The sequence below is a fragment of the Juglans microcarpa x Juglans regia genome, chromosome 7D (genome assembly GCF_004785595.1).
Source record: "Juglans microcarpa x Juglans regia isolate MS1-56 chromosome 7D, Jm3101_v1.0, whole genome shotgun sequence".
Taxonomy (NCBI): Eukaryota; Viridiplantae; Streptophyta; class Magnoliopsida; order Fagales; family Juglandaceae; genus Juglans; species Juglans microcarpa x Juglans regia.
The window spans coordinates 8,394,719-8,466,807 of NC_054606.1; the positions used below are offsets into that span (position 1 = coordinate 8,394,719).

At 35.8% G+C, this 72,089-nt stretch overlaps 4 protein-coding genes, 1 non-coding gene and 2 pseudogenes across 6 annotated transcripts; 2 read left to right on the forward strand and 5 right to left on the reverse strand.

The window, feature by feature from the left end:
* Nucleotides 1-6,683: 6,683 nt before the first annotated feature.
* LOC121240061 (scarecrow-like protein 14) lies at nucleotides 6,684-9,085 on the reverse strand. The gene has a single exon (XM_041137512.1). It carries the CDS (start codon nucleotides 9,050-9,052, stop codon nucleotides 6,842-6,844), a length of 2,211 nt encoding a protein of 736 aa, XP_040993446.1. The 5' UTR covers nucleotides 9,053-9,085; the 3' UTR covers nucleotides 6,684-6,841.
* A 7,489-nt stretch (nucleotides 9,086-16,574) lies between these two features.
* LOC121239495 (telomere repeat-binding protein 5-like) lies at nucleotides 16,575-22,867 on the reverse strand. 2 transcript variants are annotated; one of them, XM_041136750.1, is made up of 10 exons: nucleotides 22,596-22,867; nucleotides 20,942-21,141; nucleotides 19,999-20,827; nucleotides 19,670-19,879; nucleotides 19,500-19,562; nucleotides 19,319-19,398; nucleotides 18,818-19,059; nucleotides 17,970-18,287; nucleotides 17,683-17,746; nucleotides 16,575-16,996 (listed from the first exon to the last, which is right to left on the reverse strand). In XM_041136750.1, the coding sequence occupies exons 2-10, from the start codon at nucleotides 21,020-21,022 to the stop codon at nucleotides 16,826-16,828; spliced, it is 2,058 nt and encodes a 685-aa protein (XP_040992684.1). In that variant the 5' UTR covers nucleotides 21,023-21,141; nucleotides 22,596-22,867; the 3' UTR covers nucleotides 16,575-16,825. The 2 variants fall into 2 exon arrangements, with proteins under 2 accessions (XP_040992684.1, XP_040992685.1); XM_041136751.1 differs by lacking the exon at nucleotides 20,942-21,141.
* Nucleotides 22,868-33,461: 10,594 nt separating this feature from the next.
* Nucleotides 33,462-44,694, reverse strand: LOC121239893 (annotated as a pseudogene).
* A 1,523-nt stretch (nucleotides 44,695-46,217) lies between these two features.
* On the forward strand, nucleotides 46,218-46,841 carry LOC121240067 (annotated as a pseudogene).
* A 1,200-nt stretch (nucleotides 46,842-48,041) lies between these two features.
* LOC121239357 (respirasome Complex Assembly Factor 1-like) lies at nucleotides 48,042-52,650 on the forward strand. Its single transcript, XM_041136601.1, has 4 exons — nucleotides 48,042-48,540; nucleotides 48,981-49,084; nucleotides 52,216-52,345; nucleotides 52,452-52,650. Exons 1-4 carry the CDS (start codon nucleotides 48,430-48,432, stop codon nucleotides 52,488-52,490), a joined length of 384 nt encoding a protein of 127 aa, XP_040992535.1. The 5' UTR covers nucleotides 48,042-48,429; the 3' UTR covers nucleotides 52,491-52,650.
* An 856-nt stretch (nucleotides 52,651-53,506) lies between these two features.
* LOC121239356 (PGR5-like protein 1B, chloroplastic) lies at nucleotides 53,507-56,201 on the reverse strand. The gene is made up of 7 exons (XM_041136600.1): nucleotides 55,824-56,201; nucleotides 55,503-55,565; nucleotides 55,329-55,415; nucleotides 54,722-54,959; nucleotides 54,439-54,512; nucleotides 54,191-54,289; nucleotides 53,507-53,764 (listed from the first exon to the last, which is right to left on the reverse strand). Exons 1-7 carry the CDS (start codon nucleotides 56,046-56,048, stop codon nucleotides 53,678-53,680), a joined length of 873 nt encoding a protein of 290 aa, XP_040992534.1. The 5' UTR covers nucleotides 56,049-56,201; the 3' UTR covers nucleotides 53,507-53,677.
* Nucleotides 56,202-56,314: 113 nt separating this feature from the next.
* Nucleotides 56,315-56,386, reverse strand: TRNAG-UCC. The gene has a single exon. It is a non-coding gene; the product is annotated as a tRNA-Gly (tRNA).
* Between the last annotated feature and the right edge of the window lie 15,703 nt (nucleotides 56,387-72,089).

Consider the following 72,089-nt stretch of genomic DNA (forward strand, 5'->3'; position numbering starts at 1 on the left):
ACGGCCGAAACGAAAAATTTCAGCCGTACCAACCGGTACGGTACGAAATTTAAATCTTTACTAAAATCATTACTTACTATAATGTCATTCCAGTCGTCGTCGTCATCATATAAAGGGTGCATGACTTTTGAACCAAAACATGTGCTTCTCTTTTTATAAATTTTCTTGTTGCCTGCTCATAGAAAAAAAAAATGAAAAATTATATAAAAAATTATACTCATCATTTTTACATCACATATTATACGTAATTTTTTTATTTTTTTCTTATCAAATATGTAGTATATAGATGATAAGTTTAAGAACTCAATTAGTTTAAGAAGAATAAAAATAAAGAAAATACAAATAAATATAAATTAGTGTAGTGAGTGGTATGTGATCGATGATGAATAGCAAAGTTAAAGAAAAAAAAGATGAACATGCCAAAACTGGATATTTTATTTTACTATTTTCCTTTTCGTAGTTTATGGATATCAAGGCATCTTTGTTGTTATTATTTCTCTTGTAAAAAATATAAAATAAATTCATAAATTAATATGAATTGATATGATATGTTATATTATAAAATTATTTTTATTATAAATTAGATATTTTGTATCATTCTTTTTTACCATCAATTTATTTAGTATTTTCTTAATATTTCACACTCATGGCATACCATCTGATCCCCAAATCTTCTTGAGGATAGAGAAATCTCATCGTCGCCATAGTCTAGCGAGTGGCTGCTCACCACCGGCACAAACTTCTTCGTCGGGCTCAGGCGACTTCACCAAGGGTCTTCCGGCACTGTTGTGACCTATTTTGCCTAACATCTTTTGGGATCTAATTGCTTCAAAGATCTTCACCCAACAGCTCTGCTTCGACTTTGGGCGGCTACCATCTCGTCGGCGAAAACAGAGTTGTCGCAGTCTCGGGAGAGTAGATACTCGTCGGAAAGCTAGTGATTGTTCTCGGCTGGCTAAGGATTTGAGTGTGATTTTTTGTTCTTCTGATTAGTTAATCGAATCATATGGGTTGTTCTCATTTTGCCATATAACAAAATAGTTATAGAGTAGTAAAGTCTTGTGCTAGGGCCCCGATGGTGGCTGCCAAGGCCTCCCTAGTAGGGGGGATCCTTCCTGCAGGCCATCGATCCTTTGTTGACCTGCTCCAAACAATTCCTTAGCCTCTCCCAGAGGTTGAGATAGTGATGAGACCTCTAAGAACCATTGATGGAGAGCTTTATTTTCTCTTTTATCGGGAAGAGATCGACAAAGTTGTTTCATCCTTTTGGTTCTCCATGGTCATCAAGTTCCTCCATAAGGGGCCTTTTTTAGACACGATAAGAGCTTTTATCCCAGAAAGATGGGGTCTTTCTAGTACGTGCTTGATTTCTTCTATGAGGAGATTTCGAAATGTCTTCGTGAGGATGACAAATGAAGAAGACTTTAACAAAGACTTCTTGAGAGAGTCCTGTAAGATGGAAGGGATTCCTTACCTTGCTTTCCAATGGATTCCAGATTTCAATGAGGACTCTAAACCCCATTTGGTCCCTGTTTGGGTCTTTTTAACAAGGCTGCCGCCACATTTATATCACAACTCGATGCTCAAGATCCTCACGGTAGGTATTGGAACATTTATTAGACGGGATAATGCTACAAAATATGTCACACGCACCGATGGGGCAAGAGTCTGTGTGGAAATGGATGCTTCCAAGTCACATCTTCAATAATTTTGGATTGGTCACCCAGGAAGGCCATCGAGCCGTTTGCAAGAAGTGGGTCTACGAGACCTTGCCAACCTATTGCACAAAATGCAACCAACAAGGTCACAATCATTCCACTTGCAGGAAAAACGAAAAGAACCTGAACAAGACAGAGGATAGGGAAGTTCAGAAACGTATCTGGCAAGAATACCGCATCAAACACAATGACAACGTTTTGCTAAAGGAGAAATGAGGGGAAAGGAAAAATCTCTCACTCCGAAGCAGAAGGGGCCTTGGTTATTTTCTTGGAGTATGTAGGAAAGCTCTTAACCCAGACTGATGAACAAGCGCAGTTGGGCATGATTGATAACCAGAGCCTAATGGGACAGAGAGGCCCCCTGAAGCTCTAGGTCAAGGACAAGACAATTCTAATATTGAGGCTCAGCTGAACGACAATCAACTAGAGAAACCTCTTTTCCCCTCTACACTAGCACTTGAAGATTTGGTTGTTGAGGACACAAGAAAAGTTTTATATGAGCAAGAGAGCCTGCAAATCATAAAATCAACTTATCCTATGCCAGATTCATAAAAGGTAAGCACAGAAGTTTTTAATTTAGTTGCAAACAAAGTAACAGAGTTGGATGAAGAATGAGAGAATCCTCTGAGAAGCCTAAAGAGGAAGCCTAAATAGGAAATCAAAGAAGAATAAATCAAGGTCCCCGGCAGCCAGTGTAAATGAGAAGAAAGTTGAATATGAAGCAAGAGGATTGTCGGCTTTCCATGTTTCTGATAAAGAATAAGAAGACATGTCGCATGGTAATGATGTTTCTACAAACGGGTCAAAACTGGATGGGATATACTTTTCCCGCTCTGATCACGAAAGTGAGAGACAAATTAAAGGACGATATGCGCAAGGAATACTGCACAGACTCTTAGTGTCCCAGCAATCTGCACGCCAAAACCTGGTAAGAAACATTAGAGAAAGAATTAAGAAAATTAGTATCAATAAAACATCTATCTAACCTGGCCCAACTGCGAGCTAATCCACCTTGGCCATTGCACCAGGTCATTTTCAGGCCTTTGGAACACATGTCTATCAGAGCACAGGTTTGAATACACTGGTTGAAATCTTCCATGGCTACAAAAGGACGAGGATGACCACCTCTTCTTTCTGAGTCATCCTTAATGATGTTGAAATCTCCACAGAGAACCCATGGAATATTGGCAGTCTTCGTTGTCTCCAATTCCACCCAAAGCTCTTTTCTTTCAAATCGGCTGCACTTCGCATATACAATAGATGGAAGAAACACATGACCACTCTCCTCTACTTTCATTGTAATAAACTGATTAGATCCTACCACCCATTGTATCGAAACCGTCGAGTTCCATAGCAACCAAATTTTACCTCCATGCACCTCATTTGTAACAAAAAAACTGCAACTAAATTTGCCTAAAAAGTACGGGATTCTATCCTCCAACAAAAAAGACTCAGCCAAGGCTATGATATTAGGACTAAATTCTTTAATAATCTTCCTCAACCTCATATAAGAAGTGTCAACTCCCATAATATTCCAAAAAATAATAAGATTGATCATAAATTAAATTTTTAAGGGCGAATTACCACCCTAGTATAGCTCCTTATATGAATTTCTTATTACATGTTTTGTTCGACTTTGGGTTCTCCTCTAATGTTCGTGACCTGCTTAATTCTTGTATATCATCGTCGTGGTATTCAGTCATGATGAATGAGACTCCAATGGGTTTCTTTAAAGGAGAGCGGGGCCTAAGGCAAGGTGACCCCTTGTCACCTTACCTATTCATTATAATGTAAGAGGTGCTCTCTCGTCTCAGTAAGAAATCCTTTGAGGAAGGTAAAATTGGACAATTTGCTCAAGTTAGAGGGACTCCCCTTATCTCTCATCTTATGTATGCCGATGATATAGTTATCTTTGCTAATGGTGAGAAGACAACTATGAAAGGTTTGATTGAGGTTTTGAATAAATATGAGGCTTGGACTGGTCAAGTGCTTAATAAAGAGAAGAGTGCCATCTTCTTCTCTAAGAGATTTCTGGTTTCCAGGAAACATTCTCTCATCTGCTTTACTGGGCTACTGAGGGTTCGTTTCCTTTTAAGTACCTGGGGGTGCCAATAGTGGACGACAGGCTGAAGGCTTGTGATTTTGGTTAATTGCTGAGCAAAGTGAATACGAAAATTGTGAGTTGGAAGATGAAAATACTCTCTGCTGGTGGTAGAACTATTCTTTTGCATCACGTTTTATCTAGTATGGCCACTCATCTTCTTGTTGTTTTAGATGTCCCTAAAATGGTGATTCTAAGCTTGAATAAGCTTTTGAGCACCTTTTTTTGGGGTGAATCTGGAGGCAAGAGTCGTAGAAAATAGATATCCTGGAAGCATATCTGTACTCCCACGGATGAAGGTAGATTGGGTATTAGGGACTTTGTGGATGTTCAGAGAACTTTACACATGAAACTTGCCTAGAATCTTATTAAGGGCAACTTTCTTTGGGCAGATTACTTTAGAAGTAAATATGGTAAAGAAAATTATTTATCCCTCATGGAGACTACAAAAGGAACCCACTTTTAAAAATCGATTGTCCAGAGTATCCCAGAGATGATAAATAGTTTCAAATGGGTTGTGAAATAGGGTAATATCTCTTTCTGGTATGACAATTGGGATGAGGGAGGTCCTTTCAATGGTCAATTTCCTATGTCTGCTCATCGTTTGATTAAGATAAATGAGTATCGCCTTGAGAATGTGTGGGATATCTCTCTTCTGAACAGCTTAGTGGGCCATCAGAAGCCAAGGCTCTGTATGACTTTTTGGCTTGATGGAAGGAGGGTCAAGATGTGCTTGTTTGGTTGAAAGACAATGAGGGTAATTTTACTACTAGAGCGCCTGAGATTGTATTAGGGTTTAGGCGCCTCATTTACCTTGGGCTCAGTGGATATGGCATACTACTCTTCCTAAGAAGATTACCATCATGATATGGAAGGCTGCTAATAATTACCTTAGTGTTGATAAGAATATTAAGATGGTGGGTGTTCCAATGGCTTCCAAATGTAATTATTGTCAAAAATGTCATATTGAGAACTTGAATCATGTGCTCTGCACGACGAATTTTTCTAGACACCTTTGGCGCCTAGCAGCCACACAATTAGGGGTTCATATGGCCTCTTTCCACACTTGGAAGGAAAAAACAAATTTTTGGTTTCGCCATGCAAGTAAGTCTTCACAGGTTAGAATTATTTTTTGTCTTCTCCCTTCTATTATAACCTGGAAACTTTGGAAGAGGCGCTGTAAAGCCTGGCATGAGGATAAGGTTCATACAGCAGAGTCAGTCTGGCACACTATTAAATTATGGTTCTGTCGCATCATGGACCAGATTATGAAAGTGCTTTCAATTTCTACCCATGATATTGATATTATGAATAGACTGGAGATCCTGGTTTTGTTTCCTAAGCCTAAGAGGGTTCGGGTGGTTAGATGGCATCGGCCTCAACCGGGCTGGGTTAAACTCAATACTGATGGTAGTAGTTTCGGGAGCCCAGGCGCTTCTGGTGCTGGGGGTGTTATTCGGGTTGATAATGGTAGGTTATTTCTAGTTTACTATGTTCCCCTGGGTCTGGGTACTAATAATTTTGCCGAAATCAATAGCTTATTGGAAGGTGTTCAAAGGTGTCACGCTCTCGGATTTTATCGTGTTCAAATAGAGACTGATTCTCAACTGGTAGTTAATTGGATTACTAAGGACAATTATCCTATATGGTATTTGGAAGATTTCTAGGATGATTTATATGAATATCTTAATAACCTGGAATATACTTTGAATCATATTTTTTGTGAAGGAAATGTTGTGGTTGATTTTCTAGCTAAGTGTGGGGCTGAAGGTTTGAACTCCAAGTGGTCTGAAAATCATACTTTGCCTTACCCGTTGAGGTGTCTTCCCCGCATGGATAAATTGGGTAAGGGTCTCGTAAGGTTTTGTGCCTAGTAAGTCTCGCTTGATTTTTTTTTTCCCCTTGTGTGCTTGTTTTTCTCGCAGGTTATCATGGTTTGTTCTGATTTAGGTTAAGTGTCTTTCTTTTGGCTGTGCATTTGGACTATATGAATATAATGGTTTTGATGCCTGGGTTCTGAATTTCATAGATTATATGTACCTTCTAGGTATTGTGTTTGTAACCACGGTTTTTTTCCGCCACAAGTGAGGGCAATCAATAAAATTGAGGTACCTTCCTCTTCTCTAAAAAAAAAACAAAAAGTCCCCAAATCCTTTTTTTTCTCTAATGTCTAATAACTTCTTTTCATTTATTTGAGGCGGTTACAAAAAAAAAAAAAAAAAAACATTTCATCTCATCTCATCATTACAGTTTTTATAAATTTTCATACAAAATATAATAAACAATTCAACTTTTTCAAATATTAAAATAATAATAATATTAAAAAATAATAATGTAACAATATTTTATTTAATTTTTAACTTTTATCTAAAATCATCTCATCTCATCTCACTATCCAAACCCCACCAACTGACTGACGATCATTTGTACTCATTCAAGGAGCATTGCATAGCATAATTGATGTTGATTTTTCTTTCTTTCCTTCCCTTTTGTAGATCAAAACTTATAATTAGCAAGACATCTTTATATATATATATATGGCTGTCCTAAAATAAACATTCTTCTACTAGTGTACGACCTTTTGTTTGAATAGAAGATTTTGTCCCGATTTTGATTGAAAATTCATCTCATCTCATCATTATAATTTTTTTAAATTTTTATATAAAATATAATAAACATTTCAATTTTTTCAAATCTCAAAATAATAATAATAATATTATAAAATAATATTTTAACAATATTTTGATTCAACTCATCTAAAACTATCTCAACTCATTTTGATAACTAGTAATTTCGTGCCATATTTACAATGATGAATGATCACAAGATTTCCGAATTACTAAAGCTATTCTACTTAGATTATCGATTATAATTTTAATGGTTATTACTCTTAGAAATTACTGTTTTCATTACCGAAGCATATAGTTCTGATATTTCAAATAAAATATATGAAGCAAACTAATTCATATAACAGATGGATCTAATTCCCTACAGTTTTCACAAACATCCCGGTGCAAGATTTCTAAGCCGGCACCCAACAAGAACAGGCAAAGACAATCCGGCCCTTCCATCCCTGAAGTATCCAGTGGTTGTCTTCATCAAGTACAAAATCCTTGTGGTACCATTCCTTCATCCTCGATCTGAATCCATTCAGGAGCTCTTGATTCAACGGAAGTAGCCTGAAACCGGCCCTCATGGTACGGACTTGCCACTGCTTGTACGTCTCCGGCCTCTCAACCCTCTGTAGCTCCTCACATGCTATGACGTTCATGGCCTCCCTCCCATAGAACTCTCTCTCGAACATCAACCTCTCCAATTGGTTTCCAGGGGGCAGTGTAACATCAAATATGTCGTACAATGCAGAGAAGTGGAAGAGTGCCTCTCGAAACCGTGTGACAAAGAAGGGAGCATTGTAGGCTCCATTGACAATAGAATGGACAAAAATGCCGGGATTTGCCCTTCTGATTAAGTTCAATACTGCATTCCTTGGACTGGTCTCTACTTCCTCTGTCTCGTCAAGAAGATTCTTAAACCGGTACAGACAGTTCACAGCAACCATCTCATTCCTGTCAATCTTGAGGTCCTCGATTCGGATAGTTTCCCATTTTTGTGATGCTATGCCATGGTACTCGAAAGGAACATTGTACTGCTCGCAGTACTTTGCCAACCGACGACCGGTCTCCTCGACTCTCTCTGCTGGGCGCAATCCGGGCTGGGGAAGCTCTATCCCTGTAATTCGTAGCTTGGGAGGCCCACCGGGTCTTTGTGAGAGCTTCTGGATCAGAAGTGCAATTTGCAAACCATACCCAATACCGAAGTCTATCACATGAAGAGTTGTTGCTTTCTCTGCCACTTTGAAAATCATCATGTTAGTAAAGATCAGCGACATCCTCTTGAAAGGACAGACTGAAAGATGAAGTTTGTAAGCGCTCAATATTTCAGGAGCTGAGATCTTCCTGGAAACTAAGGAAGTATAGAAGAGTTGAATGCCAGAACCAGTGCCAGCCAAGCGTGCCTCAAGGCCATTAGCAAAGAAATGGGCCAATCTCTGAGACCCATCACCAAAAGGGGAAGAGTTCTTCCTAACCTGTTTGAGTAACTGATTTGCTGTTTCATTGTCACCCGCTGAGACAGCTTGTGCGCATAAAATCAAAAGAGTGTTCAGATCAACCGTCTCCGTCTTCTTGCTCTGTTTCTTAGCGCGACTACTCTTCCCACCATTGGCTGCTCCTTGTGTTGGCTGCAAGGCCTTCCTTGCTATATTCTCCTGGGGTTCATTTGTATTGCATACAGCAGAAAGTGTTTGCTCGAACATCTCTAATAATTCACTCTCCTGAGTCTCCTCCACATAAATCGCAGACTGCTTATTACTCCTCCCTTCTTCTTCTTCTAATTCCATATCTACCCTCCCACGATTCTTCTTTCCTCTTGACACATCCGGTGAACTCTGCCCCTCACCTTTCTCCACCTTGTGGTTCTGTCCATTCCACACTGGTGACACCATGCTGCTTTTGAAATCAAGAACCAATGGATTACCCCCAGGAAGGAACTTACTACCTTCCTCTAAACCTCTCCGAAATTGCAACAGATATTCAACATCAGTTAAAAGGTTTGAACCCAAAAGCTTCGTCCCATCACCACTCTTATTAGTCACACCATTCGATGGATTTTCCAAACATATTGATCCACTATTAATGGATTGCAAATTCGGCTGTGAAATAGAGGAATTGTACTCCTCAATATAGTCACCGAGCCATTGAGGATCGGCGCTAGTGCTAGTAGAACCATTGGTATCACCACTACTGCCTCTATAAAAAGCATCATGATCAGGACTCTCGACGTTGCCTTTGATACAAGGTAGCGGAAGGTATTTACTAGGAGACGGAGGGTATTTCTTACCGAGAGCATCATAGAACGATTTCTCGGTAACTTGGAGACCCAAAGGGTCGAAAAACATGCAGGGCTTGTCCTCTATGTTCTCTTCCATAAGTATGTGGCTCATGAACTTGAGAACCGTTTCCGAGTACTCGCTTTCGTCCGAGGACGAGCCTCCCCCAAGACTCGTACCCATAGACGGCGGGCTCAAGCTACTAGCAGCAGCAGCAGCAGCTGACGGAACATCAGGCTCTCCCCCGGGTCCCATGTGAATCGGCCGAAAGAAAGCAGTGGTGCTCAGATCAGGTTGAGGATATGGACTTTCGAGGAAGTTAAGGTCCGGGGAGGGTGCAGTCATGTGTACTCGTTAAGAAGATCTGGGTATTGGTAGGAGTTCAAGCTTAAATTATTTTTTAATTAATTATATTGAATAGATATGCATATTAATATACAATTAGATATTTACAAATTAGAAGAACGATAGAATGAATATAGGATGCATATTAGTCAAACTCCTAAGAGGCATTTGTGGTTTACGCGTATCCAGATTTCACCGGCGAAAATTGATTGATTGGCCTGTCAGCAAAAATGTTAATAATAATTAATAAATTATTAATTATTAATAATTATTAAGAAAATGATTATTAATAAATTTATACTTTTTTAATAACTAAAAATGTTAAAAATATTCTTAAAAGAAAAAGAAAAAATTTATTTACATTTGAGTACATATTTGGAGTACACTTTTGGTGTGCACCCTAATATTGTTCTTTTATAAAAGTTAATGTAATTAAGTAGTGATAAAGAGATTTCATAAAAAAAAAATTAAAAAAAAATAAAAATTTTATAAAGAAGCTTTATACCACATACATCTATCTAATTAATATGTGATTTGTCATTTTATTCTCTTATTTAAACATACATATATTTAATCATTAAAATAAAATGAAAAAAAATAACAAATTACATGTTTATTAGGTAAAGGTGTGTGATGTAAGGTTTCTATGTATAATTTTTTTAAAAATAAACCAACAAAGTACATGATTTTATATGATACGTTAAATCTCATTCACAACAAAAATAATTTTACAATATAACATATCATATCACACAATGTAAATTCGTGAATTTATTTTTATAAAATTTCTTTACGACTAAAATATTTCTCTTTATAAGATACTCTATTTAAAGTAGACTTATTAAAGAGATTGTGTATCTCTTATTACTCTTAACTAATTGCTCAAAAAAGGTCGAATGATCCAATTATCCACCTTAGAGCAAAAAGTACTCTTATGATTCTCACCTTGTTCAACAAGAAATTCTGTTTTATTCAATTTATTTTTTATGGATTCGACTTCGACCCATTCAAAAATTATAATTGTATCACGTCTCTCGTGTCTTCATTTCTTAATTTTATTCAATGTGATTGGCATGGACCGTGGGATTATTAAATCATTTTAAACCCCATTAGACTTTTTGCATTATTTTTCTCATTAATTACTTATTACTCACTTGCATGTCAAGTTTATAAGTTAACTGTTTTCAATTTAATGGTAAGAGTCAAGGCTGCCACATTGACCACATGATTCCTTTTGCTTGATTTTTGACTTTTATCGACAAGTCGGTTTTACCAGACGATTTGGTCAAATGTTGTCATACTACTAAATTCGGTAGCAGTTGGATTGGATTAGATTTGAAAGTGAAAATGTTTCTCTAATTTTTTTAAGGAGTATTGTCAGTATCCTCTAATTAATAAAGTTGAATAGACGATGTTGCAACCATGAAAAACATATTCCTTAATTCATTATTTTGTTTTATTTTTTTAAATGTTCACACCTGTTTGCTTAAAGTAGGTGAGGAGAGAATTCGTTTGTTTTTTTAAATTTTTTAATTTATCTCATCTTATCTGATTATTATAATTTTTTTAAATTTTTATATAAAATAAAATAAATAATTTAATTTTTTAAATTTAAAAATAAAAATAATATTAAAAAAATATATTTTAATAATATTTTATTTAATTTTTAATTTTTATGTTATCTCATTTTATTTCGTCTGCGAAAACAAATGAGGATGGTGCAGCCATCCCTTTTAATTGAACATTGAGATTTGAAACTAAATACCTAATCCATTATTATTAAATAATAAAAATAATAATACCTAATCCATTTCCCCGTAATGGGAATCGCTATCAGTTGTTTTATTTGTCGACTTCCCTCTCTTTCTTCAAACCCAATTATTTATTTTTTCAATTATTTATTGTTTATTAAGGATTTTGTCATCTTTAAATTTTTAACGTGATAAAAAAATGACGGGAGAAGGAGGTTTGGAAAGATGAAGTAAAGATGCCTTGGTTGGTGAAGGCCCTTTTTCTATTTTGTTACCTCTACTTGTCCAGCTGTCTTGCCATGCTTTAAGTGACATTTCCCTTCTCCGTTGCTTTTCTACTCTTCATCCGTCTTGTTTGGATAGCCAACTGAAATGAGATAATCTATTAATAATAGTAAAATAGTTTAAATTTATATATTTTATAAGATTTTAAAAAATGAGAGAGAATAATTAAATTAAAATATTATTATAATATAATTTTTTTTATTCAAAAAATTTGACTTATATTTTATGTTTAAAAAAATTATAATGATTAAATTAAAAATTATTTTTTATATTTAAATATTAAGACGAGATGCCGAATAAAATGAGATGAGACTGAGAGATATTCCAATACAAAATGGGACTTACACATGATCACAAAGTACAGAAAGTATCCCCACTTCGTCCCTAGTGTAAAAGTTTTCTTTTTTTATTTAAGAAAATGCTAGTTTGGGCTCAAAGTGTCCCATTTTAAAAGTGTTTTTTTCTTTTAATAATTTAAAAAACTGCACTAGCCACTAGGGGCAAGGTAGGGGCCGGGGAGGAGACTAAAGAAGGATAAATAAAAAAAAAAACTAAAGAATGATAAAATAGATAGGAAATAACAATGTTATTCCTTAAATGTATGTTTATTTATTGGCCTTTCGGTTGGGGTTCACACCATTATCAAAGACTGGTATATAGTTAGATGCAAATTTATTTCCTGTGGGACAAAATCATGGGGCTTTAAATTTAAGTTAAAAAGCTTTGACGGCAATGCATGCACCTGATCAAACCTAACAACATACCCCATTGGTGCTTTTTTTTACGATTTTTCTTCTTCTCTGACTCTCTCTCTCTCTCTCCAAATTAGCACGAGGCGGCCTCCAACATGAAAACTTTCTCAGATGTACTTTTTTTTTTTATTATTTGTCAAAGAATTGGGCCCATTGTAACGATCTGCGCGCAGACGCTTGAAATCAGTCAAAGGATCATTCTACAGCCACTGCTCCGCTGGAACTGCCTATGGCATTTTTTTTTTTTACTTTTTTTTTTTTTACATATATTTTTTTAATATTTTAAAAAAATAAAATAAAATTTTATTAAAAAGCATTTCTTTAATCATTAAATAAAAAAAATAAAATCTTCCAACAATAGTAGCCCCAGTGAGAAGAGGGGTTTTTTCCATCAGTCAAAATGTGTCATTTCAATTTGTAGGCGGGCTTTGTCTGGTTTCATGAAGAAGTAAGTAGAAGAAATGGATGTGTTCAAAGGGTACTGTTTCAGGCAAAAACAGAAAAAAACCTGTAGGCTTTCTTGATATTTTTTGCAACTCATAAATCATGAATGAGTACTGTTTAGTCTTTAATCATGAATGGGTCGTAAAAGTGAGGATTTCATCCTGGGAATGCGAGAAAATTCTACTGCTCTATCGTCCAAAATTTGGTTATTTAACTCCACCCAATCCATTTTAACTTATCGTTATAATTTTTTTAAATTTTAATATAAAATATAATAAATAATTTAATTTTTTTAAATTTTAAAATAAAAATAATATTAAAAAATAATATTTTAACAATATTTTATCATTTCAATTCAATTCAACTCAACTCACTTCAACATCCAAACACAATTAGAAACAAAAGAGATAAGTGACCCCACTCCACTAATCACGAAAAATAGTATAAAAACAATACCAAAGAAATTAATAAAGTATTATACATTATCAAATTTTCTTCCAAAATTAATGTAAGTACGATATAAATATCTATTAAGCATATGATAAGTATCTACTTTTTTAAAATTTAATTGAAAAAAGTTAGCGCACATCTAATATTTATTAAAAGAAAATATGCGCTTATTATATATTCAAGGAACACGTCATAATTATTTAAAAGAAGTTCCGTCCAATCATTTTCGACAAAAATTCTGTTTCCATGGAGTGTTTCTGGTTTTTTTTTTCCTGAATGATAGAGTGTTTCCGATCACACGAGTCAAAGACCACGGTAGATGCCTTGTTAGTTTATCCGTAGTCCAGATTTTGGGATAGATTTTCACGATATATCGCAAAAAAAAAAAAAAAAAAATGTTAAGGTATTATAATTATAATTCAAGCACAGACAAAGTTCCATTTTGGACGTGCTAAAATGAAAAATGTGAACCTAGGAGTACACTTTTTTCTATGAAATTTTGTAAAGTTGTATTCTACTTGATTTAGACGAATGCAGAATGTTAAGTGAATGGGTAAGAATGTTAAGTGAATGGGTAAGGACATAGGAAAATGTCAAGTGAATCAATGGTGTGCACTGATTGTGCTTTTTTTTTTTTTTTTTTTTTTAAGAATGGGAATCAGATTTTTTATTTGAAGAATCGGATATGTCATCAGTCTATTAGACTTTTGACACCGATTATGCATTTTGTGAGTGAGAGTAATCAATAATGGGGAGAGAAAAGAATGAGATAAATCATAAGAGAAAGCCTTCTGATCAGTTGGGCTTATAACCCACTAAAAACAGCCCGCCAATAACATTTTGCCACGTACGCTTCTCAAGTTAGTGATGGTATTACCGCACTTCACCCGATTATTTGAACATCAGTGTCTAGCATTTGAATTTCTAGATTCCCTTTCGCGATGGTGTGATTCCCAACTTATCGCCAAGGACTCCTCTCGCGACCATGGCAAGGAGATGGATAGCTTCACCAAATGGTTGCATTTTTCTTAAACCCTAGCGACGGACTCACCAAAGGGTTCCACTAAATGGTTCCATTTTTCTTAGTTCTGAGAATCTTTCTTCTTCTACTACTTCAGGCTAGAACATTTTCCAGTTTCTTCGATTAAGTAATTGCTTTTCTCTTCAAAATACTCTCCCTACCTCTTAGAGTGGAATAATCAAAATAAAATCAATTGCAAATATGTCAGCAATTTTGAAAAATTATATAAACGGAGAAATTTTCAATGCAGAGTAGAGAACGACCTCTTCAAAGTTCGAAGCATATAGGAAGTTTAGGAACGTATGGATCCATCGGAAATGGAGAGATCTATTTCCCAAGATTTCTGTTCAAAAGCCTCGGATCTTTACAGCACTTTCTTTCATTTCGAGTCCATGATAAAGAGATGGATCAAGAAGGAGATTGAAAGCCATCCTATCAATTTCTTTAAGTTGCAAAATTTTATTAAGCCAAATTGGCTATACGGGCAAGGGAAAGTTAGATCTTTTGATTGAAGAAAGATCTTGTTATGCTCTTTACATGCAGTGATTTTTCGACGGGAATGGGTTGAAATCTGTTGGATTGAGATGGTGGCGATTGAACTTCCAAAGCTCTTGGGTGGCGGTGCAGATGGACGGAAGAGATGACCAACCCCTTGCAATGAGCAGTGATTTTCGATTCTGACGAAAGAGATGTTAGGGTCTTGATGAGATGAGTTTCGAAAGGCAAGGCTGTGTGATTCGAAAGGCAGGGGTTGTGTGACCTAGCTTTCTAATCGTGTGTGGCTGCACTTGTACCTTTTTTGTGTAATTTTTGACGTAGTTGATGATGATAGGAGGGCTGATTATCCTGGTAAATGGCCAGACCGCTTAGAAGCGGCTTTGAAATCATAAATATGGGGTTGAATTACTTCGGCCTTCCCCCACGTGTTTGGAGGAGTGTCTCGGTGAGAACTAGGCCTATAAAGTCTCAATCGGGCTGGTTACATAGCTGGGCTACCTTTAGCAAATCTTAATATGGGCTACCTTGAAAGGGCCCATTTTAACATAAAGACAAACATGACAACACCTTAGGTTCTAATTAAGGCTCAAAGCCCAAACCAATAATCCCATCGACAAGCAGGAGATACCAAAGTGCACACACTACATCCCTTAAAAGATTCACCGAATTCAATATCAAACTTTATTTCTCTCTTTTTGTTGATTTTATCTAAATAATTATTGGTCCATAAAAAACCCTTTTTTAATCTTCAACACCCCCATAATTATAATTTTCTCAAATTTTCATACAAAATATAAAAAATAATTAAATTTTTTTAAATTTCAAAATAATAATAATATTAAAAAATAATATTCTAATAATATTTTATTCAATTTATTTAAAATAATCTCACTATCTAAACGAGCCCGTGTCAGTACCGACGAAAACAGATTTAAGATTTGAATTCATGTACCAATGTTTCTAAGAAAAATAAATAATATGGGGCGATTAGGATAAATAGTATTGGGAGATTAGGAAAAAAAAAATATGGATAGAATCGGAGCTTGTTCAGAAAATAATACTCTTTTTATTTATTTAACCGCATCTTTCCTTCCCACCACATCCCCCAAAAGGTCTACAAGACTACAGTATATAAAATGAGATTTCAACCACAAATAAAAAGTAATTCTATGAAATCTCAACCACATATAAACACACCTTTTTTTTTTTTAATTTATGTTTAAAAGGTTATGGATCAAAACATTTGAGCCCCCATTTTAATTCCAAGGAAAAAAAAAAAATAGTCCTCAAAATCTCATAGCCATTTATTTATACTATTTATTCCTCAAAATTAGGTATTAAAACGTGGAAAGAGACATCACATGTATTTATAGCCACATAGGCATTACTCCACATTTATTTTTCAATAATATATGTAAGCATGAATACAAAATACTTTTTTCAATGATAAAGACGTAACAATAGCAGAGCATTTGATCCCCCATTTGAAAAATGACACGTGGACAGTGTGAGCTTTTGGCTCAATTATTCAAATGCCAACAAAAAGCATATTCTTCCCTTTCCAATATATACCGAAGAATCTGTAAGTGATAAACTTGTTATCTGAAGTTAAATTTAAGATCCAGTTTATATAAGATATTTTCATGTGAAATGAGTTTTGGAAGAAGAGAACATCTTCCTGTCGGTCATGCTGCTCAAAGGCTGTAAAATTAAATACGCCAATACAAACATGACACCTCAGCCATACACAAATTAAAATCATGAGGATCACCCGACTTCGTTTAAACAGCATGACCGGTAGGAAGATATTCTCTTATTTTTATTCTTATGAAACTCTCAAACCATTTCTGTCACTCTACGTCGAAATATCTGATAAAGAATTCAAAGAGAGCTTGAAACTTACAAAAACTTTATCTTTTTATTTAGATGTATGACATTTTTAGTTGCCATGAAGAAGGCTCTTTTTTTTGTTTAAGAAGTTAGGAGATTAGTTTGAAAACTTAAATAGGAAGTTCTTTGATGTTGAAACTGTTCTGTTTATCCTAAAACTTATATTTTGATCCACAATGATGTTGTTTATATTACCATGTTTAGCATGACGAATAATTCTTCATATAACTGTGAAATGCGTAAATATCGCATAATCGCTTTGAAAAAAAATAAGATCAAATATTAAAAAATTAATTTTTTTCATGTAAATTTCATGTTTTATTCACTTTTTTTAAAATGATTACACGACGACTACACAATTCACGGTTATAAATATCTTTTCTCAAAATGAAAAGATCAGAAAATACCAACATATTGGCGTGGAAAGAGACGGGTTAGCAAGCTCTTATTCTTTCAACCATTTACAAAGTGCCAAGACTCCTCTCCAAGCAGGAAAAGAAGCGTGGCCGGACAAATATCATCACATACATTTCTTAAAGACTTCTATTTTTTATGATTTTTACATAATCATAAAAAAAATAAAAAAAAGAACAATTAGAGACACCTAGACATATCCTTCTAAACCCATCATTTCTATGTTTCTTCTAAATGTGCTTCCCAACTCTTCTGTTTCTAAGACTTTTCAGATGAGAAGGCAAGTCTCTGCATGTTGTTTGAGCTGTTGTCTGGCTTGCTGTTTGGACCAGAAGGCATGAGCAGTTAGGACCCTGTCCAAGAGATCCTGGGGAACGGGCTCTCCTCTCCTTTGTTGAGGGGATATTCTTGCCGTGTGCACCAGTGTTTTCCACTTATCCTGTGCAAACCCCCAAAACAATATCACAACCAAACCCACATGGACCCCATTCCAACACGTAAAGCAATCTACTACCCGAAAGGCAAAATGACACAAAAGAAAACAATTACGGCTCTTTTTCTTCCAATATAACATGACAAAAGAAAAGAACAAAGTAGGAATTATGTCATCTGATAAAGGGCGTTTTAGGATTTGAAAAAAAAAAAAGAGAAGGAATGCATGTATGTTAGAAAAGTACACAAGAGGGAGGAGTCGTGTAATAATAGAATTAAAGAGATTCCTTAAGAGAGTAGTTTCTTAATACGAAAAGCTACAGAAACCAATAAAGCTTTAGTCCATCTCATCATTAGCCTGTTATACAAGCAACCATTTGCCTGAAATGATTAAACTATGTGCTCTGTAAGGGCCCAGGTCATAAAGTGAACTTTTTTTAATTTAAAAAAAAAAAAAAAAAAAAAAAAAAAAAAAAAAAAAAAAAAAAAAAAGAAAGAGCTACGGCCATGGAGCAAGCATACATCCTCATCAAAATGAGTCATAAATTCAACAAAAATGCATTTAGAAAAACTTGCATAAATTTGAGCCAGCAGGATGAGTAAAACTACCGGTGAGGTAAAACATTGAAAGAAATATCTGTGCCAAGTATTCCCCCCGGCCCCCCAAAAAATGTAACAAAACAGATTCGTTACCTTCAAATCCACATAAGTTCGATGTTTTGCATTATCAAAAGCTAGCAGCTTAACATCACGCCACCTGCAAATTAAGAGGACCATTTTTAAAACTTCATAAGCACAGAATCAAACCAGCTGCTAAAAGAAAAATATCCAAGTTCCATGCATCCAAAAGCAAGGCGGGGAAAATAAAATTCTATTCAGCATCATGCACAAGCCAATTTAAGTTAACAAAAAACAAATCCAGGCTGACTGAAGCTCCAACATCGGCTTATAGCTTTTTGGTTGTGTTATCCTCAACATACCTTCCTGTTCCAAGTTTCTCAACTGCTTGAACCAGTGCTTCCACTTCAGCAACAGAAAAGGGTCGACGGATTCGGCGCTGTGCAATCTCAGATCGCTTTGATTTCCTGTGAATTGGAACCACAGCTAATGCCTCAACATTCATTTCTGGTACAGCAACCAGAGCTTTAGAATCTGTTGTACTTTTGTCAACTGATGTGTCAGTGGGAGAAGGTGCTGAATCATGATCACTTTCGACGAAGTTGCCAAGATTGGCCAAGTGAGGCTCAGGAGAGGTATGGCAAGTGCCCTGATGAGCAACAGTTGAATCTGGTGGATAGCTGCAAATAGGAAATTGCAACATAAGCTGAGTGCAACCAATTATCTATGTTGGCTCCGGAAGAAACCCTAAGATTAATCTAACCACCATATTATCCAATATGTAGAACTTAATTCTCACCAACAAAATATGTTGGATAAAAAAACAAGCTTTGGAGTAATTTTCAAAAGAAATAATAACAGCACGATCACATCCAATTTGCTGCAAACCACAAAACTAATACAAATCTCAAAGCATTGTACTAATTAATTGGACTCAGTTGCAGCACATACACATTCTAAATGAAAGTTAATTAACAAAATAAAATTTCCCATTCAATTTGATCTCTCACTTTCTGGAAAAGAACTCCGGTAAGGCAGATATTATTTCATCTAACAATTAAGAATTAATAACTTTAAAAATCAGCAAGCGACTCAAGATTCTGTTGAACAAAACAAATTAAATGAACAACTAGCAAGCTAGAAGATTGAGTGGAAGAAGATTGACTATACAAGGACTAGCTCTAAACAGGCTAGAGTGGATTCAAATTACCTTGTTAGAGGCTGAGGAGTGTCACAAGGAAGCATAGAGGAAGAATCTCTGGGGCATATAGATGGGGGATTTTGTGAAGGGTTAGGCTCCAGGGCAAAACCCAAAGCATCTAGAGGGTAATCATGAGAAATTCCCGTCTGCAGTAGAGTTTTATTGTCATCTCTAACCTTCTTTCCGCGAAGAAGTACGCCAACATGTAATCCACCTCCAAGTATGGCAGTCACTGCCTCCATAACAGTCCTCTAAAGAACATTTACACCACATCAGAATACACACTAAAAACCAACTGCTTGATGCCTGAGACCTATTACTCATGATAATTAATGCAAACATATATATATATATATATATATTTGCGATTCTTCAGTTGCACCATATCATAAATTGCAATGAAGATGCAGAACATGTGTTTCTGCATGTGATATTGGCCTCAATAAAGTCCAAACTTTACAGTAGCTACACAGTATTCTTAACAACATTATCAGAATAAAAGTCATGTACCTTCAAAGAACCGACGGAGGCAGTTTCAGGCATTTCAATAAAAAGCTCTGGCACCCTGAAAGACTTGATCCTAAGCTTCACTGAGTAAAAGAAAACACATAATAGCATAAGTAATTCTTCAATCTCAGAAATCAATAAGCCCAAGAGAAGATATTCAAGTTACTTTGTCAAATTCTCATACCGTAAGAATCCCTAGATTGAATTGAAGTGTGTTGACAAACTACAGAGGATGATGTTCCTGTGGCTGCATAATGATTTCAATATTAGGGAAAGAAATAAAGAGAGCAACAAAATCCGACATACTAATAAGAAGTTTAATTCAAAAAGAAAAGCAAGAGGTTCAGAAAGGACCTCCATGCATCTTTACACATGAACCAGAAGCATCTCCATTGATGCCCTTCTCGGGTGAATCCAATTTTCCCTCACAAGTGAACAATCGGTTAGGATTTGACACTGAGCTACGCTCAAAAATCTTCCTCTTCTTAAAAGGAATATTCATTTGAGATCTTTGGCGTTTGTAATAGCCCTTCCTATTACGGAAAATGGGCTTCAAATCCCCATCTAGAAACATTAAAAACAATTTCAAACTTAAAACAATGGATCACGCAACCTCATAAATCACACTAGACAAGGAATCAAAATACTGAAAAATCCACCTACGGAATAAAGTACCAACTTACCAGTGTTCAACAGTGTATCGTCCTTCAATTTTGGAGATACCTTCCAATGCTTTGAAGCTAAAATCTTCCTTATTCTTCGATCTCCAATGCGTGATACCGGTCTTATGGACTTTGTTATTGTGCTAGGGTGAGTGCACCCAGAGGATTTTTCGTCATCATCTCTACTAACTATTTTTACATCATCCCGACTAGCGGGAAAAGAGCTACGGGGAATATGGTCACCACACAAAGGCACCTTGACACTCCTATCTGAACTGACTAGTGCAGGAGGTTTCCCATCCCAAACCTCTGGATCCTCCAACCCAGTGACAATAGGCACCTTCCCATTATTGTGCAGCTCATCTTTTATCATTATTTTAGTTTCACAATCTAATTTACAAACACCAGACTCCCTGTAACCAGAGACACCCAGATCTAATTTGCTAGCAAAACTTCCCGTGTCATTCTTGTTTTTTCCATTAATCAAACTCTGATCAACAAAGCTCTCTGAGCAATCGATGGTTACTATAGAAGCAAATCCTGAATGGCCATCATTCTGAGGAAATAGGGATTCCACAGAGTCGTACTTTTGATCATCAGCTTGTTGGACAAGCTCAGAGGCTAAGACTCTCCTATCACTAATTCCTTGATCACTAGGTTCAATTTTAACTAGTTTATCTTCATTCTCCCACACGTTTTGAACACATGCACAGGGATCATTTCCCTTTGATGCATTACTAGATGCGGGTGAACTCTCTCTCTCAAGCAACATCTCACCAGCTACGGTGGCCAATAAGTCAAAAGCACGCATATGATTGTCTTCCGCTCTCTTTTTAAATGTAACCCTCCTCTGAAATAAAAAAAAGCAAAAAAACAATATCAATCATATGGGTCAGTGTTGCAGACAAAAAGAATAGATAAACCGCATCAATTGGCAACAACTATTATATCGGAATATATTTACCCTAGCTGATCTGGTAGCTCGAGGCGTAGGAGGCACCTGATAACCATTGAACCCATAGTCTAACCTCTTGTGCAACACCATATCTCAGAAATCATAACATAGAAGAATGCATCAGACACAGCGAAGCAGCAATCTTGGATCCATTTTAGACAATTGTGCACTTCACCAGTAGTTCAGGCTCAAAGAATTAAAGATAAAGCCTGATGATGGACGATAGTAAGAGATCAGTTTATTGATTTGTTGTCTAGATTGAATGTAAAACCAATAACATAAGAATGATCAATACAACTTCACAGAGAGGGCAAAGATGCAGGATGGGGCAAGGAGTCATATACTGATCTAAGACATCAATCCTTCAATATGTAAATAACCTAAACTTTCTCAATCCAATAAAAACCAGGAAAATATCGAAAGACCATTCCCTATAAAACGCCAATGCATGCATTTGGTTGGGGAAAATTGTATAAAAAACCCAGTTCCATAACAACTACTAAGGTTCCTTGCTTTCAATGTGTAAATGATTCTGCTATTTGCAATCTAATGATTTTCCATTCCATTGTGGGCTCCAATTCATTTTCGAGGCCTTGATTCCAGGCAACGAAAACCAATAAAATTCCCAGAATTGGACCAGGGAAAATTACTTTACAATTGCCATGAAAAGAAGCAAAAAAAGAAGAACTAGGTGCAAAGATGCAATTCTATAACCTCCAACAGATCCACACGATCTTGCAAAAAAACAACATGCACATAAAAATCCAAGTCCACAATTCGTCTAGTAAACCAACACGACAAATATTCGGCAAAAAATAAAAATAAAAATAAATCAAGTATTAAAAAAAGATAATGGTAACTTTTAAGACGTCAATAGCATATAAGAGGCATTAGTTTAAAATAAGAAAATAAGAATTATGCCCCCACAAATCCCTTCTCAGTTTCTGTAAATTCCACAGAAACGTTTCGAGGATTTTACCTTTCATTTCAAGACCAAGGAAAAAAATTTCATAAACCACAACAAAACCCTGATGTAGAGGGCCTAAGCAGAATCATCCAAACAAGTAATTTGAGAGATACAAGGACCCAGAAAATAAAAAATAAAAAAGACGTAAGGAATAGAATGGATACAATTCAAACCAATAAAATTCAAATAGATCTAAACCCCTCGTAAAGTTCGATCTTGTAGAAACAATAAAAATAAAAAATAAAAACTTACCCAAAAACAATGAAAAAGAAAAACTAGATGATTTAAGATAAAATTCTTAAATTTTCAAAAAAATAAATCCGAGATGATAAAAGAAATCAAAATCAGATCGAAACCATCAAAGTCTGAACTGGGGACAAAAATGACTTAAGACATAAAATAGCAAAGTTTAAGGAGATTTAGGACAAAAGTCATATAAATTTCAAAACGAGGAATCCATTTGACTGATAAAATATTGTTATAGAAAAAAAATGACATTTTGGAGTATCAAAGTTCTGAGGTAGAAGTGCGCTTAAAATTAGAAGTTTCTTGTTCATTTCGCATGATTTCTTAGATTCCAAACACACTGTTCAAGAAAAAAGACTCGTCTTTACGATAAAACCCACAAGGAAAAAGAAAAATCCGAACTTTCAAGAAATCCGTAAGGCAAAATCCACGAGAATTGGACATCCTCACCTCTAGACCAAAATTCTCCTTTGAAGTTGGAAACTTTTTTCAGCAAAAACCGAAATTCCGGCGAAACGCAAGAATTTTCAGGCGAATGTAAGATCGGCGAATTATCGGCAAAATGAACGAATGAATCAGAATTTTCTTTCCATCACACTATAGCATTCCCTCAATTCCTACCCCATATTTTCACGGAACAGAGTTTTTAAACGATACCCATTCTCTCTCTCTCTCTCTCTCTCTCTCTCTGATCGCCAAAACCCTCTGAAAACCACCCAACCTTTTGCTTAAACCCCAGTTCTTATACCATTGACCCCCCATGACCGGACCTATCGGTGATGGCCAGTGAAGTTACCGGCTATAGCAGGTGATGGAAACCACCTAAAGACCGGTTCTCCGCGATAGTGTTTTTAAGTGCGTCAAGATCTTCGCACGTGGGGACTCTTTTAATCCTATGGACGCGTGTGCTCCACACGATCGAGAAAAACGTTGGGTCACATAGATAATTAATTTCTAAATCATTATTATTTAAAAAAAAAAAAACGAAAATGCATTGCCTGCCTCCTTGAATCAGAATAATTATCGAGCTCGTTCAAATCAAACTTGAGTATCAAATTATTAAATAAAAATAAATAAATGTGGCATTTTTATTAATCCAAATCAATTAAAAGAAATATAAGATTATTGTCGTCATCAATATTTGTGTTAATTTAGGAACGGCTGAGGAAGTTACCCGGACACAACTGACAGAGTAAGAAGCAGTTACCATCACGTGGCAAACAGATCTAGGACCCTTAAAAGATATATACTACTCTTAAATCTGTATCAAAATTTCCAGAATGTCCCTCGTCATTCTATCAGTTTTTCACGCTAATATGCTCAAATTGGGATTAACTTTGTAAATTTTAAACAATTATTATTATTATTATTATTTTTGAGTTGGAGTTGAGAATTATGTTCATAAGTCTTTGTAACAATTATTTATTTGAATATATATAAATTTACTTTTTCAAATAAGAATATGTAAAAACAAAAAATATATATGTAAAAAAATATTAATTAAAAAGACGTGATCCAGACGGAGAGGGACATATTCGTCATTTAGCCGAATGTAGAATTGTATTGAACCAGTTATCCCGATAAGCATGTTGAGGAGGACCTTTTATTTTTCAGAGGTTGGTACGAAGTATAATATTTCTTATATAATATTATATGGCGCTCTGTTTCTAGCGAACTTCGGCCACGTAGGATCGAGTTCAATCAAAGTCCAACGTGGAAAAAGGAAAGGTAACTATTGGTCGCTTTTCCTCGGTATTATCTCGGGAAGTTTTGAGGTCTTTTTGAACCGAGAGCGAGGGAATCTCCGTTAGAGATAACGTTGACGGCAATGAGAAACGTGGCTGGTGGACCGTGGAGTCTGACTCTGGAGAGCCAAGATAGTAAACGACGTTGGGATCTTGGTGAGGCTGGGGGAGATAAGGGGCGGGGGGGAGATAAGGGACGTGGGTTGTGGTGGGACCGCGACGAGTGGTGGGCCGCATGGTGGCATAGTTTATATCTGTGAAAAATAAATGAAAATTAATTAGCGAGAGGAACAAGGTGAGTTTGACACGTGTCGGACTAGAAGAGCGGGTGAGAGGAACACGGTGAGTCTGTGTAATGTGTCTGTGTTCAAGGTTGTTTGGTTTTTTTTCCTTGCACTTCAAGATGTCAGTAACCGAACTAGAGACGTGGTTGGTGGGGAGCTGTTACATTAACACGTGGCGGATCCGGAATGGGTCTGTACTCTTCATAACGCAAGGTTCTATTTATCTCGCCGTTTGTTTAGCAAGTGGTAGTTACGTACACTAGGTGTAGAGAATAGGTTGGAGTTGGACTATGTTGTGGTTGAAAGGGAAATGTAATTAACACAATTATTTCAAGATTTTAATACAAATTTATATAAAAAATTATTATTATTTTTAAATTAAAATCTCAAATATCGATAATATCCTCCACATATTATAATATGATAAAGAGACATCATTAGTTATCATGATTCTTAAATACCATATTAGTAAAAAATTAAGACTTCCAAATCTGATTTTTGCCAGAAGGTCCTCCCCATGCCTCTTCCCCCTCCCTCTCCTTCCATCATTTCTTCATTTACCCAACTTCCCTATCAACGTTTCTTTTACTTAATTTTATTTTGATTTCTTCAAGATCAAAAAAGATAATTTATAACTTTTCAGCAACTTTCAAGAGACACGCGATGCAAACAGATTCACAAGTCGAAAATCGTTCGAAGGAAAGTGGTGATTTTGTAAAAATCATTGTATGTAGTCTTCATGTGCCACCTATTCCGACAACTCTTCTTGACACACGCACCAGATCACTGGACTCGCTACCACCAGATCTTTTAGATATGACATTTGTGACTGAAAAGAGACAAATGTATTGCCTTCTCGGGTCATCACAGATTCTGAAGTATACTAGAATTGATCCAAACTGTAATCCGTTCTTTCTCACATCTATCTTATTGTTAATTAATTAAATAATAATAATAATAATAATAATAATAATAATAATAATAAAAGAATTCGTCTCTCGGACGTTTGTATGTAGAGATTGAGTCATCTATTTCTATGAAGGGTGAGGTTGAGTCTCTATTTAAACAGAAAATGTTGTCTCCTAAACGTTTGTATGTAGAGAGTATCAAAAATAGTGGAGACCAAACCAGTCACAAAATAAAATAGTGTACTAGTGGAGTTCCAAATGCATTATTTTGATTTCTGATATTATGTTTGATATAGAGACATTCCATAATATATCCGGTCATGGATGTAAGTTTCTCTAATAAATGAATTATGTCAGTTTTCCCTAATTTAAAAAAAAAACCATTCTATTTAATTTTAGAATAATAATAAATAAATAAATAACTTGTAATACACATCGAATATGTTAAGTTGTAAAGAGTAAAAAAAATTCTATTCTTAAATCGGTGTGTGGAGCACACCTAGTTTAATACTTACATAATATAATTTGATTTAAAAGATAAATTTTAAAATTGAAATATTACAAATCAAATATTACAATTTCAGTAATCTGAAAAGTACACTTTATACACCGGCTTAAGAATAAAATAACTCGTAAAAGAATATTTATATTTGGTTCTTTAGTAAATTTAGCGAGTTTTATAATAAATGATTTGTTTAGACAGTACTAATTAACTTAAAAATAACATAATTTATTTTTCTAAACTTCAATTAACTTGGTTATGAATAAGTTGGATATAGAAATAAGAATAGATGAATAAGTATAATAATAAAATAGAAATAAGATGTTGTAATTATTTTAATAATGAATTAATGTAACAGATTTTCAAAATTCGTCTTGCAAAATAAGATTTTTGAAAGGATAAGTGAGAGGGGGCGCAACAAACGGGAAAGATGCAAATCCACCACGATGAAAAGAAAGTCGGTCGCCAATTGGGAATCCACAGAGGTGCAAATGGTATGTCTCATTGGTTTGCCACTTTGATTATAATATTCATAATTCACCAAACCGCCCGATGACCAAATACGTCGAATGGTTGGATGCATCAACGGCCAATGAGCTAACCTTAGCGACTCTATGTTTCGTTAGTTCAACTAATTAAATGCAGTAGGTACGTACACATGCATGAAATTTCCCAGAAAGATAAAACAAAGTCGCACATGAATTACTTAACCTCAACCCAAATGCAGATCGATTCTTATACCCATTTTTACTATTTTTAGAATGGTTTCCTTATGTGTGGATAATTAGGATACGAGTAATGTTAGATACAGTCTTAAAATATGTAAATCTTGTACACTTATTTTTAAAAAAAGTAGAGTTCATAATTAAAAAATATTTTTTTTATATAACTCTCATATTTACTCACTTTTTTAAAGAAAATACGTGATTAATTTGCACATCTTAAAAAATATCATTTTTTTAGGGCTTACGAGGAAAATAAAATTAAAGTATTTGTTAGTAATGAAGAACATTTTTTTATGGTTTTTTTTACTAATGCATGGTCGGGGTATATATTAATTCAAACCCCTTTAAACAACTAATACTAGTTTAAGGATACGTATCAAAACGTAGGAATTATAAATGAAACCAATTAATTAATGATCGATCATAGCTGGTAATTAGTATATAGGTTTAATAGAAAAGAACAAGAAAATAGAAAAAAGAGGTAGCGTAGCTAAAATCATGTGTGGGATTGAGTGAAGAGTGATCACGTTGTTAACAACGTGAATATTGCCTGAAAAACCTGTTAGGACACTATGGCACATGACTAGCTTTAGCTGGAATCTATGGTTTGCCTTTGAAAGCTAGCTGGGCCATGAGAGAGAGAGAGAGAGAGAGAGAGAGGATGCAACCCCAAGAAGGCTGGAAAAAGGTAGTGGATTTTGTAGGTTATGGACAAAAGTCATGGCCGCAGCCAAACAAAAATGTGTGATCCGATTAGATTACAAGAACATGCATATGGAATACGAGAGTAGTGCAGACTGCAGATAGCCCCAGCTCATAGATGGCCAAGGGATGCCCCCTGCCCCACCACCTTGTTCTCAACATTCTTGTATACCGAGGTCCAGCTTAAGCTGGCTGGAAAGGGGTCATCTTTCTCTCTCTCTCTCCAATTGAATAAGATTGTATAGAAATCTGTAAAGCAATCAATATTATTTGCATATACAAATTTACATAATAAGGTCAATCAATCTAAGTTTTTAAGTTTTAGATTCTTAGATTTCTCATTCAATAACCGCTGAATACGCATGGATTATACGTCAATATTTTCTGTGTGTGATCTTATATATATATATTGTCACAAACATTAATCTAGATTATTTGATCTTATTATCTGATAATTTTTTTTTCTTAATTAAGGATCTATAAGAAAGGAAAGTAAAAATCTCCATCAACTTCTTTAAAATAGGGGACTATATTGCCCCTTTTAAGATTGCAACCTCAAACCACATATCCAATATATATGGCCACTTGTTGGATTACATGGTCGAATGATTTTTTCGTTTGCTCAACCATAAACATGAGTCTGAACCAATTAGTTTGTCCATTAAAAGTATTTTTGGGACCCTCTATCCTAATTTAGATTAATGCATTGATGATTGAAAAGTTTGTATTTGTTTCATGATAAATAATATTTGCAATCTTATAGTATTCAAGTTTCGCGTATTTTTTTTTGAAAAAATTGGATAAATATCGGATATATATATAAAAACAAATTTATTGGTGGACCTCCGTCTTTTTCAAAAGGAGTGCATGAAATTTATTCATTTTAAGATTGTATCTAACATTACTCATTATATTATTAAAAAAACATCATGCCTATTTCCCTCCGTATAGTACTAATTTCTTGGGAAACTACTTTTTTATTTTAAGAAAACTATCGAATATTAATGGTTCCCTCACCCCCAATCAATTAGACACCCACACAAGCTGAAATCAAGCTGATGTTATATTCTTAGCTAGGCAGAGCATTTTATTATCTCTTTGTTATTGATCTAAAGCCCAAACCTTTTGGAACCCTAAAGTCCTCGATCCAATACTTGGGGTAGGAGTGGGCAGCGGGGTCCGCCTCCTGCTACCCCTCCCCCGTTCCCACATTGCTTAAGTATTATTATTGTATTACTTTGGTCTCTTATATAAAGGCTGGTCTAGTAAGATAAGGCAATCTTAAATACAAATCTAATGAGTTTATATTCTTTTTGAATGTATAAATTTTAATTATATTATAATTTGATTTTAAACTTAGAAATAATTTATAGACCTAATAGGTTATTGGGTTGAGGGAGGCGGGGTGCGGTTTCAACCCCACCCCTGGTATCCTGCCTTCGCCTCCCGAGGGCGGGGGGCGAGTGGGGTTGAAACCCTCCCCAGCATGGTGTGGGGCAAGGTGTGGAAGTGGGTCCATCCCGCCCCGCACTATGCGGATAGCACCCGTAACTTGGGGTTGTAATCCTAATTATATATGGTTTGTCAAATGATAAGCTCCGAGAGAAGTTTGGAAGCATTTGAAATTCAAAGAAAAACAAATAAAAATAAAAAGTTAGGAGAGAGTTTGAAGTTCACGTAACCGGTAACTTGTACAAGGAGATTTCTTGACGTAATAGTGACAATATTCATGAGATCCCAGTCTTCAATGCTAAGTGAGATCGATATATTGCTATGAAAATGGATGAGTTGGTTGAGAGTTAACTCTTTTAACACAGACGTACTAGCAGCATGAAGAACTTTAAATAAATATATAAAAGAAAAAAAAAAACTCTAAAACAATCATTATCGATGTAGATTTAATTTCTCATCCTAGCTAATGCAATGATTAGAAAAGGTAAAAGGTGGCGGCAGATTCTTCATCCTACCTGTAAATTAGGTGCCTGCGTAAAGCGCAGTTATGCCCTGCATGCTTGTAATCTTATGCATGCATGCCTATTAATCTGACTGAAATGATTTGTACATGGACCGTCGACGAACTATTTGATTTCCAGATTTGAATCAATTCCATGATCAATATGTGGTTGATATTCCTTTGGCAAATTAGAGATCATCATGAGTCATGGCGAGTTGATCTAAAATGGGTATTGATCATGATGAGCTGCATGAACTGGACATTGGGGCATTTTACCTTTAAGGATACAAAGCTGATCAATCCATTAACAATAGCTGTTCAGTTTTCATGATCATTCGGAAATGGAAAACTTATTATTTATAGATAATCGATGTTGAGCGTATTAAATCATCATTTGTTTTAAAAGGTCTAAATAAATGAAAAGAGATTAATTTAATTATTTGTCTTATATTCTAAGATACCATGTCGACGATTCGAGATATGAAGTTAGTTGAGGGAAGTAAAATTAATCTAAGGCCTCGTCTAGTGAATGAAAAGAGATGAGAAGTATGTGGATAGTGTTAAAATATAAAATAAATAATAAAATTTATTTTTTTCTATCATTTTAAATTTTAGGGACAAGTAGTGATTTCACATGATATCAGAGCAGTGGACCTGAGTTCAAATCTCGACTCTACACTCTACCCTATTTAATTAAATATTCCACATGTTGGATCACTCATTAAGGAAGAGTCTGACTCGCAAGTGAGGAAGAGCGTTAAAATATAAAATAAATAATAAAATCTATATCTTTTCATCAGCTTAAGTTTTTGGGACAAGTAGTAATTTTACAAATAGTAGTGAAACGATTTGAGCTAAGATATTTTATTGGGTTTAGGGAAGAAGAGAAAAAATTTAAATAAAATATTATGAAATTAAAATATTGTTAGAATATAATTTTTTATTTTTTTTTAGAATTTGAAAAAGTTGATTTTTTTTTTTTTATGTTTTGTTGATAAGAAAGTTGTAATATTTAAATAACCATTTGATAAAAAAGTTGAAGATTTGAAACAAAAAGATTTTACTTGAATGATGATTTAGAATGAAATTATAAAATATTTTAAGATAAAATAAGACGATATGAGATGATTTGTGTTTCCAAACAAGACCTAAGGCCTCATTTAAATGTTGAGATTCTATAAGATGAAAAATTTGTGAATAGTAGTGAAATAGTTTGTGAATAGTAGTGAAATAATTTGAGTTAAGATGTTTTATAGAATTTTAGGAAAGAAGAGAAAAAAATTAAATAAAAATATTATAAACTTAAAATATTGTTAGAATATAATTTTTTTAATATAATTTTTGTTTTGAGATTTGAAAAAATTGTTTTTCTTTTTAAGTTTTGGAAAGTTATAATGATTATGTGATGATTAAATGAAAAATTTAAAAATTTGAAATTGAAAATTTTTTGTGTTTATAGCATTTGGATATTAAGATGAGACGAAACGAGATCATCTTACAATCCAAATGAGTCTAACCGTTTGGATAGTGAGTTGAGATGAAAGTTGAATAAAATATTGTTAGAATATTATTATTATTTTAAAATTTGAAAAAATTAAGTTATCTATTATATTTTATATAAAAATTTATAAAAAATATAATAATAAAATGAGATGAAATTAAGTAAAATATTTCTTATATTCAAACCGGACTTAAGTCTTTAAGATTGTTATAGTGGGCAAAGAAATGGTTGGTGGTTGAGGAGGAATGAGGAGAGAAATAAGAATGCATTTGTATTTTTATTTTTAAAGGAGTGGGAGGTTGATAATGACAGATGAGACTAGATTAGCGTAAAGTCAATGTTCCTAGAGCTTTGTTATTTATTCCTTTATAACGAGGGATGTTCGAGCATTGATTGATTCTTGAAACTCAAATCTTTAGACAATAAGAAAAATAAAAAATGGAAAAGGAAAAACGGAAAGCAGAAACAGGCGATCACGTTTAAACTCAGAAGACTGGAGGTGGGAGATGGATGGAATGAAAAGGAATACAGAAATGCTAAACCCACCGAAAAATGTCCCGAAGCTTTTTTTTTTTTTTTTTATTACTTAAGTGATTAAAAAAGTATTTTTTTTATCTCATGTTATAAATTTTTTATTTTTTAAAAAATATTTATGATGATTACAAAAATACATAAAAAAATAAATAAAAAATAAAATGTCACTTTCAAGACACTTTTTTGATAAGTGTAGTGTTACTCAAAAGAATAATACAAGAGATAGAAAAGACAGTGAAAAAACAACAAACTCTTTGGATCTTAACAATCTCTTCAAATAAATTATTCACCTTGTTTGGATGTAGTTTTTGCATGATGATTAATCGTCATTTCTTCCGCCAATCATTTCCAATTCCAATTAGATAATGATAGATTTACTATTTATTATTATTTATTTATTTATTTATTTTACTTAATAGTTAAGAAAGTGACTATTAGTGAAATTATATATTTTTTTAATGATTAAAGATATTAAAAAAATAATAAAAAAATAAAAATTCAAATACACTATAAAATAATAAAAAGTAATAAAAGAATAGTAACGTATCATTATTTTTGTAATTACTCCAATTCTAAAAAAAAAAAAATGTTATTTTTAGGCCCCAAAGGTGGTACCTAGCTAGGTGTTTTAGCAAGAATCTGACATGGCATATTCGGCATTCAGTTCCCAAGTACCATAAATTCAAAGGCATCAATAATAAAGTTATCAACTTGCCCAATTTGACCATCAGGTTCTCTCTCTAGCTTCCTTATAGATCAGTATAAATGAAAGAGTAGTAGGCTTGCCTAACAGTAACCGTTGATGCCGCTTAGATAAAATTTATTTATTTTTTCATATTTTTTTAATATTTTTAAACATTTTAAAAAAATATAAATACATCAATAATTAATTTTTTAATTAATAAATAAATAAAATTAAAAAAGATAAATAATATATAAACAGTCAAAATGAGAGAAAAGGAAATATTAAGCATTATTCTAAACGAAAAGAACAGATAATAAGTGTGAGAAAAAAAAAAACAATTGAATGCACATTGCACATGCCTGCTAGGAGACTGTGTAGTTTAATGCAACTCTGTCTCGGTGTATGTTTAGGGAGTTGAATAACGAAAATAAACCCTCTTAAAAAATATGGACGGTGCTATTCCCACAGTTGGAAGCTTCCGTTGGAGCTTTCGTTAGTGTTTTCTGTATTATCTTTTTTTTTTTCCATTCATTTTTTAACATTTTTAAATATTTTTAAAAATCATAAAAAAAAATCATAATATTATTAAAAATCATAATTTTATTTATTTATTACGAAGAGTCGGAATCACTTGTTCAATCTACATATACAAATAATGGAATTTAATAAATTAAAACACTGAAAGAAAAACGTCATTAATGCAAAAAAGGGCACATGCACAGCTGCCAAGCCCCAATTATGCTGCATGCCCATGCACAGTCACGCATGCAATGATTAAAAAAAAAAAACACAACTACTCTGGGAGATGTTGGGAGGGCAAAACCATGTTGTCTTGCATTCTCAACTGTCAGTGAGACGGGTGAATGAATTTACCTTCGTTGAGCCAGCAAAAACCTTCCCCGGACAATTATTTCTAACGGTATTTTTTCCCAAACCGTTATATATAGATGGTAGGAGGCCACACCCCTGCCATATCAGGCCATCCATGTTTGATTTCAACAAATCCCAAGTTAAATGCTTACTCACAAAATGAATTGTGAAAATTTGTTTTATACTTGATCTGACCTTGCATGTTAGTCTCTATTTATTATAATATAAAGTAGATCTAAGATACTACGTCAAATTACCTTTTTTTATTTTTTTAATAATTCTCTTTACAAACATAGTAATTCTCTAATAAGAAAAAAACATTATTGTCTTTAGAAATGTATCTCGATTTCTTACTTATATAATTCATAAGTATATATAGTCATTTTGATTTATATATATGAGAGAACTTTTGCTCATGCCCAACTAGGTGGGGCCTTAAAAATTAGTTTTGGACAAGAAATAATTTAGCTACAAAGAGATTATACAAAAGTAAATCCACAAAATAACGTGACTTGATGTGGTATATTAGATTCTAAAGTTACTTTTATTGTAAAGTAACGAATCACATAAAGTCATGTCACTTTGTAGATTTACTTTTGTGTAATCTATTTGTTTCTTTAACACTTCTCTATTTGGATAGGTAGATTATGGTCAAACTCCTAAAACTTTATAAGATGTAACTTGTCACATTTCATTGTCCATCTCAAATGTTTTAAGATCTACATTTGTATATCTGTGATGCTTTGATTTGGTTAACTTTTTTGGTTTCGGATGGTTTTTGCTATATTTCTATTTGATATTTGGGAGTTGTTTTTTTGTCCGATAGGGTTAAGCATCCTTCGAACCATCATCCCTTCGCCTGTGGAATTCCAACTAGATGAACAATAACAGCTAACAATTCATTTACTAGAAAAAGAAGAGCTTCTATAAAAGGTGGAATAATTACATATTCCTGTAACAGAAACTGAACTTACTAGGATCAACGAGTAAGAAATAATGGATTACAATCTCACACCAGAAATTGTTCCATCAACTAACTGCAGAATTTCTCAACCAAATATAGAACAAGAGGTAGCTCATTATGCAGTACTCAAATTACCATATTGCCATGGGTTGAACTGATCTACCATCAATCTCATCCACGATTTCTGAGCTATCTACAGCACCCCAGTGTTCCGTGTATTTACCATTGTATTGGTAGACTTCCAAATCACCCCAGGGCGTGGATGTAACTTCATCAGTTAGATCAAACCATCTTGGTGCAAACTGATGTCCCTTGGCCTCTCGGTTTCTCTTTTCAACTCGCTGCCTCTCCTCCAAACTGAAAGAAGGGTCAAACTCACAATGTAAGTTTTTAAGGAAGAAACAACCTCGAGAAATATAAATTTCTGGTGGGGACTACGTGATATATGTTCTTATTGTTCTTATTCCATAAAAATATTGATTTGAAACTGGTTAATTCTCATCCATTTCAAAATACTAGAATGACAATGACAACCTTGAAAACCATCATTATTATTAAAAAAAAAAAGAGCATTTATTGCGACATGACGTATAATAATCTCATTTCCACCCGGAAATTTAAAGCAACTAGATATCTCTTTGTTGAGGAAAGGGGGGGGGGGGGGGGAAGGAGAGAGAGACCTGCTCTTTTCTGCTCCAGCTTCGGATAGATCACCCCTCTCAAGTGCATATCTATCAGGCCGCAACCGAGAATCTGATGCCAACAACTTCCTAGGAGCAGTGTCAAAGCTGTTTATCTTATGTGCAAAATATGTGTATTGAAATTTCTCATTCTCTGGAACATCAGCAAGATGCCAAACCTGTGGGAAAAAAAAAAAGGAAAAGGGGGCAGCTGCCAATAACTAGTCTGGGAACTAACAGTGTTTTACTATCTAAAAGGGTGTCAGCTAGTTCAACTGGGAAAATCACCTTGGTGTTTAAAAGGAGAAGATAATTCTAATTTTCTTGTACTCTTATCTTAAAACTTGTGGCTTTGAATCAACCAGACCAGGAGTTTTTAGGCTACAAAAATGTGCCATTAAGGCTAGGGGTGTGCATGTGACCCGAGCACCCACTAGGCCCAAATAGACTGACCCGACCCGACCTTTATCGGGTATTACTTGAGCGGGTCTCCAACCCGACTAAGTAACGGATTTGTTAATTGGTGTCAATCCGTCCGAGAGTATAAAAGCATACTGATTACTAATTCCTCAAACTCTAGTTTTGGATTTGCTAGGCAGAGAAGAGGAGAAGAGAAACATGCAATGAAATAGAAAATGGTGAACAAAAAACTTTGGGTTTGCTATGCAAAGAAGAGGAGAAGAGGAACACGCAACGAAATAGAAAATGGTGACCAAAAAATTTTGGGTTTCCTATGCAATGAAGAGGAGAAGAGAAAAATGCAAAACAAAAAATTTCCAATATTCCTCCCTAAATAAAAATAAAGTTAGGCAATGATCATAAAATCAGTTAAACTTATTCTTCACCTTCATGCCAAGATCCCCCACTACAATGACCATGGTGGCCAGGTCAAGGAACATCCCATGCTCCACAACGCCAGCGAGCCGCAAAATCTCATCCCTCGCAGCCTTCAAATCCCCAAAATTCTTCTTAAAATATAATTCCACAATATAATTCCAGTTATCCCGTACTCCATCACAACGCAACCCGAATCCGCAAATAGGGTCTGCAGTCTGCACCGTGAATTTCCTCTCCCAAATTATTTGTTGCGCCCTCGACCCCCACGTGTTATTTTTGTGGAGTTCGTGATACCGGGATGATGACCACACGGATCACGCACCCCAACGACCAATGCTTAGAGTATGTACAACATGCAATAAGTGTACAAAAATATTCGCAGCAGAGAAATAAAAAGCTCTTTCTTTGTTAAGTACCATAATTTGTTAAAAAACAGTAAAATAACTTTACAAGGATTATACAGTCATCCGACAGATAAATTAAAAACATGAAATAACATAGGGGAAACAAATCCCATAACGCTGAACAATAACTCAGCAACACAGACCTTCGGCGGAGCTAATCCTTCGGGTTCATACTCGGGCTCTACGTCAGACTCTATAGCACTATAAGACGGAACTGTAAGGTAAAACACCATAATAAGATTATGACATCTCAGCAAGTAATTAACCAAAACAACATCCAAGAGATTTAAAACATATTAATAAATTCACGCGTCTCCATACGAACAAATAATACAGAAAACAATATCCACATTTCTTTTTCCCAAAAATACCCTTTTTAACAACTCACGCCAAAAATTCCATTTTGGCCCAGTCATAACCATTATTTTATTATGCATGCACCACGGTCTCCCCTATGGACCGTCCGCACACCCTAGCACTCATCGTCACATCACGGGTAACGTCCGTGCATGAGACTTCGTAACGAGCAATGCTCAGTTCCGCGCCCAGCGCGTACATGGACAAGCATCCTCTAATCTCGCCAACCAAAAGGTCATGGAATCGGTACGAGAGCGTTACCGTCTTGTCCGTTCCCGTCGTCGCCCTGCGACAACTCAAGGGATGTCACATCAGTCTGTTACGCTCCCGAGTGACCAGAGGAGCTCTACCGAGATAATGCCCCATCTCGACTTAGGGTCGTAATACACACGCACCAACATATTCAGTCTCAATTCCAACAGACAACGTGACATCACAGTACAATTTATTATAAACGATAAATATGCATTATAACAGTTTATTAGAATAAATATTAAAACAACTCATTTACATAAAATAACCCTCCATTTACAATTATACAGTTTCACAAATACACACGTAATCCCAACCTCCAATCCGGCCCAAGGCCCAACACCAAAACCAACTACAATCACAACCCAACACTTCAACGGCCCAAGGCCCAATTTCCATCAAACCAACAAATCAACAGTTTTACAATTGACAATTACAACAATATAATTATAAAACTGGAAAATTACATACACACGAAGTTAGGAAATTCTGAAAGATCACTCGAAAAGGGCGTTGCTCAAGGTGGCGGCACACGGCAATTTCCAACAATTTACCAAAACAAACCGATTGAATTTTCACAAATTTTAGAACAAAACCAACCACGGCCAAACTTCAAGCTTTCAGTTTCACCAATAAAAACACAGAATAAAACTCAAATCAACAAGAAATGAAGATGGTTTAGACAAGAGAGGAAGGAAGAGGAACTCGGAAGAATTAAATTGTAGAAGTCTTGGCCTATTTATAGGCCAAGTGTGACGGTTGGAGGGGTTATGTGTCGCACGGGTGGAAGAAGAACAATGCGGCAGCTCAAGCCGTGGAGAAGATTTCGTGCGGACGAATGGTGTGGCAGCTGACAGGGCAACACGGGGCTCACTTCTGGTCGACATGGAGCTGCTCACGGTGGAAGGAGGTGGCCGCGTGGAGCGATGGCTTGCCAGCAAGCCTTCGGTGCTCATGCCGAGTGACACCGAGAAGAACAATGAAAGGAGGAGGTGGAAAGTAAGGTGGTGGTGGCCGGTGATGAGGGAAGTAATTTTTCTATGATGCCGAGCTGAGATTGGTGGATGAATTTGGCATGACAGCAGCTAGATGATGAAGAAGAAACCAGAAGGAGGAAGAAGGAGCTGTGCGGCGCAAGAAGGAAAATGATGAAGCCTTAGAGGTCATCCTCCAAAACGGCGCCGTTCGACTAAGTGGAGGGGCTGGGTTACAAAACCGCACGGGCTGGGCTGCAGGGCTCAAACGCAACACACACACACGGGCTGGGTTGGGTTTTAGGCACACGGGTTGGGCTTCAAACACTACACGGGTTGGCTTCATTTCAAAACACAAGGCTGGGCTTTAATAAAACACACATACACACACAGCCCCACTAAAATAAATTACCACAACTATACACAAGCCAAAATAAAACACTAAAAATAAAATAACACAAATAAATAATAATTAAATACTAGGAAAAATAAAACACACCAACATAAATTACAAAGTCAATAAAAAAAAACAATAAATTATAAACATAAGAATTTATGGATCTCACATTATTCAAACCAAAACCCACAAATTCCTAACATCAGATCGCCTACTTTCTTCAACATCAGGGACATAAGAAGCCGGAATTTGACTAGGTTCAATGAGAACACAAGCAAAGAAGAGGAAAGGCAGAGAAAGTACAAAAGAGTGAACATCACTGCGTTCAAAGAACCAGCTGAGCTCCGCAAACCGATCCAGTCCTCTACGAAAACAAACATTGTGATATAATAGACAAAACCAGTTAACAGAAACATCGGAGAGACCGGTATCGAGAGGAATCTTTCGAACTTCCTAACAACCAGATCGAAAATTTCTTTAATACCCAGATCAAGGGGCTTAAGAACCGAATGGTCTGATGAGTACCCATTACCCAATACCCAAAATAGACCACTTCTCTCTGTGAATATATACGTTTCTAAAAGCATCTTTTGAAAAGTAAAACGATGTTGATTTTAATGGTAGGGTCATACAGGTTCGACCCGATTTACTTTTGTGTGGGTCGCATTGCTTTGGTGTCTTAACTGGAACCGGTCGGGTCAGGTCGGTCGCAAACCCGACTGTAACAGGCTGGGTTGCAGGCCTAATTAAGGCCTTATGATCCTCTTGTAGCATAATAAATTATTGAAGGCCTTATCATCTTCCTCTTGTTGCATATCTCTATGGCAAAGCAGAAGGCAAGTCTAAGAGACCAAGACTTCCTAAAGAAGTTTACGAAGATAAAAAACTAGTGAGCACTTGCTCAGTAAAGTTTACCCCATTTGTTAAGTAATAAATCTTGCATTCCAGTCTTTCTAAGCTATGTAACAAATCAGGCTTCCCCTAGCAGCCTAAGCATGAAAAGCTCCATCTGACACAGTGAACTAAGCCAATTGATGTCAAGAGAATGCTATATTTATTTTTAACAAAAGTACATATACCAAGTATATGTGCATCTGTGTATATGCACATCGGATCATAAGACCCTCCAAAATTGCAGCTCCTAACTTCACTCACGCTTTCACTTGTGCTCAATAATCTAACATTCTATTGTTAACCCCATCAGGTGCCTTCTATAGTATCCAAAATATTTTACAAACTGAAAATTAGATATAAGTAAAGCTAGGTCCAGGGAAAATAACCTCTTTTAGTTCTGTGCCTGTAAGAGGCTCCCCTTCCATGTCACACGGTCGATAACTCATTGATTCATTCCATTTCCCAGTCATCAATACTTTTGGCTCCTCAGCAGCATTATACACGTACCCATCCACTTCATATCGACCAGCTCTGCGACAAACAAAAATTGTAATAGAGATAATACAAATCCTCATGTGCCAGATATTTTCAATAAGCATGATGTACCAAAACTGGGAAGCCAACAAGAGCAATGGGAGCAATAACCCCCCAACCCCCAGAGAGAAGAACTCTAGTTGATTATACGATTTATCACAAGCAGCAGAGTCCTAGACACAACTACAGGTCTAACAGCAATTACAAAACCAAAAGCTTAGGACACATCCCGGCAATATAACTGAACCATACACTCCAAACCACTTTAAGACACGGAACGGAACAAATCAAAAACAATTGCCGTGATAGTTGCAGGAATTACTGTTGAGGATTTTTTTTAATATTTTACGTGGGGGGACCTTTAAATTGATCGAGATGTACAGGTGTAATTGAACTTATCGTTCCAATTCTACCTTGCACAGTAACAAGAATGTAGCAAATAACAGAATTAAGAGAAAACATGTGGTAGAAGAAATCAAACACATCTCCCATGAGACCATCTCCCATCTCAATCTCAGGTTAAAAATTCCACAGGTAAGAATGCCACCAACTCGAATGACTTATAGATATGAATACAAGGAACAGTGCAATTCACAGAAACAAAAATACAGAGGGATATGTGGAATATATCCAAACCAGCCACATGGCTGAAAGTATAGAACAGCTTTGTCTCCCGTAGTCAAATTTGTCATAATCATCTCCCCTGGGGAATCAACCCACGTACGGCCAAAAATCAGATTATTAACCTTTGTAGGAGATGGCACCAAATCTAAGACCACACCATCCCTTTTAAGAGTGACACGTGTTCTGTGAACAATATGGTATGTTAATATTAAAGGATTTTCATCCTGAAAAAAAAAAAAAAAAAAAAAAAAAAAAAGAATAACATAATGATGAACATTATTTCTGTGTCTTTTGGAGGGGATTCTAGAAATAACATAAATAGATTTTTGGGAGAAAGTCAACCAGATGTTTCCATTGAGATATGAGTGGCCAAATCAGTGTTGTTAAAAGTGCTAGGCGCACTTAAGCGCAAGCGCATGCCTGATTGAAGTAAAGTGCATATTTTAAAAATTAATGTATAACAACAAAAAACCCACAAGATACAATAAAAAAAAAAAGGTTTAGAAAGCTAGATGGTAAAATATATAGCATATTAACTCAATTTATTAGGGTAATGCAACACGAAAATCAAGTAATCAAATACATAGATTTAGGAAATTTTGGTCAAACACCCTTGTGCTATGCGGTACTTAGGTTTAAGATACTACAAATTTTTTTTTGAGAATTAACTGCGTGTGGTATGACTTATGAGTTAATTAGAAAGAGGATCCTTCGTAATGTTTTCATCCATCAACGTTAATAAAAAACATGTGGCAGCTTCACAGATTGCCACGTCTCAGCTTTAATTGTAGGTATTAACTTCTATACTAACATAAGCAATCAAATACCATTCCATCTAGAGATCCAATTTGGACTATTATATCGAGTTCAAAGCATATACAGAACATATGACATATATGTGGAGCTATGGTATGTATATGATCTTCAATATCATCTACATACTGAAGAATACTTGTTTACATCATTTTCTAGGTCTTGAAATGATATTTTATATATATTTTTTAATTCTGAAACCATGCCTTTTTGCACTTTAAGCTCATACTACAAGCACGCTTTTGTAAATGGGCTTTGCTTCTGATAAGCAGAGCGTTTTGGCCTTGCCGCTTTGAGCTTAAGCACGCTTTTGACAACACTGGACCAAACATAAAAATGATGCGTGATGGACGGCTATTATCTATTTAAAATTGCTACAGAAGTCTACAGTTTTCACAACTTACTAGATTATGTCGGACAAGAACATGTTATACAACAGTTGAAAGTTTGAAACCATGAAGCCTCACTTTACAGTTAGATTACAAGGGACTAGCATGAGAAAAAAAACAAACACAAGATCCTTTGACTTCCACAAAGTTTTAACTAAATGTCAGCAACCTGCTACACGAGCTTCAGGCGGCTCATTCATCTGACCATATACTAGAGCCACTTTTGATTCTGATATAAACATTAAGGGTGTCTGTACAACTTAGATGACATAACGAATTCAGAACAAGATGTAACAATTAATGGAGAATAACCAAACAAGTATTACCTTCCAACAGGGTAAACATCAAGAGAATTTCCTAAAAATTTAGTCATTAGCTTTGATGTCACATCATAAGTAAAATGCTCGTTTTCAGCGTGACCAGCACTCATCGGAAAAGGGAATACAAGGTCAAAAATTCAAAATACAGACAACAGAATAATGAAAACTCGACAGTATGAAAAAGGGATAGAGGAGGGTTGGAATAAGGTACATATGCCACTGGAGTCCTTTTTTTTCGGTTGGAGGGGTTGTGGATACGTTTGAGATTAGCATTTTTTAAAATTAAGCATGCATCAGAAAGAAAGAAACTAGATAGAAGTCTGAAGAAAAATTAATTCCCTTACAACTCACCTGCTCTGTGACAAATGTAATCCCTCCATGATTACTCAATTCATAAGTTTCCCCAAGAATAGGATTAAAAGGCTTCCAGGTTCGTTGATAGGCATAGTAGACAGAGATAGCCCATGATGCTGCAATCAGTGGCAGAAACACCATCCGTCATCAGGCACTGCTTCCACATGCAAAGTGAAATATCAATGAAAAAGGATACTCACAAGCATACACCAACCGCATATAAGGATCCTCACATTTGTCTGCCTGATCCAACAGGTAGGCGTACTCCATTAACTGTCACGGGCATTGCACAGTTTGTAAATGACACAACACAAGAAGTACACATACTAACAGAATAATTCTACAAAAAGAAAAAAATCACAAACCTCTGCCATTTTCTGAAGCATAGTCATCGGCTCAAAAATATGGACAGGAAGTGTGACCATTGATGTGACGTCTGAGCCTATATATCTGTGCATCATTTTCCAGTAGCTGTCTCTATCCTTCGATGCAAAACAGCAGTCTCAAACTATCAGCATTAATGGAGACGCAAAATAATAATCTCACATATCAGTGTAAAATAACTAACACAAATAAGAAAAAACTCACCAAAGCTTTTCATATATCTATATAAATATATAAAAGTGGAGTTCAAAAGTCTGATTTGGCAGCAAAACCGCAAGAGACGGTGATAGAATGCAATAAAATATCGAATCTATAATAAGAGTTGGACAAATTTATTCACTGTTTCAAATAAACATTCATTGCCACAAATTGTAACTTCTAAACAAACCCTGCGACGTACGGTTTAATCCAAAGACCTCATCGCTTCCTTCCCTGAAAAATCGAAAACCCATTTGTATCTCTCTCTCTCATACCCCTCTGTTTCCCAATCGCTCACTGCAGTTTAAATAGCAAAGATGAACAGGAATAGTCTCATTTTCTAATATAGAAGCCATGAAGCTATGTTATTTGAGTATGAAGACAGGCTAAATGTTGAAAAATGTAACTGAGGGAGGGATGCATTCATCATGAGTATGGGTGTAAATTTAAATCGGAAAATTGGTCCGGACCGGACTGGTTTTACCGATTTTGAACCGGTCCGGTCCGGGACCGATTCTTAGAATGTAAAAACCGGCCGGTTCCGGTTTTAGAATTTTTTGAACCGGACGGGTTGATAAAAAATATATATAAAAAATAATATTTGTATTATTATATATATAAATTTTATACAAAATATTATATATATATATTAATATATATAAGTTTTATATATTATGTATAATTATAAATTTTTATGTGAAATTTTTATATATAATATATATAATAATATTTATTCATATATGAAATAATTTCTTATTATAATTTATAACTTATTACATAAAATGTTAATACTAAATCACTAAAAATTTATAACTAATACTAATAGTCTAATATAGACTAATGACTATAGTTATACTTATAATTAATACTACAAGTTTTTACTAAAAGCTTATAACTAATATTAACATTAAATATATAGTTTATAACTGCTACTAATATATAACTTATAACTATACCAATAGTCTAATATTAATATTATTATATAGTCTAATATATTAATAAAAGTATAAAACAGATTTTTTTAAACCAGTTTTTTTTTTAAACAAATTTTTAATGACAAATTATGAAACTTACATTTAAAAAAAACTGAAAAATTGGACAGGACCAGACCGGAAATCGGTAAAACCGAAAATACCGGTTTAGGAGGATAACCAATGCGTAATCGGTTTTGAAAAATATAAAATCGGTACATACCGATTCAGTCTTAAATTTTGTCTAAAACCGAACCAGACCAGACCGGTTACATCCCTGATTCGTGAGTAAGAATAGCTTCCTAGGGTCACGCAAACATGTCATCCACATTGACTCTGGGGTACCCAACAAGAAACAAAGTTACAACGCCATCTCAATATCTATGATAAACTGATTCTCCAATATGTTCAGAGCTTCTTGACCAAGAGATGGCGCCTGGTCATTATAGAAAACAAATAATTCCACGAAACAGAATCAAAACATTCTTAACAGCACTCTCAACGTAGATGTAACTGAAAATCAAGATAATTCAGCCATAAAAAAATATAAAAGGAAACGCGAGACCAAAAAAACCATCCACCAAAGGAACCCACTTAACATGAGAGAACAGAGTGTTGGAGTAGACAAGAAAGGAAGAACACCTCTGGTTTCCATCTTCCTCTCTGAGCTTCCTTCTCTGCATCTTCTTTGCCACCCTCAGGATTTATCACTTCTACCCCTTCATAACCAAGCAACCTAGAACCAATACAATATTAACACAAATGAGCCAAGATCTCAACATGATCGCTCCTAACCAAGCATAGAACGAAGATCATGCACGTATTTCTCAGGCACGTATTTCTCATTCATAATAGCACCTTTTGAAGCAGATAAAGTCTAAGCATACCAGAGGTATTGATACACAATCAATGGGCCACGAGACTCTCTGGTATCCAAGAAGATAACTAAAGTGTTAATATCACCCTTGAAAGTAACAAATGCCCAGACGCCAGACCCTTTCGGTTTAACTTTACAGCATAACTAATCCCGAATATTATACCCAGATTCAGCTCAATGGGACGTGTATCAAAATCCATTTGTCTATTTCACCACACATAAAACAAACACGGAACACTTTTAAGTGATCAGAAGAAGTAATTTTAATCTCATACACAAATTCAGCTTACTTTGACAGTATCAAATCAAAATCATAGAAGCATTTGCATCACGAACATACAAACCACAACAATCCTTAGTGTAAGACCAACAGATCACGATCACCCTCGAACACTAAAAAGAAAAAAAAAAAAAAAAAAAAAAAAAAAAAAAAAAAAAAAAAAAAAAAAAAAAAAAAAAAAAGAGCTCATATTGATTACACACAAGTTACGAGGAGCATGCGAAGGAAAAACAAGTAAGGTTCCGAAATACCAATGTAAACGTCTGAGAGAGAAAAATGAGCCATAAAAAAATTAATCACAACGTACAAACGTCTACTAGTATAGTTGAATTAGAGAGAAGGATTGGATTACAAAGAAACGCAAATACCCGTTGACGGATCGATGCATGGCGTTGCCGAAGGTGGACAAACCAGAGCTCACGGGAGCGAAGAAGCCATTGCTCTGGTGCTTCTTAGGGCTACCCATCTCTCTCCACTCTATTCCCTAATTCGAAGGTCGGAAAAGGCCAACGGAGGATCTGACAAAGAGAGTGAGTGCGTGCGTGCGTGTGCGTGAAATTTCCGAATATGGGAAACTCGAAGACGAAAGTCACGAAAAGACGATGAGAGAAAGGTGACGAAGAATATAAAATTATAAATGTAAAAAGGATTGTATAGTTAGTTGGGATGAAAATTAAAAGTTGGATAAAATATTATTAGAAAATTATTTTTAAATATTATTATTATTTAAAGATTTGAAAAAGTTAACTTTTTTTAATATATTTTATGTGAAAATTTAAAAAATTTGTAATGATTATATGAAATGAAATGATTTAAAAGGTTTTATTTTATTTTATTATTTTTTTTAATCCAAACCTCTCAAGATTTTTTTTTTTGAGAAATAATCTAATTATAAAGGGATTATATAAAAGAAATCATATAAATTGACGTGATTTGATGTGATTCATCAAATTATAAAATAAATCTAACGGATCAGATAAAATTATGTCAGTTTATGATATTATTTTTGTGAAACTCTTTTGTGAATATAACAATACTTTTTTTAATATAAAGTTATAAATACATTTTAAGTTAAAAGTATGGTTTTTTCATGTTGACTAATGATATGTACACGTCTTAAATAGATAAATTTTGTATATTATTTTTGAAAAAAATAGATCACACTATTAAGATGTAGGTCTCTTCACTTTCTCAAAAATTTTATCTCATGTCATGTCGTTTAATTATTACAATTTTATCAAATTTTCATACAAAATAAAATAAAGAATTCAACTTTTTCAAATATCAAAACAAAAATAATATTAAAAAAATATATTCTAACAATATTTTATTCAACTTTTTATTTTTATTTCAACTCATCTCATCTTATCTGCGAAAACAAACGAGACCTTATATTTAAGATTTGTCTGTTTAAGATAAAAAAGTCTTATTGCAAGTCAGTTCGTACACTAATTCGCATACCGATGTTGACATGTAAAGTATCTGTTTAACGAAATGGTACAAATTGAAAATAAAAATGATTTTCGTGATATAGAAGATTTTCTTATTCTCTCAAAATTTTCTTCTTTTAATTTTTTTAATAAAAAAAATTATGTAAGTATCAATATAAGATTTGGTGTGCAAACTCACTTATAACTAGCCAGACTCATTTAAGATTTATATCTAGGCTTAGGCTATATAAAATTTATTTATTTAAAATTTATATCTAATGTTACCATTTTAACTTTTAGTTGTATAAAAGTATCGCGTTAATTATTTTATTAAAAAAATTGATAGTACAATGATATTAGTTGGGCCAATTTAATGTCACAAAAGACAATTGAAGTGATTAGGTTGTTAGGTCTATAAAAACAGGCCTTAGTTCTAAACTTCTAACTTGGTTGGTCAATAAATTTTGAAAAATGATTCTCTCAGGCGCTTTTGCGCATCGAAGCGCACCAATAGCTGAGGTGGACTTAAATTTAATAAAACGGTGCATTGTGATGTTGGGCCTCATTTTGGTGACGCCTAAGGCCAAGAGAGCAAAATAGAGATTTCCCTCTCTCCCTCTCCCTCTCAGACAATTTGCTGAAGAGGAATTTTGATATGGGGTTGCGTTCAAGTTTTGAAACTTTCATTGTATAATGACAGAGGCTTCAATCTCTTCTTCTCAAAAGAAGATGGCTCTGCAGGAAGAAGAAACCCAACAGCTACAAGCCCTCGAATGGTCATTGATGGTCTCTTCTGTGAGGAGGAGAGTTTTGAGGAAGAAGATGGTATCGAGGAAGAAGGAGGAAGAATGCTGATGAGAATGTGAAAAAGCACTCACTTTTCCATTCAGTTTTGGTAGAGAATGACATGGTTTGGAATAATGACGAGTCTGTGTCCCTAATTATTAAAGAAGGAGAAACCCATGTTTGTCTAAGTAGTCTGATCTCAGATGGACCTTCGATGGTGGCTCGGAAAGAGGCTGTGGATTGGATTTTGCGGGTTAAGGCACACTATGGGTTCTCTACTTTGACCATTTTTTCTCGCTGTGAATTACTATGATAGTTTTGCTTCTGGCTTGATGTTCCAGCAGGACAAGCCCTGGATGAGCCATCTTTATTGTTTCTGTCATTGCCGATTCGAGGGTTATGAGCTATCTTCCTTTTATATTAGCTACTGCAACAATGCTTCATGTTATTGAAGATGTTAAGCCATATAATCCCCTAGAATATCAGAACCAGCTTACTAATGTTCTTAAAATCAATGAGGAAAAACTAAATGAGTGCTACAAGCTTATCCAGGAAATATCTTAGAGCCATGGCCATAATTATAATTGAAGTAACAAGCAAAAGTATCTGTCAGCACCAGGCAACCCAAATGGCGTTATTGATGCATCTTTCAGCTATGATACCTCTAATGACTCATGGGTTGTGGCATCATCATTCCCATAGCCTTCTTTCAAAAGGAGCAGAGCACAAGATTAGCAAATGCGGTTGCCTTCACTAAACTGTGTTTGTGGGTGTTCTTGGTAGCACTCATTAATCTTTCATTGTCTTAATGTCTACTAGTAAACATGGTATCATAAATTTCCCCTTTTTCATATTATTGGTAGTATCTTTTTTGTAACTTGCAATTATGTTGTGTTCCATGATTTAGTATTTCATTCTGTTGAATCGAAAAAAAAAAAGAAATAGAGAACTGGAATATGGAGGGAGGGAGGGACGAGAATGAACGCAACGTGGCCTTTGAATAGAAAGGTTGAGCTTCGGAGAGAGGTCGTAAGGGAATGGATCTGGGACAGGAACATGGAGTATGATACATGGACGCTAGTGGAGGATTCTACGAGGACGGTGGTAGTAGAGTTGGATGCAGAGGATCAGAGAGGGTGAAGTCGGTGATGCATGTATCTCAGATATACAAAATAAGAAAGAGAATCCTAGATATATGGAAGAAGAAAAAAGATGAGGGAGTTTGACGTTTGAGTCTGACCGTTAATTTGAATTGTTGACTGTTACAAATGTTTGAGAAGAAAGAAGCCGGATTTGATAGAGAATTTCTTCTATTGAGTTTTTTTTTTTAATAAAAATATAGCATCTGACATAGTATTAAAATAATAATTGGTATGCGGGTTGGCGCACCAACCCGCTTGTACCTAGTAGAACTGATAATTTTTTGAGCAATCCATTTAGGACACGAATCCCCATATAAAATTTAAATACTTTTTAAAAAAAAAAATTATTTATGATTTTCTCCACTTTTTTCAATATAAGAGTAATGTATATTTGTAAACTGTAATTGAACCGAATTGAGACAAATATTAATTAACTGAATTTTATTATTTAATTTTTATTCAAACACGAATTTACTCATAAAATGTCATTTTTTTAAAAAAAAATTTCCAACTTAGTCACAAATAAATTAATTAGTTTATTATAAAAAAATTATAATAAGAAAACATTAAACAGAAATTTTCGCTTAATAAAACGAGTAAAAAATTATAAACAGCTCAACGTCGGGCTGCCAATTACAGGGAAGAGTGGAACACGTGCAGTTCAGTGCAACTCCAATTTTTACGAATCACGAAGTCTCTCAAGTCTCATCAAGTCCCTACTCCTAGAGATCCAAACAGCCTTTTCTTCTCATTTGTTTTATTTTATCAGCTTCTCTTCAGCTATTCCTTTCCTATCCATTCCATTCCACGGTTCAGTGCTCCTTTTTTTGGCTCTGTTTCTACGCCCATTGCAAAACCCTAACGTGCTCCGAATTCTCACCCTTGCCGCGCTGAGCCGCAAAGCTTGAAGCCAAGAACCATCAATTTACTGATAATCCGTATCAAAGCCCTTTTGAAACTTTGGAATTTGACCTCTTCTTTTTGTGTGTGTTTTTTAATAAATTTATATCGTAATGAAAGAAGGGAAATCGGTCAAATTCAATGTTCGACCACAATACCAGATCGGTCACTTGTCACCGTTCAAATTCGCCATGTTGTTGGATCCGGAAGCCTCCTGGGACAAGGTATTTTACTTTGAAGCAAAACTTGAAATCCTACTGTTTTTTTCTTATACATACAAATTAAAACCTCTATTTGGTGTAAGATTCCGAGTGTGTGATTCTTTTCTACGATGTGTTTTTCGGCTTGCAAAGGCAGCATCAGCATTTACGTTCTTCTTTTTTGAATTTGGCTTTCAAAATTTTATTTGATTTAATATGAAAAGCACACGTACAAGTGTTTGAGCATAGGCAAACGTGAATTCAGTGAGTGGAAACTGCTAGAACAACTTTATAGCTTCGGCTTGCTCCATGGGCAACATATCCCACTATTCCACTTTCAGATACAGATAAAGATCACTATTTGCTACCGAGTTTTATAGTTGAGTTGGTGTGGCGAAGCGCATATGGTAGCTTTGAGTTTAGAATTCGATGACTTAGCTTTTTTGTACTCCATTTGCTCGCAGGATCAATTGGGAGACGTATTACATTGGATTCGACAAGTGGTGGCCCTTGTTTGTGGGCTACTATGGGGTGCTGTACCTTTAGTTGGGGGTATATGGCTGGTCATGTAAGTTGATGCTTTTGCACTTTCTTAAGCTGTTTTATTTATTAGAAAAGTGGCAGCTACCTCTTCGTTTATATTACAGTGCTTCCTTTCTTTTTCATTTCCCCCCCTTTTCAGCTCACTAGTTCATGTAGGTAAAGCTTGTTTTCATTTTTTGGATGCAATCATGTTTCAAGTTTGTGTTATTCATATCAATTTTAAAAGAATAAAAGACTCAATAGCAATTTCTTAGCATTTTTATTGGATTTTACTCCAATAGACAAACCTGCCGTACCCTCATTTTGTTTGCTGTGAAGAATATATTCTTGTGGATGGCATATCCATTGGATATATTTTGTAGTTCGTAGCTATGCGTATCATATTTAACCTTGATGATAGATAGGGGGATTTTCTATCCGCCTTGTTCATTATGCAAAAGTCCCTGAAAGGGACATCTGGATCCTGGGCAGAAATCTCTGGGTAAATTAGGCCGCCAGTGTTGATTCACTTTTTTTTTTTTTCCCCCTAAATTTTTGGTGCATGTGTATCATGCAGTGGATGAGTCAGATTTTGTCATAATTCAGGATAGAGCTCAGGCATTCTGTGTTGGAGAAGCTTCACATTACAAGAGCTGACCTCTTACATTGAGTTTTTCTACAGACAACCGCCATTTGCAAACGGGACGTAACCGGGGTGGACGTGGCACGACTTATGTAGGAAAATACAAAATAAAAAAACAAAAGAAAACAAAAATAGGCACAGATTATGTAAGGAAAAAATAAAAAAATAAAAAAGAGGCGAGAAGTAGACTAAAAACACAGAAAACTTATCGGTTAGCACAACCGATGAAATGCCTCCTAATAGAATTTCTCCTACAAAAACAAACTCATTTTTTAGATTTCATGTTGACAGGTTTCTCCTAAATCCATTTCCACGATTTTTCCCAAATGGGTTTTGTTGATGAAATGGCTCCATCCTGCGATGTATTTTCTTTACGTCCATTGACAAGAACTTTTCTGGTGGGTCAAGAACACGAAAGAAAATATGAGAAAGACAAGGATTGAGGAATAAGGAAATAAAGGGGCTGTTGGTCTGAATCTAAAGAGATCCATACGTCCAAAGCTAAGAACCTCCTTTCTTTTGTTTCTGCCATCATAATCTTCTTAGGGTTTCCAAAAGTTCTCCAGGATTATAAACTAGACAGATGGAGAGGACGAGGGCAAGTATTGTTCTTGAAATTGGAGAGGGAGTCGGCGGGTTCATAAAAACAGAGGTGAAGAGGCAAAATGGAGATGGAGAGCCAGAGAGGGAGAGGAGATGAAGATGAAAAACTATACGAAAGAGAGGGAGGGATATCGTTGAAAACACACCGTTTTTCCTCAAAAAAATCAACTGAAACACAGTCGTTTCATTAATGACATGGCCACCACATCAGCGATTGCACGCCGGTTGTCCTAAGGCCGATTGCATCCAGCGTTTCTCTTACATTACGTGAACATTCAGCGACATTTCATTATTTTGCCCCACTCAGGGGTTGGGTTTTTTATTTTTATTTTTTTTATTTTGGGGGGGGGGGGGGGGGGGGGGGGGGGGGGGCCGCTAAAGATCTGTTGGATACACTTGTTGTTCCCTTTTTTCTGATCAGTCACTTGTTGTTCCCTTTTTTCTGATCGTTCACTTGTTGTTCACTTTTAAAGGTGGAGGTTGCGATGTTTAACACATAGCAATATGAATTACGTCTTTAGATACAACCATTCATTAATTTTGATCTAAGCAAAGTTTCACAGGCAAAGAGAAACTTCTATATTCTGTAAGCTTTTATGAATTTCGTGTTGGTGGTGTTGGATGGACATTTAGAGGTTAAAAAATTATCTCAAACATAATAATGTATGTATCATAAACAACATTAACTAGGGATTAGTCGGGATGCTGTTCCCGGACGCCCTGTGCCAATAAAAAAAAAAAGAAGGTATGTATGATATAACAGAAGACTTACTTGTAGTTAAAACTGCGCTTTTCAGTAGATGGATGTATAGAATTGGGAATAATTGAAGTTTGTTGTCAACTTGGCAAATATAGGATTTACGTGAACTTTGTATGCATAAGGCTATCTTGGTGTACCCTTTCAAGCAAAGGCTTTGAGGAATCTTGAAACTGACTCAATAATGTCCTAACCAGATCGGTTTGGAAATCTGTTCAACATTTTCTGTCCACAAGACCTTATCTGGTGAGTGGCTTGGAAGTTAGCTTTCAGTTTTTTCTACAAAATATAGTGTGCAATAGACTCTAGGCCTCCAATGTTGTTGAATCTTCTATATAGTTTGCCGCTTGTTAGATTTTGGAGGTTGACTCTAGACATCCAATATCATGGAGTTTTTCCCTTTTAGATCAAGTTTGTTCTACAACACATGCTTGGTGTATAATGGAAGTGATGGTTTGCTCCCCTTTCTGGAGAAATGTCTTCCGGAGTTCCGGAACCACATTTTTGTTTTCAAGGGTTTTATCGGTTGACTTTCTGACTTTGACAGTTGATAACCTGAGCTCTTGAAATATGGGAAATGCCATAAAATGTGGAACTGTCACTTCTTGCAGTTTAAGCTTTTCCCTAAAAGGAAAAAAAAAATCATTTTAGTACCATGTGGACGCTGCTGAGAACCGAAGTTTCAACTTGTGGCCTTCTAGTATCTCTCTATGTCTGATGATCCAAAGTACCAAAAAAAAAAAAAAAAAAAAAAAAAATCTCTGTATAGCCAGATTAGATGGATTAATTAATATTCCCCATGATTTGAGTTGGATGCCCTTTCTTTTCAACCACTTTCTGTGAAAGATCTCAACTGAAGCAAACAATGGTCTCTGTATATTCAGATGAGGTGGATAGTATTGCCAGCTCTTATGATCGACATAATAGGCTGCGTTTGGATGTTGAACTGAGTTGAGTTGAAATGATAAAATTTGTTAGAATATTATTTTTTGATATTATTATTATTTTAGAATTTGAAAAAGTTGAATTGTTTATTATATTTTGTGTTGAAATTTGAAAAAGTTGTAATGATGAGTTGAGATGAGTTAAGATGAGTTGAGATCCAAACTAGCCCAATTATACTTCCATTGATCATATCATTGAAGAAATTTATGTGATAATTTGGGGTTTGCAGATTCCTTTTGATTTCCTCTGGGATTATATATGGTTATTATGCAATGATTCTAAAGATTGACGAAGAAGATTTTGGTGGTCATGGAGCCCTCCTCCAGGAAGGACTTTTTGCTTCCATTACTCTCTTTCTGGTACTTCGAGATCTCTCTCTCTCTCCCTCTCTCTCTCTCTCTCTCAAAAGAGGGAGAGGAGGATCTTGCACATCCATGCCTGACAAATCTCTCTCCATTCTTTCAGCTTGCTTGGATTCTTGTATACAGCTTGGCGCACTTCTGATTGGCTAGCTACCATCGATTCAGCTACCACCTCTGTGTCACAAGTGATGTATGAGCAGTCTGACTGGTTCACATAAGACACTGTGGCTTATGCCCTGAGAACAAGGAGAAAATTTCTCATTGACTTATATAATTTGCATTCTACTGTTGATTACAACATTGAAGCATTGCTTCATTAACATCTCATTGGGTATTGCATTTTTTGGCCCACACAATTGATGATTATAAAACCGAAAACAGTACTCGAGCAAATTGTAGTGGTTTTACTGTGAAAATGTCCTCTCTCTCTCTCTCTCTCTCTCTCTCAGCACATGATATTTCCTAAATGTGGCTTGTGTTTTTGCGAGTACAAAGTCTACTAGTTTCAAGTTCAGACCGGGCTTGTTTTATTGGCTTGTCTTGAAATTTGTGATGGTATTCTGTCAGTTGTATGTATGCTTCCTTTTCTTATGTTCCTACTTCCTCCTTGTTTTATCTTTTTGTTTTTTTTTTTGTTCTTTTGTTTCGACATTGCTGCAAATCCGAATTTTGTTTTGGTTCGTGAGGGTAGCCGGCTATAAAACGGAGGAGCATTTGCAGGTCGGCTTTCAAGTTTCCAATGGCTCGATAGATTGAACAATTTGTGAGCGCCCACAGCACCTTGTGTTTTTCTTTTTAAATATGCTCGAGACAATAGAGTAGTAATATGATATATCCCCCCCAAAATATTATTGCTTTCTAAAGTCAAATGGCATTTCGTGAGGAGGTTCACTGCTTCCCGATTCAACCCGAGCGATGGATGGGTTACCGAACCAGTCAGGCCAACCGACCATCTCGTGATTACTGTAATTTTGAATTCCTTGGACTCTGAAACAGCCATGTCTCTCTTCCCATTTTAATTCGGTTGTTATAACATGCGTCAAAAGGAAAAATTGATACAAATACAAACAGCCGAACACATCAATCAATCCGCTCCTCAATTCTAAATATGTATAGTATTTAACAATCTTGTGGGTACTTCAAGAACCAAATATAAACAGGAGCCATCTCATTCTTTATTCTAAAATACAAAAATTCTAGCTATTGACTTGTAGCAAATGAATTTTTGTTAGGATTATCACCACCATGTCACCCAAAAAAAGAAAAGGAGTTATGACCTTGGCTATTTATACAATTCTTCGGAGACCAAATCTACCAGTTAGAGAGGTCTTAGAGCCAACTCTGCCGGTTTCTGCGTCTTCGTACCAGGTATATGCGGCCATAAACCCAACCTCTACCAAATCTTGAAGCTGATTGCTGCACAATAAATGAATATACGAGACAAGAGATGGTCAATAAAGACAACATCCACATGAAGCAAAACAGGTACGCCAATAGATCAAGGTATCATTTAAACTGATAAAAAGAAAAATACTTTTTTGTGTCCCTCTGCTAGATAGTAAAAATAGATCACTAGCATGAATAAATATGTAAACCGCTAAAATCGCAATAGCTTATGAAGACAGTTTCAACACCGAGAGCTGACAGTGCATAGCATTTGAACAGTATGAACCTTCTATGAGGTTCTTTATCTGACTTTCTTTAACTTGTTAAAGAGAGAATCCTCTTCAATATGAAGATTGTCATCTTAATTATCAGTTTTGCATTAGCTGCACAAGATAAAAATTCAGTTTTGTGCGGCATAAAGTTTTTACAGCAAGAAATAGAAGCAATTTAGATTACCTCAACCTTGATGCGGAATTCTAACAAGGAACCACAAACATGACAATCAGCTCTATGGGGACTCTTATTGCACTGGTCTGGTCTCACAAATGCAAACACCTGCAGGAAAATGCTAATAAAGTTATTGAAAGTGTATAAATGCAAGCTGAAACATAGAATGGACAAGATAAATATAGATTATAGGGAAAAGAAAATTAAAACAAAAAACCTCAGGGAACTTTGCATAGTACAACATATGATAGACTGACCTCCTCCCCGCAATTTGGGCAAGCCCCTTTAAGTGCTACTAAGTCATTCCTCCAAAGGCCTTGTAGCACTTTAACTGTGGAAATGGATGCGTAAGTAATGATAACATTTGCAGCAATAGCAAGAACCAAATTGAAGGTATTCTTATCCAAATTCTAGGTTTGATCCATAAAGCCAAATAATTAATGTCCCCACTGAAAAAGCTCTAACATTCAGGTGCGCACTAAAATGCCTTTTATTTTCCCGGAATTGTTATGCAAGGATCTGCACCTTATAATGTATTACCTGAAGCTGACGCAATTGGGTAGCCAATCACAGAACCCAATGCCATAAAAAGAATGCCATTCAACGTGGCAAGAAACTCCAATACAGGTGCTTGACTGCTGTAAAAAGATCCTGAACTGTATGCATCTTGATAAGCTAGGCCAACTGTGTATATCATAGGCACCATACATGCTGAACTGCCAAATGCAAGAAACAGGATCCATATGCTCGCTAATGCAAAAACCTGTGATAGATCTTCCTGTCCTACAACCATGTCACGAAATATTCAAGTGGGAGAAAACCCAAGGGGCCCTAAACACCAACCGAAATAAATTATCCCGGCCAATATGTCGTATATGTTGCCGTATCAAAACTCAGTTTCCTATTGACCAGATGGGTCATAGCAGATCATCAAAGGAAAATAATTTTCTTTTTGTCAGCCAAAACAGAAAATACAAGGTCATTACAGCTCCTTTGGAAATAAATTCCCTTTTACTTTCCTAGAACCATACAGGAGGAATAATATTGACACCATTCAATATTTACTAGGGAGTAAAAAGAACAGACGTGCAGTAAAAAAATATTGCAAGATTCACAAACATGAATAAACTATTCTATGGAGAATTACCTCTGCATCTGCATAGGTTGATTGCCGCCTAAGACTACAACGAGGGTACTTGATAATGGATTTCGAACGATACCACCGTAGCTTTAACTGTTATAATTATTAGCCACATAAGAGCACAGTGTATACACCAAATGAATTCAGTTCAAATTGACTAGAAAGGCGTATGAAACTTGCCTCTACTCTATCAAACATGTCATCAACTATCAAAGGTTCACCGCTGTAATACGCGTCCCGTGCCTACATCAATTACAGGCAAATTCAGCATTTGAGCTTCACAGCGAAACCAAGAACCACAAAAAAAAAAAATGAAATTCGCAGGAATTAAATTGCAAATAACATTAGTAGGTAAGAGGAATCATGAACCAAATAAATCGCTAATTATATCAAAAGATTGAAATTCATTTCCTTAACATTTTCTCGGCAACCAAACACAACCAGAGTCGGTAATCAAAAAAATTAAGTTACTAAGAAATCAAGAGAACCACCGTAACCTACTTGACGATAAAGAGCTTCTAGGGTTTCTTGGCTGGCGGTCTCGATAGGGCCAACGAATATGCAAGAGGGACCCTCGGCAAGGGCGTCGTCGCAGGTGGGGGATCCATTGGCCCTGGCAGAGATCCGGACCAAAAACGGAGCTGTGGTGCGGTTAATTCTGGAAAGTTCGAAGACGGTGGATCCGATTACGTGTGGAGTGAAGGAGGAGGCGCTCGTTCCGGCCATGAACTGTGGTCGGGAGCTATGAGCGAGTGGGCGAACGTGCGGTGGGGATTATGTATTAGAGTTGGAAGAAGAGTGACTCAACTACACGAATGAAGGAAGCCCCCACGTTTTAACGGCGAACGTGTTTGACGAAAGCGTGCGCTCTGAGGCTGTGGTTTGTTTAACTTTTCCCGCGTTAAATATCTCTTCGGTGGTGGGCGGTGCTTGGAATGACGTCGTTTCTCTTTTTTAAGACGGCAGTTTTTGTTGTAAAAAAGAAACAAAAATGCGTCTGCCGGGAGTCGAACCCGGGTCTATTGCTTGGAAGGCAATTATCCTAACCGTTGGACTACAAACGCTGACACGGAAGTTTGGTACAAAAAATACATATTCACTTAGATAATATCTTTAGTTTTTTTCTTAATACCTTGTTGTATCAGTTTTTTTTTTTTTTTTTTTTTTAATAAAACTGATCTCATTAATCATCATCAAACACTTACATGAACTCAATAGTACAAAGTAAAGGAACCAAATTAAATCATATCCTTGGCAACCAAAGGTAAAATACAGTTTGGACAATTCTCAACGTCATAAACGTCTTCTATGCATTCGAGTGCAGCCTTTGCTAAACTGTGAGCTGCCATGTTAGCTTCACGATATACATGTGAAACTGACCAAGTAGCAGCCGAATCTAATATAGTTCTGGCATTTGTTAAGAGACAACCACCCATACTCCAATTGGGAGTAGCTTGGTTTAGTAGGTCCACTAACTATTTTGAGTCCCCCTCCAGGCAGAACTGCCTTAAGCCAATTTCCTTGCAAAAAAAAGCTGCAAAAGTAGCCCATAGGCTTCAATATCAAAAGTATTTCCTCTTAAGATTCTGTTAGCACAGAGGGCACATATCACAAAACCTTGATGATCTCTGATGAGTACTCCTATGCCAATCCTCCCCTCCCTTGATTGTACAACTTCATCCCAATTGACTTTGAAATACCCTACTACAGGTTTTGTCCATCTATGAACCCTTGCCAGAGCCTTTGGATTAAAACCAGCTTCCTGTTTGAGGGCCTCCTTATGAGAGAAAAGTTCTGTCTTGGCCTGATCTGTGACTTCTTGTGGGTGTTTAAAGACTTTTCCATGCAAACAGTCATTTCTTCTAGACCATATCACCCTCATTGTGACTGCAACCTCATCTAGTTCCCTTGGATCAAGCGTGTCAACCAGCCCTGCCCAAACATTGAAAATCAAATCATTCTGGAGAGATAGCTTCTGCACTTTCTTTGGACCTTGACACCACACATCTTTAGTAGCAATACATCCCCATAAGGCATGGTCAGAAGTCTCAGGTTCCTGTTTGCATATCAGACAGATGCTGTCCTCTACTACTTTTCTCCTTTTCAAATTAGCTAGAGTGGGGAGAGCCTCAGTACATGCTCTCCATAGAAACACTTTGGTGGCTGGAGGAACATTAAGTTTCCAAATTGTCCTCCACACTTGGCAGTCCCTGATTCTGACTGATGATTCCCCTTCTAGCTCTCTTTCCATTTCTTTGCTGAGATGATATCCACTTTTGACTGTGTAGATGCCATTAGGAGTAAATTGCCATATTAATTTGTCTTCTCTCCCCCCTAAGCTGACTGGAATGGCTTTGATGCCCTCTATTTCCTGTTAAGTAAAAAGTTCAAAAAGGAAAGATTCCCTCCATTGCTTCAATTGAGGGTCAATGAGATCATTAGCTTTGTCACACCAACAATCTGCTTCTCTAAATATCAAGATCTTTTGAGAAGGTAATGAAGGTATCCATCTGTCTCGCCAAATGTTTACTTTTTGGCCATTTCCAACCCTCCAGATGAGACCTTTCTTCAACAGTTTTAAGCCAGCATATATGCCTCTCCTGCAAAGGAAGGCCCTGTCCCCAACTTAGCTTCAAGCAAACCAACTTTGTTAAAGTATTTTTGCTTTAGTATTTATGCCACTAGGGATGTTGGATTTTGTAGGATCCTCCAGCCTTGGTTTCAGAGTAAAGCAAGATTAAAACATCTCAGGTCTCTGAACCCAAGTCCTCCTATTTCCTTGCTGTCACTGAGTTGCTTCCAATTGACCCACTAAATTTTGGAGGAATCTTCATTGAAATCCTACCAAAATTTCCTGAGAATCTGATTCAACTTACTGGTAATAGATGTTGGTAGTAAAAACATTCCCATTGCATAGGTGGGGATGGCTTCGAGAACTGCCTTGAGTAGGATCTCCTTGCCTGCAGCAGAAAGAAACTTAGTTCTCCAATTGGTTACTCGAATCCATGTTCTGTCAATTAGGGAATGGAATGAAGCTATCTTTTTCCTGCCCACCAGAACAGGTAAGCCCAAGTATCTTTCAAAACTGGAAGTGGATTGGATACCTGCTAGCTGCAAAATCTGTTGTTGAGTTACCTGGGCAGTGTTCTTACTAAAGAAGATGGCAGATTTGTCTTTGTTTAAGACCTGTCCTGAGCCTTTCTCGTATACATCTAGGATATTAAGTACACAATTGAGTTCCTTAGGCTTTGCTTGACAGAACAAGAGGCTGTCATCAGCAAAGAACAAGTGGTTCACTGTGATTGGACCTCTTCCAATTGAAACAGGAGTTAAATTGCCACATGCCTCAGCTTGATTTAGAAGAGAGGTGAGGGCTTCTGCACATAAAATAAATAAATAAGGGGACAATGGATCTCCTTGTCTTAGGCCCCTAGAAGGCAAAAAACTCTGTTGAGGTTCTCCATTTACAAGGATTGAGTAAGATACAGAGTTGAGGCATGCTTGGATGATGTGGATCCAGTGTATAGGAAAATCCATCTTGGTCATGATGGCTTCAATGAATTTCCACTCTACCCTATCATAAGCCTTGCTCATGTCCAATTTAAGGGTTATGAAACCTCTTTTACCTTTCATTCTTGAATTCATAGAGTGTAGAATCTCATAGGCTACAAGAGTGTTATCAGATATGAGCCTTCCAGGTACAAATGCACTCTGGTTGGGGCAATGATCTTGGGCAGTAGATTTTTCAGCCTATTTGCAATGGTTTTAGACACAATCTTATATAGTACATTACAAAGACTAATAGGCCTATAATCAGCTACTTTTTTGGGGCTTTGAACTTTGGGGATGAGTGAAATGAAGGTATCATTAACATCATTGAGAGAGCCACCATGATTTAGAAACTTAAGGGCATAATTGTACACTTATTCACCTACCACCTCTCAGTGTTTTTGATAGAACTGAGCAGGGAACCCATCAAGACCTGGCGACCCTAAAGGGTTCATTTGAAAAATAGCTGCTGTAATGTCTTCCCTAATGAAAGGGTTTATAAGCCAAGTCTTCATGTCCACATCTAACTTAGTGTCCATTGCATGTAAGCAGTTCTCAATAAACGAAGGGTGGGAAGTAGTAAATAATGAGGAGAAAAAACCTGTGAAGACCTCTCCAATTTCTCCTGTTTAGTGACACATCTTCCCTGAGTATCCTTTATGATTTTGATTACATTGATCTTCCTTCTCTGGCTTGCCTGCATGTGAAAATATTGAGTGTTCCTGTCCCCATGCTTGAGACAGTGCTGTTTTGCTCTTTGCTTCCACTTGATGTCATTTTCTGTTATGGAGGAAACCACCTCCTTTTGAATTTGTCGCATAGTTGCTAAATGCTCGCCTGTTCCTGTGCTCTGTAAATGGCCTATAGTTTGTTTCCCCTTTGTGATAACCATATATTTTTGTTGCTTAAGTGTTTGCCTCCAGACCAAAAGATCTTTTTGGCATAACTCAAGCTTGGTCCTTAGTAATCTGGCCTCACAATCTGTTGTACAAACTTTCTGCCATGCCTCACTCACCACCCTCTGGCATTCTTCTTTCAGTTCCCATGCCATCTCATATCTAAAACACCATCTCCGTTTCTTCTTCCAATCAGTATTGTTATGTAAAACAATGGACAAGGGAGAGTGATCAGACTTAATGGCAGGAAGAATAGTGCATAAGCCATGGTTATAGAGATCATTCCATTCCTTGTTTCCAAAAGCTCTATCAATTTTTTCCTTTGTAAAGTCCCTGCCATTTCTATTATTCGACCAAGTAAACTCCTGCCCATGTGATTTTATGTCATGAGACCACAACATTCAACAGCTTGACTAAACTCTTCAATCTGTCTGTATGGTCTGCTGGCTCTACCTATTTTGTCACTTTGATGGAGAATTTCATTGAAGTCCCCAGCACATAACTAAGCTATAGAGCTAGTAGGTTTGAGCATCTTTAATAATTGCCAACTACTACTTCTCTTTCCTATGTCAGGATGTCCATAGAAACCTGTGAATTGTCATGTTGGTCCACTTCCTTCCTCCTGGATCAAAGCACTAATGTGCCATCTTGTATAATTGATGACTTTAACACTCCATTCCTCTTTCCAAAGGAGAACAATACTCCCACTAAGTCCCACACAATCCACTGAAAAACACCCATCCATCTGCAAACATCTCCTTACTACCTCCATTCTATTCCTTCTGCACTTAGTTTCCACTAGGAAAACTAAATTGAGATACTTTTCCTTAGTTAAATTCTTAAGGACACTAACTGTTCAAGGGTTCCCAAGCCCTCGGCAGTTCTACACCAAGATGCTCATTGGGGATGGTAGGGCTAGGAACCAGCCTCTGCCTTAACCATGGTATTTCCTTTGGTATCATAACATCTCTTAGTCTTCTTTGCAAGAGGTTCCTGCAATGGTATACTCATTTTACAACCCCTCTCATATTTGTTCCTATCACGGGCTCTCCTTTTCTATTTTCTCAATGGGCTCAGACCATTATCATTAGCCGATTGCATGGTAGTATCTTTGCCATGTAAACTACCTAAAACCACCCTCTTATTTTGATCGTTTTGTTTAAGACCACGATCATCAACAGTAGGTGCCACCTCACTGCTTATTGTGATTTCCCGCGTTCCCCTTTCAAAAAAAATTTCCTTCGTAGGTACATGAGGGCTATATGTCCCTGGTGTTAGGTTGGCCTCAACATCCATCCCCATGCGAGGTCCTTGTTTGTCTTGGAAACCAAAGGGTTCTAAAAGGCTATCACCCTCATGTACGTAGGTGGCCTGTGCATGGTCAAAGGGTTGACTTACCTCCTGGTGTTTAAATAGATTCCCAAGGCATGGATCATTAGGAATTCCTACTCCTACTCTACCCTCTATTGATGGTTGATATGGGCCTGCACGAGTTCCTCCTCCCATGTTTTCCGCTGCCAACTTCTCCTCTTTCTCTACCACAAATTCCGGATGGACCTCTGATATGTTGTGCAGTGAATCTTCCTGGACCAAAATACCCCCTCCACCTTGCTGATCCCTCTGGTTGTTTCCGCCCTTAGAGCCACCATATCTATGACTGTAAAAAATGTTTGTATTTCTAGGTTGTCCTCAAAGCCATGGACCAAACTGAGCTGAGAACTGTGTATCTCCTTGTTGAGCAATACGTGATCTCATGCACCCTTTCCCTTTGTGATTAAGAACACCACAATGAAAACAAAAATTTTGCAGTCTCTCGTATTTAAAAGAGACCCAATGCTGCTTTTCATCTAGCTTTAGCCATTTCCCTCTCAGCAATGGTTTGTTGAGGTCCACAGCCACCCTTACTCTAAGACACCTCCCCCATGCACGACCATCTGCCTCTGCGTCAACCCTAATGATAGGGCCTATGGACTCTGCAAACTGCTCTCCAAAGCCTTCTGTCATGACTGATAGTGGAAGGTTGTGAAATTGTATCCAGAACGATTCGTAGCGAAACTGCAATGCATCTATGGAAACCTTGTCATCCACCTCCATCATGGTGAGGTGTCTGTCAAAAAATCATGGACGTCCACTCAGGACCTTTTCTTTGTCACCTATCTTCTGGAACTCGATCAAGAAACATTGTTCGCCAAGCTCCTTAAAAGTCACCCACCCTTCCAACCTTCATATTTGAGACATTGTAATCTTGAAGCCTTCGCTATTAACTCCCTTCTCGGTTAGGGCCTTCCCCACAATACAGTAGTTGCCCCGGTTTTCCACTCCGTTTGTGTTCTCCTGCTTTACATGGAAGCAGACACTCTCTTCTTTGGAAAGGTGTAGCCTCTCCCATCGTGATGCCAAATCTTCAGCCTCCATTACGTCTCACCACCCAAAAACCAGAAACAGAACGAGGAAAACTATACAAACTCACAGAAAGTGAGACTTTAACCTTTGACAGATTAAAAGCACTGGAACCTCACGCTTTCTCCCAGAGAAAGGGAAGGCACTTTTCCGAAAAATCTCACCTTGTTGTATCAATTGCATTCTATATTTCTGTGTCATAAATGTTCAAATTAATTATAGGACCGATATATTGCAAATAGCCAATTATGTAATAGAGAATTTAATTCTAATTGCATAGAGATAAGAGACAGAGTACCGTTTGGATATTTAGAATATCTCATTACAACTGTGAATAGTAGTGAAATTATTTGAGTTAAGATATTTTATTGTGTTTTGAGAAATGAAATAGAAAAAATTGAATAAAATATTATAAAATTAAAATATTGTTTACATATAATTTTTCAATATTATATTTGTTTTGAAATTTGAAAAAGTTATATTGTTTTTTATGTTTTGCTTGATAAAGTTGTAATGATTAGATGAAACAATTGAAAATTTGAAATTGAAAAGTGTTTTGTGTTTAATCATATTTGGGAAGGAAATATCTGAAAATATTTAAGAATATTTGAGAATAAATTAGAATAGTTGTGTTGCCAAATGAATCCTAAGAGAGCAATAGGGAGATAGAGAATGAGATATAACTATACATGGCAGTGCCAATTGAGAAGCAAGTAGAGAAAGAGAGCATAAGGAGGGAGAGAATAGAGAGAATTAAAAATATTATTTGCAAGTCGGTGCGGAGGGCATGCTCTCTACATGGCTGACTTGTCATGACTTAATTTGTAAGAGAAAATTTAAAAATCAAATGTCTTGCAAAAGAAATATTGCTATATAAACAGTGTGATTAGTATATTTTTTGCACCGACTTGTAACAAAAAATAAAAATAAAAATAAAGAAAGAATAAATTTATTTGTAAATCTTTTTATTGACACACCAAACACACTCCTGATGAAGCTTTGATAGTGTTATGAACGTATTTCACGCTCTTGGTCACTTGCAACCTACAACAAGAAGGGAAAAAATAGTTCAAAATGTAGAAATACCTCTAATACCTAAGTTAAAGAGAATCACCCGATATTGTCTGTAGAACAAAAGGCAATGTTTGCGAACCTATTAGAGTGATAGTCTATGAACATATATAGAGCGACGAAGTGGTCCCCTTGGGGCCTTATTATTTAAATTTCCCTCTCGCTAGTTGTAGTTCATCTGATCTATAGGAAGTTATCGCATTCTCTACGCCGTTAAGAGTTTGTTGGATTCTTATCCCATTTAACATGGAGGTTGTGGTTGCGGTCCGTAGCTCGCGCGATGTGTTCACTCGGGGGCCGGCTAGTTTTCTAGGCTTGGCTTTTGGGTTGTGTAACAGGCCCATCGGGTTTGGTAGGGAAACCATACGCTTCCAGATAGTTTAAACTCTTTTTTATAAATATAATGGATCCTAAAATCAATAGTCTATTACACATCAAATTCGTACATAGCATGGCTCATAAAAATTAGTTTTAACTTTGAAAGTAGAAGCCATTTTTAAAAGGAAAGTTCATTTTTTGACCGGAGCAAAATGGAAGAAAACTATTTACATAAACTATTTTTTTGAAAGATATATCTTATTTCTTATACACTTCCTTGTAGGGCCTGCTCGATAGGTTGTAGGGCGTATGGTGAAATTGTTCAGTAAGGCCTTTTATGCTTAAAAAATAAAACCTTATAAACTTATTTTTATTTTTATATTACATTTTTATTTAAAAATTATTCCTATAGTTTTGCGAAGTAAAATTATTAATTAAGATTTTATATCACATTGTCAATTGATAGCCCACTTACGTTTTATTTGGATAATATAATCCTCCCAACTCATCTCAATATTCAAATACCACAAATAAAAACACTTTTCAATTTCAAATCTTTAACTCTCTCATCTAATAATTACTTAATTATTATAATTTTGTCCAACTTTCAAACAAAATATAAAAAATAATTCAACATTTTCAAATCTCAAAATAAAAATAATATTAAAAAATAATATTCTAATAATATTTTAACTTTATAATATTTTTATTCAACTTTTTCTCTCTGATTTCCTAAAAAGTCATAAAACATATCAACTCAAATTATTTCACTACTATTTACAAACCATTTCACAATTATTCACAGATCATTTTAATATTATTTACAGATTATTTCATTTCATCTCATCTCATTATCCAAACAAGATCTTAATCTTTATCGAGAAATTATTAGTTTAAAGAGGATTTTATCAAATTTAGTTTTACAAAAGATTCTTAAAAGCAATTATAATTATTATTGTCAATAAAATACTATAAACAATCGATGGATTTGGAAAAAAAAGTGGATTCATGCCTTTTCAAATGGTTGTATAAAACCTTTTTATGAACGCTTGAAAAGTAGTAGATCATGCTATATATCATTTTCATATTGTATATTAAACTAACAATGACAAAAAAATTAGTGTATCCTTAGAATGAGAGTATGTAAAATAATTATTGACAAATGATATATACAAACCTCAAATGCAAATGATTATTATGCGAAGATATTATGCAAATTTGGATCCCTTCATTTCTCAAAACCAACACTAGAAATGAAAATGAGAGGGGAAGAGAAAAAGTTGGTGGAGTTCCTAATATGCCCAAAAATTAGTCGTTACTAGGCCTGTGCATAATGGGCTTTGGCCCGCACCGTCCGAAACACCCGTCCGTCCAACCCGTATAATGACGGATTCATCGGGTCAAAGTTGAATATTGGGTTTAGATTTATGAACCCGTCAAAACCGTGAAAGTGAAAGTGAAACCGAAAATTCTCTGTGAATCTCTTCTCCCCACTACGAAACCCTACCCTCTATCACCCTCTTCAGCTTCTCTCCACTTCGTTTCACGCTGAGTACCACCAAGTTCCAACGCCCTGCCTCCAGTAATCTCTCTCTCTCTAAGATCTAACTTGTGTCCATGTTTCATTCTAGTAAGTACACTAGATTTCAACCTACACCGTACCTTCCTAAGCATCAACTGCCTGCATAGTTGATAAATTTTATAGAACATTAATAAATTTCAACCTACACCGTACCTCTCATGAAGAAGACTTGAAATCTTGCTTACTTTGCAATGATCCCTTCAATACCAACCTGATGAAACCAGAAGAAGATCAGAAATCTGACTTCCCAAAATCCTTCCATTCCATAAATGTATATATCCGCAAGAATGAATCACAACAGTACTGACGGCCTTACACTCCCACTGCACAAAAAACATAGAATAGAAAATATATGGTAAGCAACGACAGATTTCATGACATATATAGGCCAATCTAAAGAGCTCCCTATTTGGTAGACACGTAATCATCGAGACAAATGGCTGAAACTCTGGACACATGCCGCTTTCTCCAAAAGAAATATGCATGCAAAGTGCAAACCCTCCCTTTCTGAAAGAAATAGGAATTGGGTGTCTGTCTTGACCCAATGGTAACCCAAATGGTTGTCTCTTGATGCAGTTTGTGTCGGGAATATGAAGCTAAACCTTGGATACCATCCTTCTACTTTTAAATTAATCCCACCCATATGAGCAACCCTTTGTTTGTCAAAAAAATACATCTTAATTTAATCAGTGGGTAGCCTAAATGCAACATTGTTTATGGGTATATTTTTATTTTAATTATTTTGTTAGATGAACTCAATGCAAGTGACATCCTCCCCTGTTGCTTTTTTCAGTGTTCTGCTTGTATGAATATACCTCTAAGATGCTACTCTAAGAATTCTTGTGGTTTGTGGTCACAAATTAAACTTAAAAAGATATTATCCCTGAAATTTAGCAAGACTAAGTAAAAGTCAATGTCAACATTTGAACACTCGGGTCCAATGGAAATGCAATCATCACCTGCATTAAATTAATCTGCATTATTACATCTAATGCATAATACATGAAGGTCTTGGTGTATATTCCAACAGTCTTGGTGTTCTCAATGTGGTTCCCATCAGTATTGGTGTTCATTGAGTAACTGGTGCAAGTACCTGAGCATGATGATATAAAGGAAATATACAAAACTGGGCAACCGGAAATTATCACTAGTGAACTGCTACTTCTTCAGAAATTGTGAATAAATGTCAATCGTCAGAATGAATTGTTGGGTTATTATTATTACTTTGTATATGTTTGCTTGCTCTTGGTAATATGTATGGCATATGCATATTACTCTGTTTTGCAAGAAGGCTACTTTTGAAGACTTTTCTTCTTTTCTGTTTTGCAAGGGTATTTTTTTCTTTATTATTACTCTGTTTCGCTAGTTCCTTTTTTTGTGTTTTTTCTTTATTATTAAGATACATGCAAGGGTATCTCATATCTTGTGAATAAACACTTAATCTTGTTATATTATATGTCAGCTCATATATGGATTGCTTCGAAAGTGACACTTATACAAATTTAAGAGATAATGAGACTGCTACTCCTTTGGAAAACCGATCACAAATGGCTTCAAATATTAACTTGTCTAATGACACAAGTCTCCTAGTCCCTCCTCGTAAAAGGAGGGCAAATAAGAACCCCTCAGCAGTGTGGGACCATTTTACTAAAATAGATGGATGCCCTTTAAATGACCCAAAAGCGAAGTGTAATTATTGTCACAAGATTTACTCTTGTCATCCCAAAAGACATGGTACATCAAGTATACTACAACATCTTGGTATTTGTAAGCAACATCCTCATAGAATCAGACTTACGGATCAACAGGCTATGAGTCGTGAGGGGGCTCTTGAGGGAATTGGAGATAGTGATATCAATAACTCGGCAAATGTACATAAGTTTGATTCAGAAAATGTACGAATGGCAATTGCTGAAATGATAATTTGTGATGAGCTTCCATTTAGGATAGTAGAAGCCCAAGGATTTAGGAAAGTATGTAGATCACTTGAACTAAGGTTCCAAGTGCCATCTCGAATTACTGCAGTGAGAGACTGTATTAAACTATTTAAAATGAAGAAAGAGAGGTTAAGGAAAATATTTAAGATAGTTGGGCGGGTTAGTTTAACCACTGACACATGGACGTCGATTCAAAACTTAAATTATATATGTCTTACTGCACACTTTATCGACTGTGAATGGAAACTACACAAAAGAATTCTAAACTTTTGCATGATCCCTAATCACAAAGGAGAAACTATTGGAAAGTATGTAGATTCATGTCTACAAGATTGGGGTATTGAAAAGATCTTTACTGTTACAGTTGACAATGCTTCCTCAAACGATGTTGCCATTGAGTATTTGACGAAGTTCGTAAGAGGTCATTTGTTGGAAGGGAAGTATATTCACATCAGGTGTTGTGCCCATATTATGAACCTCATTGTAAATGATGGGCTAAAAGATTGTGATGATTCAATCATAAGGGTGCGCAATGCGGTTAGGTATGTTAGATCATCTCCTACAAGAATGGATAAATTCAAAAAGTGTATAGAGAAGTAGAAAATTGGTTGTACAAAATTGGTATGCCTTGATGTTTCCACAAGATAGAATTCGACTTATCTAATGCTAGAAGTTGCGGAAACATTTAAAAAACCATTTTTGCGATTGGAGAAGGATGATGATTCTTCGTGCCTCCTTGGATAATATTGAAAGCTTTGAAGCGGAATTGGATAATAAACTTATTTCTTATTTACATATTTATTAAACTTTTCATAATTTTTATTTTTAATCATTTAATAATTATGTGTGTTTTTTTAGAATTGGATCCAAAATCAAGTTTTACTTACGTTGATGAGGAGTAACTCAAGGCTTATGGTCTACATGATGGTATGCTTTTCATTTTCACTCATTTGTTAGATAAACTAAACTACTTTGTGTTGCCTTGAATTATTTGATATGCTATTATTGATTTGGTGTTAGACTTTTTCATAAGGACATATATAGAGGAAGAGATGGGAAGCTGCTGTAATTTGTTCGTAGGATGCTCCTCAGTCTTTTATTAGTTGATGTTCATATTTTTGTAATTTAGATATTTTTTGTAATAGATGACTTTTGTACAATTTTTTTTATTAGTTCCAAGGAAGGTCTAATTAGATATTTTTGTAATAGATAGTTTTATAAGTTCATCTTTATATTTTTGAGATCTTACTGATCTGTTTTGCATGCAATAATATGACTGATAGTTAGGTTGTTTCATGGCTTAATGTTTGCCATGTGTCTTTATTGAAATTTTTGAATGTTTCTCTTATTTATTTCCATAATTAGGATACCAACGTTCATATAGATTATATAGCAGGCAGCAGAAGCACAGTAGGCAGCAGAAAAAAAAAAAAAAAAAAAAAAAAAAAAAAAAAAAAAAAGGTGACCCGACTCGTACTGTACGGGTCGGGTCGGTTTGGTGCGTGAACAGTGGCGGGTCGGACCGGGTCCAGACCCGGTTGGAGTTGATCGGGTTGCAGCCCTAGTCGTTACATAGACGTCTGACGTACGGTGTGATGAAAAAAAAAAGTTGACACACGTAACATATATATATATATATAATATTTAATTATCTCGTGGGTGGTGAGATCAGCTTTATTTTTTATTTTTTAATTTTTGAGGATAGAACAAATTCTATTAATTTATAATGAGGTATTATAACTTTGATCTGAGATATACAGAATACAAGTCAACTACTACTTTTAAAGCTTTCCAATACACAAATTTCTTTGTGACTGACATGGTTTAGTCCATTGTTGTAGCTCTTTACAGACAAACAGTCTTAGAGATAGTACTCTGACTTAAAACAGATTTAACAAACCCCACATTCTGTCCTAAGACAGAATTAAAGGACACACTCTACGACGGAGTAAAGGACACACTCTACGGACAAAAATCCAAGAGACTGTTTTTTTTAAACCTAAAACAAAAGAAATAACAGAAAATGTAAAAGATACATGAAAAAATAGCGAATTATAGGTTGAAAAGCTGTAGATCTGCATTTTTAACCTTAGAGGAAATAAAAATGCAAATATCGAGACTGTGGTGGTGCGTGAGGGACACGCGCCACCCTGGAAGTACGGCAGAACGTTAGGTCTGAAGAAACTGATGGCCCTGGTCTCAGAAAAGTCATGCATGGTGACGATAGAGCTCCCCTTACGGTGGCCATGAATGTCACGTGCGCACATTGGGCCGCACGTGTGGCTCACGCGCCACTCCGTTTGACGATATTCTTCATCTGTATGAACGATAGGTGCCTTGGGAATCTTGCGGTTCGGCACGTGGTGGTCGCTTAGTTTCGGAGAGCAATAGATCTGCATTTCGCCCTATTGTGAACGAAAAAAAAAAAAAAAAAAACTAGAGAGAAGAGGGAGGAGGGATGAGGGAGGAAGGGAGGAGGGAGGGAGGAGCTAAAGCTCCAACCCCCCTCCTTTGGTCTGAGTTTTTTGTGGGGGCTATATAGAGAGAAAAGGGAGAGTACGAGAATAGGATTTTATAGACTGCATTTATCTTTTTTATTGCACTTGCTAAATTGTTAGTAATATAAGAATTGCCTTTTGATGGATTTCTAAAGCTAATTGTTGAAAATATTATCTTGATTTGATTTTCATAATGTTTACGATATTTACCTTATCTTATTTCAATGTAATTTTTCTATAAATATGGATGTATGTCTTGTTTTTAACAATAATTAAGAAAGCAAAGATGTAGCCTTCAAAGTCTTTTTCCCTCTTTCTCGCTTCTCTATCTTCTTTTATATTATATTTTATTTTCTATCATGGTATTAGAGCCATTGACTAACGCTAGACTCGATTATGTGGAATATTTATTCTTTCGCTAACTATATATCTCACAAAATTTTCATCGCTGTTCAATTGTATGTCGTCTCAAATCAATGCATTTAGAGTATCTCTATTAGCCGTGTGACCTTTTTTTATTAGATTTTGATATGTTATGAGCATTGTTTGAAGCTCCTAATCAAATTCTTGCATTTTAGTTTTGGTCTAATAGTTGATCAATGCCATATATAGCCCATTGTTGGTCACAACTCCATATTTGATATTCCAGTTGTCAGCCACTTCCTCACCAATACCATCATCTTATGGAGATCAATTAATGAATATGAAGGCTACTTTCAAATTTCAAACTCAAGATTACAAAGTTTTTCACTTTGAGTTTGAGGATGATGTTGAAGATTTGATTTGATATTATCTTGATTTGATTTTCATAATTTTTAAGATATTTACCTTATCTTATCTCAATGTAATTTTTCTATAGATAGGGATTATGCCTTGTATTCAACAACAACTGAGAAAGCAAAGATGTAGCATTCAAAGTCTCTTTCCCTCTTTCTCTCTTCTCCATCTTCTTTTATATTATATTGTATTTTCTATCACTAATTTCTGCACATATAAATATATAGGTAATGATACACTTACACCTACTTTACTATTGTTTTACTACCAAACTATTTTTTTTTCATTTTGTTATTTGAATTTAGATTAAAAATTTCAGAACATGATATTCTTGCATAATCTAGACAAAAATAAATTAAATCAACCAACGTAATTATGTAATTTAATTAAAAATAAATTCAATTTTATACATCACTTGGAAGAATACTTCTCCAATTTTGCTTCTTCCATCCTGCAATTTCAGTATTGATCTTTGCATTTTTTTCTTTGGGCTAGCTCCAAAGTCTTGTAACCAAAGTCCTTTTACAACAAGGGCTTTGTGGCATGTCCATGTCAACCCATTCAAAAAAGTTTCAATGTCTCTTAATCAGTCTATTGAAACTTTTTGGGTTGCCTGAGGTCTTTAGCTTCAATGGAATGTGATACCCCGTATTTTAGTATGTTTTAATTGAAAGATTATTTTAACTAATTTAAATATTGGTTCTCTTATTTTAAGTTTATCGGATTTCTCGTTGGTTTATTTTTATGATTTTTAAGTTGTGAAATTTATTTTGATATGCTTTCTTAATATTAATTATTGTTATGCATTTAAATTGCTCTTTATTTTAAATTAGCTTATTGTTGGATTTAATTATTTTATTTTTATTTAGTCACTATGTCTAAATTATTTTATTTAACTCGCTGTTTTGAAATTCTTTTCATTGGATCAATTTTGTGACCTATGTTGTGAGGACTGGACCTCATTCTTTTCCTTACTTTTTTTCTTTTACCTTCCTTTTCTTTTCCTTCTCTTTCTTTTTCTCCTTATTTTCCTCTGCTTCTTCCTCCCACGCACGACCTTATCCTCCCTCTCCCTTCCATTTTCTTTGTCCACCCCTAGCGCTGCCGTGCGCTGCCCGTTGCAATCACCGCCCTCCCTTTCTCCTCCCTACCGGTCGGCGACCCTCCACTTAAAGTTTCAGCGTCTCTTGCGTCGCAATGAGCCTCCACGCACGGCTTCAAGCTGCACGGCCTTTGTGCCCCAGCGCTGCTGTCGCACCACCATCGGCTACCATATTTTCATCACAACACCGGTGACCTCCCAGCTACCTAGCCCACCCATCCTCAGCCCTGATCCGCCACTCTTGAATCCCCTCTAACTCATTTTTCGATTTGGGTGTTTTGGCCTCCATCCGTTGCCCACGCCGCCACTCACGGCTAACGACCACCACTATTAGCTTCACCAACACCTCTAAGCCCTTCCCTAGCCATCCCAAGTCTTTGTTTGTTCCCATTCAAAAGTTGAATTTTTGAGACCCACGACCCTTGTCCATTTTGCACTGTTACATTGTTGTGCCGCCACTTTTAGCACCTCCGTGATCCTTCAAAAATTATATTATAGCATTGTAAGTATTTTTTCAAAGATCTTTTGAGATTTGAATGTATTTTTGCATTAACTCATATTTACTGTGATTTGGTTGATTGTGCCGGACTGAGTCCGAGAAGTAAGGGGGTCGGTTGGATTGGAGGATGGAGTTGTT

Coding starts and splice junctions, on each gene's coding strand:
- LOC121240061 (XM_041137512.1), bottom strand. CDS start 9,052: ATGACTGCACCCTCCCCGGACCTTAACTTCCTCGAAAGTCCATATCCT.
- LOC121239495 (XM_041136750.1), bottom strand. CDS start 21,022: ATGGTGTTGCACAAGAGGTTAGACTATGGGTTCAATGGTTATCAGGTG. Junction 20,828..20,941: donor GAGCTACCAGATCAGCTAGG/GTAAATATATTC, acceptor TTTTTATTTCAG/AGGAGGGTTACATTTAAAAA. Junction 16,997..17,682: donor GAACTTATGTGGATTTGAAG/GTAACGAATCTG, acceptor GGGTTTGCACAG/GATAAGTGGAAAACACTGGT.
- LOC121239357 (XM_041136601.1), top strand. CDS start 48,430: ATGAAAGAAGGGAAATCGGTCAAATTCAATGTTCGACCACAATACCAG. Junction 48,541..48,980: donor CGGAAGCCTCCTGGGACAAG/GTATTTTACTTT, acceptor ATTTGCTCGCAG/GATCAATTGGGAGACGTATT. Junction 52,346..52,451: donor CTTCCATTACTCTCTTTCTG/GTACTTCGAGAT, acceptor CCATTCTTTCAG/CTTGCTTGGATTCTTGTATA.
- LOC121239356 (XM_041136600.1), bottom strand. CDS start 56,048: ATGGCCGGAACGAGCGCCTCCTCCTTCACTCCACACGTAATCGGATCC. Junction 55,416..55,502: donor ACATGTTTGATAGAGTAGAG/GCAAGTTTCATA, acceptor TAATTATAACAG/TTAAAGCTACGGTGGTATCG. Junction 54,960..55,328: donor CAACCTATGCAGATGCAGAG/GTAATTCTCCAT, acceptor GTTGTAGGACAG/GAAGATCTATCACAGGTTTT.